General features: G+C 39.5%; 5 protein-coding genes and 1 pseudogene across 8 annotated transcripts in view; 3 read left to right on the top strand and 3 right to left on the bottom strand.

The window, feature by feature from the left end:
* The window catches only part of LOC126804205 (uncharacterized), a 1497-nt gene extending 1488 nt beyond the window's left edge, over positions 1-9 (top strand). The window contains 1 exon segment of the mRNA XM_050531955.1: positions 1-9. This exon segment is cut by the window's left edge and continues 66 nt beyond it. Within this exon segment, the coding sequence (XP_050387912.1) occupies positions 1-9 (9 nt within the window).
* A 369-nt stretch (positions 10-378) lies between these two features.
* LOC126788654 (tetratricopeptide repeat domain-containing protein PYG7, chloroplastic) lies at positions 379-2939 on the bottom strand. Of its 3 annotated transcripts, none has more exons than XM_050514667.1 (5): positions 2646-2939; positions 2467-2521; positions 2024-2316; positions 1744-1890; positions 379-1028 (listed from the first exon to the last, which is right to left on the bottom strand). In XM_050514667.1, the coding sequence occupies exons 1-5, from the start codon at positions 2901-2903 to the stop codon at positions 747-749; spliced, it is 1035 nt and encodes a 344-aa protein (XP_050370624.1). In that variant the 5' UTR covers positions 2904-2939; the 3' UTR covers positions 379-746. The 3 variants fall into 3 exon arrangements, with proteins under 3 accessions (XP_050370624.1, XP_050370630.1, XP_050370635.1); XM_050514673.1 differs by having other exon boundaries at positions 2024-2291; positions 2467-2525; positions 2646-2937; XM_050514678.1 differs by having other exon boundaries at positions 2024-2288; positions 2467-2525; positions 2646-2937.
* A 13681-nt stretch (positions 2940-16620) lies between these two features.
* On the top strand, positions 16621-21473 carry LOC126788626 (S-sulfo-L-cysteine synthase (O-acetyl-L-serine-dependent), chloroplastic-like). Of its 2 annotated transcripts, none has more exons than XM_050514639.1 (11): positions 16621-16875; positions 17013-17122; positions 17233-17290; positions 17523-17786; positions 17881-18018; positions 19247-19298; positions 19389-19438; positions 20319-20378; positions 20566-20646; positions 20924-21106; positions 21207-21473. In XM_050514639.1, the coding sequence occupies exons 1-10, from the start codon at positions 16621-16623 to the stop codon at positions 21011-21013; spliced, it is 1158 nt and encodes a 385-aa protein (XP_050370596.1). In that variant the 3' UTR covers positions 21014-21106; positions 21207-21473. The 2 variants fall into 2 exon arrangements, with proteins under 2 accessions (XP_050370596.1, XP_050370602.1); XM_050514645.1 differs by having other exon boundaries at positions 21197-21473.
* A 1344-nt stretch (positions 21474-22817) lies between these two features.
* Positions 22818-23464, top strand: LOC126804189 (uncharacterized; annotated as a pseudogene).
* Positions 23465-36031: 12567 nt separating this feature from the next.
* Positions 36032-37277, bottom strand: LOC126788690 (transcription factor MYB60). The gene is made up of 3 exons (XM_050514709.1): positions 37136-37277; positions 36905-37034; positions 36032-36776 (listed from the first exon to the last, which is right to left on the bottom strand). Exons 1-3 carry the CDS (start codon positions 37266-37268, stop codon positions 36032-36034), a joined length of 1008 nt encoding a protein of 335 aa, XP_050370666.1. The 5' UTR covers positions 37269-37277.
* A 22914-nt stretch (positions 37278-60191) lies between these two features.
* LOC126788600 (presenilin-like protein At1g08700) lies at positions 60192-61739 on the bottom strand. The gene has a single exon (XM_050514610.1). It carries the CDS (start codon positions 61685-61687, stop codon positions 60410-60412), a length of 1278 nt encoding a protein of 425 aa, XP_050370567.1. The 5' UTR covers positions 61688-61739; the 3' UTR covers positions 60192-60409.
* Between the last annotated feature and the right edge of the window lie 10350 nt (positions 61740-72089).

Here is a 72089-nt window from a genome sequence, read left to right as displayed (position 1 = left end):
GGCCTCTGAATTTACTTGAAATTGGTCCTCTTGTTTAAAGACAGACATGTAGGTTTCGCATTAGTAATTATTTAGGACTCACCACAGTGTCACAGTGTCACAGTACGTGCTCATTATACACCCTATATTTGTCAAGTCTTTGAGTGCTACAATTGTTTATGATGCGCAAGTTATCATCTGCTTCCATTTAGAATGATTTCAACCACAACTCAGCGCCATAAGAAAACCCAATCCCCAACAACTCTTTCAATGCTCACCAGCGGCCAGCTTGCCAATTCTTTAAGTACTATCAAATTTTTCTTTCTTTTTGTAATGATTTCAACCAAACTGGAAAGAATTGTGGACTATAAATCTCACTACTTTTGGTAACAGAAAAAGGGATTTTAAACAATATAGCCTTGGAAATTTAATTGTTGACTATGCAAGAATACAAGGTTGGAAGCTGGAAAGTTCAAAACTCAAAGGGCTGTTACTGATATCCCAATGATGACGATACATACTGATATCCGATGAGGCAATGATTATACAACAAAGAGCAGTTACTTATGAATCAAGTTGTACAGATCAAATTACTCAGATGCTAGAAACGCAAAATGGGACCATTCAGTCAGTAATCTGGGACCATGTAAGACCATTGATTCTCAACTATCACTAGCTATTTCAGATCATCACACCAATATAATAAGGTGTGGCTTAATTAAATCTTTACCAACAGTAGAACATCTCTTGATACATACTGGGTCATATTATCTCTCCTTTGTTTTAACGGGGACATCTCTGTACAATTTCACTTGACCCTTCAAAGAATCTCGCCGTGGTTGCGCCACTTTGTTGTTAGGATCAAAAAGAAGGACTTCTTCAAATGCATTCAGGGCAGACTTAAAGTCTTTCTTCTGTTCATAAGCATCCCCAAGGTTATTCCAAGCAGTTACATAGCCAGGCTGAAGCTTCACCGCAGTTTCAAACATGGTAATACCCTTAGCAAGCTTCCCATCACGGACATAACTGACCCCAAGGGCGTTGTAAACCTATTTACACATGAACGATGATAATAATATCAGCATATATCACGCCTCACTACATGATGTATATAACATAAAGAAAAATACGGACATAACTGACCCCAAGAGCGTTGCTAACCTATTTAAACATATGAAAGATGAACAAAAATATCAGCGCACCAGCCCTTTATTAAAAAAAAAATCAGCGTAAACCATGCCTCACTACATGATGTTAAACATACAGAAATATACAATCTTGTGCAAATCATGTTATCTATTTTTTATTTTTTTGCCCTCTTTCTATCTATAGTTTCCATCTTAATGAAGTTACAGAACCGCGTGAAAACAAACTAAAGGTCAAAAGTTGAGCCATTGCAACACAGACTCCCCAACCATGTTAATTTTTTTATTTATAAAAAGAGATCTACAACCTTGGAGACACCAACATATACAACAGCAGGGAGTTAATTAAGGTTGTTCTGAAAGCATTTACACGTACAAACTCACTAAGCATGAGTCAAATTGACAATTTAGTGACGAAGATACCATTAGCAGATGCAATGGAATAAAGCAGGCTCTATAGTTTTGATGGAAGACGATAACAGATACGTTTCTTTTCTTTCAGTATTAAACTACCACGTCATAAAATGCTCATTCAATAGATTGAAGAGACTGGCATAGAAAAATTGTCAAACAGGCACAACAGGTCAATTAAATAATTAATCTCAAAATATTATCACACCTGAGCAAGATCTTGATCATCCCCATCCCATTTCTCAATTGCCTGAACCAAGTACTTTGTAGCAGCTGGATAAATTTTTCTCCTCAGCATTACTGCTCCAAGTTCAAAAAGCTCAGTTGCACTAGCGTCACCACTTCTTACCTGCTCCTGTTATTTAGAACCAAAAAAAAAAAGGCATAGTGTGAGTAACTACCCTACGATTAGAGAATTTACTCAATGTCAATATAAATATGCTTTTTAAAAGAGCATGATAAAAAAAATAAAAAAACACATTTCTAACCTGCAATTCTTTGGCAGAAAGATCAAGTTCTCTACGTACAAGCACTTGACGAATCACAAAGAAGGTTCCAATCCCAAGAAAACCCAACAATAGTAGCAAGTATGAAAGCTGAATTCCCAGTTCAAATAACTCTCCAGTCTCATAAACCACATTTGGTTTTAAAATTTCGTGTGATTGTGCCATTGGTGTAGAGATCAGCCATATACTCTGTCCAATTAAGAATGTAGATATCCATGTATATGGATTCTTCACATCTGGGGTACCTCTACTAAACAAAGTTCTACTAATGAGCTCTGAAACAAAAATGTTATACACAAAAAGATGATTCCCAATAACTTGACAGGAGGTAGGTGCAGGAAAAGAGAGGAAGGGAGAAAAATAGCGATCCAAAAGACTAAAAATTACTAATGTTTTACATAAAGATCTACAATGAAAATCATTACTCTGCAAATTTTTTGAGGTCTGGATTTCCAATGCTAGTCCTTCTCGTTGGGATATCTGCCTTCACCCATGATTCAACAACACGTTAGTAAAAGCAATTGTTGGAATAAACAAATTATGAAGCAAACAACCGAAGAGGACGAAACAGGCCAAGCAAATGTTCATAAAGTATGAATGGTACCTCGACGAATTTGGTGGGTTGAATTTGACGGTGAGAAGCCGACGGGAACAGGTTGAGGGAGGGGAGGGACGGAAGAAGAGAGGTCTGAGGGGTCAAGTGTCGAGACAAAACGTATGAAGGTTTTGGTGTTGGCGCGCGCAAAGGTGGAGATCGGAGGAAAGTGGCCATCGAACAAGTTTCCAGACTCGGAAGTGGGAAAGAGATAATGCCCAAGCTCATACTCAGACTCGGTCTAAAGGATAACGAAAATGGTTCCATTTCATCTCGACCGTTTCATCCAATCTGGTTTTGCGGGGTATTTAAGCAGTTATTTTTTTTTTCTAATATAATAAAATAAAAATAACACAGTATAATGGTTTGCTTGGAAGATTTACTTTTTATTTTTAAAAGAAAACAAGCATTCTTACACGCGTTAAATAGAATAGAAGATATAAAACACTTACATTAAACATATACTTCAATTCTTATTGAATAGAAGATATAAAACACAATACGTATTAAATATATATGATTCCACGTAGTCATAGAGGAGTTTGTGTGTTTATCTAATTCAAGTGTTCCACCACTGCTAAATAAAATTTTACCTACGTCGTCAGCAGAAAAGAAAGTGATCAGTTGGCACACGTAAAGAGATGAGAGATGTTTGTGGGAGAGTTTTTAGCTAGGATGCATGGAATCGGGTGCGGGTATGTGAAAGCGAAGCGTTTAGAAACGCGGAAGCGATTTTTTTCAAAAATTAAGGAAGCGGGTGCGTTTTGGAAGTATCATAATAATAGATATATATTATATACTATTTTTATCTTTTAATTTTATTTATTTTATCAAGTTTTAAAATAACTTGATAACTATTAATAACTTCTTTTCTAAAACATGATTATCCTTGGTTGTAACAATATTAAAGCTTCATTTCAAAATTCAAACAAAACAAGGTCCAGTATAGTGTAAAGGTATTGGCCACGTGCAAGTCAAAGAGACATCACTTAATGAAATTGAATAAAAAAAAGTTTGTCTTCTCTCTGTCTCGTCAAGATTTTATTCATATCTCTCCCCAGCTCTTTCTCTTTTCTCTGACACATTAGATCAATTGATGATATCCATCTTTAACCGCTTGAAGAAATTGAAAGAAGATGAGACGACAAGAAGAGACTCAAGACATTGATTGATGAAATAGAGGAAGGGAATGAATCACGCTTCCAATTTGGAAGCCAACGCTTCCGCCGCGCTTCCAATTAGGAAGCCAACGCTTCCAACGCGCTTCCAGTTTGGAAACCAACGCTTCCGCCGCGCTCCCAAACCCTCCGTTTCTGGAATCGCGTTTCCGCTTCCGAAGCGGGAATTGGTCGTCAAAGCAAGCTTACGTGCTATGTAGGTTTTTAGAGAGTGGTTTCCCCACTTTATAAACTTACTTTTCTGTCCATGTTGTATTAAATCTTGTTTGTTAAGGATTTGATAAAATGAGGACAATACCGAATTAGGTGTATGGCGATTCCACATGCCAAATTGGCTTAATTAAAAGTTAGATAGATGACTAAATTAGAAAGAGAAACCTTTTAGAGATGCCTGTTCTAAAGAGGCCTACGTTAATAGAAGCAAAGGAAATTCGAAACTCAGCAAAGAGAAAGCCCACATTGGTAAGGGAATTAGCAGCAAAATCGGCTTGGTTAGAAGAGAGTTTCACACCCAGTTGCAATAGCCCGAATATCTTGAATAAGCAGCAGAATCTTCCAAGGAGTGGAAACTTTTCCAACCACATAATCGATAACCCGCAAAAAATCATAGGCTTTAGAGAACCCGAGATCTCTTGCACTCTTGAGAGCATTACAAAGAGAGTTACTGAGGTAGCATTTGTAATGGAGACATTTTGTTTCCAAATGTTATGAGCACCCGCAACTAAATGATAACCCATATTATTATTGATGATGTAACCAATAGATGCCTTGGAAGTGTGTTGAATAATAGAGCCATCAAAGTTGATCTTAGCAAACTCATCAGGTCTGCTTCCAAGTTGTAATTAGTGAAACTATTACACATCAGGCGTACAACATGAATATGAATAAATGTAAATTCCTCCTATGGTACTTGATGCATGATTACTTGGACAATTTGGTACTTAATGTATAAAAATAGATAATTTGGTACCTAAAGTTCTCATTTGTAAGACATTTTAGTACCTCTATTAATTTTGATCTAATGCAGAATGAAATAACTGTGTCTTTATTGAATGATATATGGGCATATATATAGGCATTACAAAACATCAATCCCGTAGGATTCAGAGTCTTAATCTATTACAGAAATGCTAATTTATCTTCTAACATGAAACCTATTAGCTAAGTAGCACGGACACGGGCACGAATGTCCGTATTGGACACGATTTGATACGTAGACACGGCATATAGAAATTTTTTTGGACACGGACACGTGGTGGACACGTTAATTAAATATTATTTTTAATATATATATATATATATATATTTATTAAAAAAATTATTTTATAAATTTAAAAGTGTTTAGAATTTTAGATGTATATATATGTCAAAGTGTGCATTAAAATGATGAAAACATAACTTGTTAGAATGGCTAAGGACTTGATAAGTACCTTGGATAACTAAGATTCGAATCCCACCACAAACATTCTTATTTTTATCACGAGTTTCTCTTCTTATATATATTAAAGTGTGCATAAATATAACAAAAACTGAATTTGTTGGAATGGTTGATGAGTTGTTGAGTGTCTTTGATGACCAAGGTTCGATTCTCACCATAAGCACTTTTATTTTTATTATGAGTTGGTGCGTGTCCGCGTGTCCGATTTGGACACTCGCGTGTCCGGGCCGTGTCCATATCGGACACGCGTGTCCGGCGCGTATTGGTGCGTGTCCGTGTCGGACACGCGATACGCCACTACAATGGTGTGTCCGTGCAACCTAGCCTATTAGGCTAAGACACACACAAGGGTAGAATAGTAATTCTCCCGGAACACTCTCCCTTGTGTCGCATGCCTAGGTTGCATAGCGCACAACGTTGTCTCGGTAAAAACCTTGTCAAGCAAAACAAAACCCTCTTGGGTAAAACAAAAGCTTGATCGAAGGGAAAAATAGCACAACGCACCAACTACTTAAAGATCTTAACATGTGAAGTAGACTTCCCCTGAAGTCTACCAAACTCTAAAGTTCCGATATACGACGCATGCCAATGCTCTTCACATGTTTCACAAAAGTAGATTTAGGCAAAGACTAAGTGAACAAATCCGCAACATTGGATTCTGAACTCACTTGATTGATCTGAACATTCAAGAATTTCTTTGTTGAACATTGTAGAAGAATTTGGGCGAAATATGGTTGGTGTTGTCTCCCTTGATGAAACCTAACTTTGTCTGCTCTATGCAAGCAACATTATCTTCATAAATACACGTAGGTTGATCAGTTATAGAGACTAATCCACTGATAGGTGCTTTTACAAAAATACCCTATTATCAAATCAATTATATCAATGTAGTAAATGGAAAATAGGGGTCATTACCCGCAGAGGATTGGTTAAACTAAGACTTAAAAACACAAGCAGACGCGTAAACCAGAAATCTGGCAGACTCGACCTAGGAGCGGAAACCTAATTAATTAGCTAATCTAGACTCAACCCAAAATTACGAAATTAAATAGACACTAACTAGACACAGTGGCGGACTACCACACAAATGTTGAGGGTATTCGGAATTGGTGTGATTGGTGAAGAAAAATAAATAAGACAGAAGTACTGCTAAAAATAGAATATTAAAAAGTAAATATGGATGTAGATATGAGAAAAACAATAGCTAGGAACTTCTCCCCACCACTAGATATGCTCCAATCACCCCAAAAAAATGTCAATAATTATAGATGAATGTACTCACAATTAAGCCAATGTCGTTAGGTCATTAACCGTATTACGTTCTCTTACTTGTCATGTTAAGCGAAATGTCGGTATCGACTTAACTATATTCTCAATTAATTAATTTATGAAATGTCGGTATTTAGAGAAAAATAATTAAAATCATGAAGTTTTAAGAACGTTTGAGTAACAACAAAAAATCTAAGGTCAATGTCGGTAGCCTTAGATTACTAAGGAATCACTTCACACAAGTACATGCAAAGAACTTGTTATCTCTCACAGAATATGCAACGATATGTCGGTCATATATATATTCAAGATAATAAAAATCCTAAAACATGCATCAAAGTATCGACCCAATGAGACATGCAATAGAATTATCAATGAACTATTAGTGAAGAAATTCTCGTCTAAAATTATATAAATCAATTGGAGTTTGAAATCGAAGACATATCTAGAGCTTTGATTAGCCCCTAACTATTAAGGAATTTAGTTACACATAATCTTGAATAAAAGCATCAAACAATACATGAGAGATGAATTAAGGAGAAAAGACCAAACTTCCTTTTTCTCCCATTTTTCTTCTCTTCTTCTCTCTATTTTTTCTTCCCCTCTCTCTCTCTCTCTGTGTTTCTCTTGGTTGGTTGTAGAAAAATTGTGTGTTTTGATATGGTGGTGATGGAGGTTTTTATAGAGGAGAATGGTGGTGGAAAAAGTAGAGAAAATATAGATAATGATGTAGTGAGTGGGGTGGTTGGTCATGAAAAGAAGTAGGTGATCATGGAATGAAGTGGAAGGAAATGAGTGATCATGAAAAGAAGTGGAAGGAAGTGAATGATCATGGAGGAATTGGGTGATAAAGAAAGAAGTGATGTACCTAGAGGTGGTGATTACACCCAAAATAAAATCAGATTTTTACATAATATATGTGTGGATTTTTAGACAATAGGGAGCCATGATTTTTTGAGAAATAGAGAAAAATGTGTGTAGTTAAATCTCAACTAAAAAGATGTGATCTAGTTGTGATAGAACAATGTGTTGCTCCTTCCTTACTCCTCCATAAAATAGCCCGAAAATGCATGACAACACCAAAAAATGGTGGTGCTCGGAAAATTACCGGAATTTCGCATTTTTCTCTTCTTATCAAGAAGGGGTGGGAGTTGGTACCGAAAAACATGGTACCGAAATCGACCGTCCCGTACCGAATACCGACAGGTCGGGACGAATCGGTAAAATGTCTTTGTCCCGTACTGAACCTAATACCGATATTTTATAAACGGTACGGTTCGGTATATCCATTTTCAATATTGTTTTAGTTTTTTAGGTCTACAATGTACTTTTAAAGACATAGAATGTTAATTTACATCAGTTAATAGTTATAAATAGATAGAAATACATGTAAAAGTGTACAATTTTACCGAACCGAACCCATCCCTAATCGATATGTACGGGTTCGGTTCGGTATTAAGTTTCAAATTTAAGATCTTAAACCGAAACCGAAATCGAATAAATTATCGGTATCGGCCGAATCCGAACCAAACCGTACCGATCCCAACCCTATTATCAAGATATTCGAATTAGGAATTGAATTTCCCTCTCTTTCTTCTCTCTTCTTCTTTATTACACTTCAAAATATCTAAAAACAAATAAAGTTAATTAAAAATATAAAAATATTACAAAATAGCTAAGTAAAAGGAATAATTAACACAATAAAAGTTACATAAATATGTGACTATCATCCACAGGAATCACGAATATGACGAACGAGTGATCATAGCCAAACACATTCTTGAAACTGCTTCATGGAGAGTGATGATCTCCGCGTGATTCGAAGAAGTAGTAACAAGCGCTTTTGTTCGTGGATCTTCAAGAGATCGCCGTATTCCTAATGGTAAACACATAACCGATTTGAAAACGAGCCTTGTGAGGGTCAGAGAGGTACCCTGCGTTGGCATAACCAACTAACAAATTGTTTAGAGTCTTTGCATCGGGGGAAAGAGCTGCATGGGACCGGTTGCTGCTCTCGGCACCGTGGTCTTCCGTGACGCCGTGGCTACCGGCGGTGGCTCTGCCGCGTACGGTGGTGCTGCCGGGGCTACATGCGGTGCCGGTGTGAGGTGGCACATCCATGGTGTTTTGTCTATTGTAAGGATAGAACAATCCCATGTCAAGGGAACCTTTCAAGTACCGAAACAAATGCTTGATTCCATTCCAATGTTGTAGCGTAGGCGCTTTCACTGCAAAAGATATGTCTGGTCTAGTGCAATGAGCAAGATACAATATTGTCCCAATTGCACTAAGGTTTGGAACTTCAGGACCAAGAACTTCTTCATCATCCTCTTTAGGACTGAATGGATCCTTCTTGATATTTAGACTTTGGATGACCATGGGAGTAGACAATGGATTGCATAGATACATATTGAAACGTCGAAGCATCTTCTGCATGTAATTCGACTGGTGGACTAAGATACCGTCGGCCCTTTGCACAAGCTCAAGGCCAAGACAAAATTTCGTCCTCCCTAGGTCCTTCATCTCAAATTCTGACTTCAAATAAGACACGGTCTATTCAATCTCATCAAGAGTACCAATTATATTCATGTCATCAACGTAGGCCGCAACAATCATGAATCCGGAATTTGTCTTTTGTATGAACACGCATGGGAATAGTTCATTATTATTATAACCTCTCTCTTTCAAGTACTTGTGCAATCGATTGTACCACATTCTTCCGGATTGCTTTAACCCGTACAACGAACGAGGTAATTTGATTGCATGACCACTCCATGGTCTGGAGGCACTTGATGGAGGTAAAGGTAGTCCCTCTTGAGCTTTCATGTATATCTCTGCGTCAAGATCCTCATAGAGATAAGCTGTGACCACATCCATAAGCTGCATGTTTACTCTTTCAGACATTACCAGACTAATGAGATAGCGGAAGGTAATGATGTCCATAACAAGAGAATATGTCTCTACATAGTCAATGCCAGGTCGTTGTGAGAATCCTTACGCCACAAGTCTTGCTTTATAACGCGCGATCTCGTTCATCTCATTACGCTTACGAACGAAGACCCATTTTATGTCCAACTGGTTTGACTTCTCTTGGAGTCAATTCAACCTTTCCGAAGACTTCTCTCTTCGCTAATGAGTCATGTTCTACTTGGATTGCTTCCTTCCACTTCGGCCAATCTACTCTTCATTCGCATTCAGCTACAGAGCGAGGTTCAACGTCGTCTTCAGATATGATCTCATGTGCGACGGAATAAACGAAAATGTCATCAATGCATGTAGTGGCTCGGTTTCAGACAGACTGCTTACTTGTAAAGTTCACTAAGATTTCGTTGTTCTCTGGCATCAAACAAGGTTCCATAGCATCCCACGGTAACACTTGAGTTGATTCATGGACATAGCTGTAATCAGAGACAACTTCATATGATGGTGATTCATCGTTGATTACACGTTGTGCCTTGGTCATTCGCTTCTTTATAGGCTTTGAATCCCTAGAGTTTATCAGTCTCCCCCTTTTCCTTTGAGGAGCCGAGGCCGAAGCTGCTCCATGCCGGGCCATCTCGGCATCGTCACCACAAGGGGCGCCGCCGCGTATGCCTGACGTCCCAATGTCAGGGACGGTGCCAACGTTGCTAGGTCCAGGAGCCTGTCTTCCACGCCCGTATTTCAGGACATCCAACTGTGCTGGTACATTTGCAGCGGGTATGTTTAATCTCGTCACTTTAACAATATCTACAAAGCCGTCGGGCATCGAATCAACGACTTTCTGTAGGTCGATAATGCGTTGCACTTCTAAATCACTTTGAGCAGTGCGGGGATCATAATGAGACATAGTGGGGACACACCACATCAATTCCTGACGTTCATTTGGAATGATAACATTCCATCTAACGACGGGAAGCATGTCTCATCAAAGTGACAATCTGCAAATCTCGCAATAAAGAGATCTCTGGTGGTTGGTTCTAAGTAGCGGACAATCGTTGGGGAACTATAGCCAACATAGATACCTAATCATCTCTGAAGACCCATCTTAGTATGCAGTGGAGGCGTAATAGGCACATATACGGCGCAACCAAAAATGCGTAAGTGTCAAATATTGGGTTCGTAACCAGTTACCATATGGTACGCACTAAACGCTACGTTAGCCGCAGGTCTAAAATGAATAAGTGTCACTGCAAGCAACACTGCATATCCCCACGCAGAGACTGGCAGGTTAGTACCCATAACTATTGCCCGAGCAACAAGCTGAATACGCTTGATGGTAGCCTATGATAGATCATTCTGTGAATGAACATGAGGAACAGAATGTTCAACTTTGATCGCAATAGACATGCAGTAATCATCAAAATTCTTGGAGGTGAATTCTCTAGTATTATACAAACGAATGGATTTAATAGGATAGTCAGGGTGGTGAGCCCTAAGTTTGATGATCTCAGCTAATAACTTTGCAAATGCAGCATTCCTTGTGGATAGCAAAGCGACGTGTGACCAACGCGTCGATGCATCAACCAATACCATAAAATATCATAAAGGCCCGCATTCTGGTTGAATAGGTCCACAAAATATCACCTTGGATACATTGTAAGAATGGAATGTTCTCGGTTGAAGCTTAGCAAAAGAAGAACTTCCTTGAAATTTAGCAAGAGAACAAGCTTTGCAAAACGAGCGATGGGCATCAGAAATTTCCATGGAGGCATTAGAATGCACGGGAGGCCTCACAAGCTCCTGTGAATGAGGGGATTCAGCCACCGACGGCGTTAAAGCCGTGGAACTGCCGAGAGGGGCAGGCTCGGCCACACCGTATTGTGCACGGGTAGGCATATCCTCACCATGTAGAGCACGGGTGAGGTGATCCTCCAATCGCTTCCGGGACTTGAAAAATGGATGACCATGTGAATTCTTAAGAATTCTAATCATCATATCACATCCAGGGTTATCCGAGTCGGGCATGCCAAAGCATATAAGATTCTAAATCACATCTATGACATGGCAATAGTACTACATTCTTCAACTAAAGAGTTGGGAAACATGGTATTGAAGCAGTGAAATACCAAACAGTAAACTAGGGTGGTAGAAACCATCCAAAAACGATTTTAAAACACACAAAAAGAGTATCGGTGAATGCATATAACAGACTTGGAGAAAACTGGAAAATTAACCGGAAAACCATGTCAAAAGAACTCCAAACCGGGTGAAATTTGGACTAGGAAAACATGGCAGCAAAAACTGCTAGAAATATGCTGGAAAATGACGAGAAACGACGAAAAATCGTTGGAAAACTGCCGGTAAGGAGGCCAGACCTGTAGGTCCGACAGGGGACGTAGTTAGAAACCTGATGGTGGCGCCGGAACCGCCGACAAGTGGCCGGAAGGCGGCCAAAATGCCGGAAAATGTTTCGGAAACGCCGGAACAGTAACCGGGTACGGCCAAAGGCCAAACAACGTCATTTTTTACGTTCCGAGGTCCGTTTTCCAAATTCACAATGTAGTGCTATTGGGGTCTCATGTAACTCAAAAGCATCCAATTTAAAAACCACGTGAGTTGCACACGTTGATCATCATGCTAAGTGTAAGGTAATTATAATTCTCAAAAAGATCGTCTTGTAAACAAGAAATTGAGAAATTTTATTGAATGCCAATCTTTAATACATCACACATGAACTTCTAATTCCAAAATCAAAATACTATTACAAAGTCAATGAAAATAACAATGGCGGTCGGCCATAACAATACTTGAAATCATAAAGCTAGAAGAAGCTAAAAACGACTAATCAAAGTCGGGAGTATCCATGGTAGTGGCCAGAGGCTTAGCCTTGGAAACAAGGGGCTCGAGCTTCATGGAGATGTGGTGAGTCTTGATCTCAGGGTCCTCATCCACATGATTCGATTCAGGTTATAGAAAGTTCTTGTAGGCGGAGTATGCCTTGATCATCTCTTTGCTTGAAGGAGCCACATTAGAAGCATGGAAACTTGCCATTACAGGAAGTGGAGGCATGAGGAGGCACACGGCCTCCTTGAGGTTTGGGACGGGGACGGCCTCCCCCGGAGGGTGCGGCACTGCCACCCTCACGAATCCAGGTATTGGACTTGGGCCGAGACCCGCCTTGTTGCCTCCCACCACGAGAGTTGTTGTTTTGGTGCTGGTATGGAGCGTTCCTTGATTAATTATTTTGCTTATGAGCTTTCCCATAGTTAGACTGTGGCGTAAAAATCATTTTAGTGCCAACATGTCTATTGTTGTTGTTGAGGAGGATCTCAGAATGCCTCTCCTTCTTAGCCAAGAGTGCCATTAAGTCGGCGAAAGACCAGATCTTCCTTTCCTCTATATGAGTGCCGTACGTATGAGCTTGAACCTCATAGTTGATTGGAAATGTGTCCAATATCTTATTGGGAAGATCTAGGTCGGTCTTGATGACACCAACGGTGCCAAGATTGGATTTCAGACATAGCATATCCTGATTGAAATCATCCACTCTCTTATAGTCAAATAGACAGATGGTATCCCATCTAACGGTTAATTTAGGGAGAAGCTTATCATGAACGTTATTGTACCGCAAGCGTAGTTTGTCCCATAATTCTTTAAGATCTTTTACCTTCAAGTATTGCCTCTTGAGAGTTACATGGATATGACGTCTCATGAAGATGAGAGCTTGAGTCTTGGCCATGGGTGGGAAATCAGCAGGAGGGTCGGCAAACATGCCTTCGATCCCTCGGCTCTCGAAAGCAAGCTCCATGTAGACATGTTGAATTCTTTGATGCGGGGTCTTACGGGGCAAAAAAAAGATGATTTTGCGGAGGAGACCCTGCGGAGCTGCGGGGCTTCATGCAGGGGCTGCAGGGATCGGCAGGGACTGCAGGGGGAGTTGCAGGGAGGTCTGCGTGGACTGTAGGGGGGCTGCAAGGGTCAGCAGGTGCGGCGGGCAGAGGCGGTGAGGAGCGGCAGGAGCTTTCGCCGACGAGGAGCGCCAATGGGAAGGTTGCCGGAGGCCGAAGACAAAGGCGGTCTGCGAAAGAAAAAAATTTTCTAGGGCTCTAAAAGTTCTGGGTTTTAGGGAAAAGTGCATGATAACGTGATGCTTGATGAAATAACTGTGTCTTTATTGAATGATATGGGGGCCTATATATAGGCATTACAAAACCACAATCTCGTATGATTCAGAGTCATAATCTATTACAGAGATGCTAATCTATCTCATAACAGGAAACCTATTAGGCTAAGACACACACAAGGGTAGAATAGCAATTCTCCCGTAACATGATCATATTTTTAGGGTTAATTTTGTCATTATAGCCTGCTTCATTTTTTACCATAATTACCTCTCTTTGGAGATATATGATACATCTATTTAGAATGTGCTTCGCATATATCGAAAATAAAATTTTTTCTTAATATTCATTTCATCCTAATTATTTCCCAAAAGAAATAAATTACATTTATGCAATCTCAATATTTTTATTCAAATAAATTGCCTTCTTGCTTTGACGCTATTCAAATATGGTAGAGATTTGGTAAGTGTTGAACCAAAGGTCACCCTCAAGTATAAGGGCCAAGTTATAGTATAGTGAGATTGTGAGTAGGAGATATCGTACCTAAGGGATTGGAAAACTCTTTCTAGCTAGGAAAATTTAAGGGATGTTAGAAGAATATGCAAATGTACAAGTCACAAATCAAGTCTCACTAGTGAACCCAAATTCATGGTAGATATATGCAAGATGGTGTAGTGATTCAAATTTTTTTTGGAGGTGGCATTACTTTTAAAAATTAAATGATTATGTGAAATGTAAACTAGGCTATGATAAACTAGATATGAAGAAATGAATGAGAGTTAGGACTTAAGATCTCCACCTCTAGATTCTCTTGTGAACTATGATGCTTTTAAAATGAATGATGTCACTCTAACTAGCCAATTTCTCTCTTTGTATCTTCTCGAGTATGACAAGGGACAATCTCCTTTGTTGGTATCATGTAACCCCTCTTGGACGTAGTACCTAACTACTTAAGTCATGCAAGTGAATCCTGTTAAGTATGAAATGCATTATTCTAAGTGCATAAAGTTTGAAGATGAATAAATCATGCAAACCAACCATGCTTATCTCTAAGTGATTGTAGTTCATAACTCTAATATACACATATGATATGCTATCATGCTACAAACAACTAAGGTTAATCAAGCCCTAATCATTCATCATGTCATGGCAAGCAAACATATCAAATAGATTAAGTTTAAGCATGAATGTTCAACTCTTGAACTAGCATATTAGAGTGCTAATGAAAAGTGCATCAAACACAATATTTACATCAATGTCATACAAGATTGGCTAGGGCTTTCACCCTAGCTCCAACAACCTAACTACTCACTTATAATCAAAAACACAAGCTTTAACATGATTATGCACATCAAAATAAACAAAGAGTAGAGATGTGACTAGTGAAGCTCAAGTTGAGGATGATATGAAGGATGAACTCATGGAGGTCTTGACATGGTGATGATGAAGGTGGTGGTGATGGATCCTCAAATGATGCTAGACTCTTCTTCTTTCTCCTTACTTGATGATGGTGTATGAAATATGTGAATGGTGAAGTGGTGAAGCTTTGTGTGTATCAAAAGAGATGGGTAGATGGAAAAGTGATGGATTTGGTGGTGGTGGTGGTAATGGAGGTTTTGTGGAGGAGAATGGTGGTGAAGATGGAGAGAGAGAGAGAGAGGGAGAGAGAGAGAGAGAGAGAATGGTGTAGTGAATGGTGTGTGTGAATGTGGAAGAAGTGGGTGATGAAGGAGGGAAATAGTTGGTGAGAGATTGGTGAAAATATAAGAGAAAACTCCCTTAGAGCAGCTGCCCCAATTTCCAAAACGTAAGGAGAGGAGAGGTGGAGTATAAGAGTAGCCACAAATCACCAAAAACAAGGTTAAAAGCTAATGAGAGGTATGGTAGTGCATGTCCAGGCAATGATGAACCTAAATGTCATGATTATACCCAAAACTCAACCAGATTTTTGTATGGAAAATATGAGGCTTTTGGGTCTTGAGAAAAACCATGTTGGTGTGGGGAAGAGAGCACAAGTGGTGGTGTAATTAAATCCCAACTAAAAAATTAGAATCTAGTTATGATAGAACAATGTGTTTCTCCTCCTTTGCTCTTGGATAGAGTTGGCCGGAAAATGCATTGCACCACCAAAAGTGGTGGTGCACCGCCATAATAATGCCGCCAAGTGGTGGTGTTCGGAAAATCGCTGAAATTTCACTTTTTCTCTTTTTGTCTAGATTTTCTACAAAACATAAAAATGAATTAGTTTAAATTATATTAAGCAAATAAAACAAGTAAATTCTATGTTTTAGGGCATTATAATATATGAGAATTATGATCTAACAGTAATCAACCTTTAAATGTTGATCTTTTGAAATTAAAATTGAAGTCTTTGATTGTGGAATCAAATTTGAAAATTGGATTCGGTGGTGAAGGTCTACTAAGCTTTGGAAATTGGAATCGAAGTATGTGATGAGGACATTAGATTTGAACTGGATCGAAGACTTTGCTAGATCCTCTAATTCAATTGTTGTCGTTTTCTTCTCTATTTCATTATGTCGGTAGCGTTCCAATTCACCGTGGTTGTTTCTGTCAAGTCGGTCCCCATTGGTGTAGTTTGAAAAGCCAAATCCGTCAACCCGACTCATATTTTTTGAATCTGGTCCGTTTTTAATGGATTCAAAGCTCGACCCAACCCGAGCCGAGCCTTAGATGAAATCTCATATCTTTGACTTGAATCTCTCTCAATAATCCTATAAATATTAACTTATGGGCTTATATAGATCAAACCTTGTGGGCGTTTACAGACCTAGGTTTAAAAGAGTGTTGCATGGCCACGGTCGGGTTTAAACCCTGTTAGGCCTTGTAATCCTTTGACGACGGTTTTTGTGTGTTTTCATGTGGGCCGGGCTTTTACTCATCGGACTTTTGTGCCTTCAACGGCCTATTCGATCGGCGGGCCAAATGATAAGGGCATAGCTCAAGTGGTGTTGGGCGACTTGGGCCTTCTCCGGGCTCTGGTCCGCACCAAAATGCCCGTCTAAAACCCCCGAAAAAGCTCTGTTCTCTCAAACCAAATGGCCACATTATCAGTTGCTCCCCTTGTTACTCTTCTTCCTCCGCGGCAACCATTCGCTGCATCCTTCAAGCTTCCCTCATCCACTAATGGACCTCTTCTCCCCTTTCCGATGCTCACCCTTGTTCCCACTAAGCTCTCCCGCGTCAGTTTCGTCTTCCCCCCCAAAGCCTCCTCCTCCTCCTCTGCTTACGCCACCATTGACGAGCTCGAGCTCGAGCTCGATACTGTCAACATTGCAGAGGACGTAACCCAGGTTCTCTTTTGCTCTTTCCTTTCTTTCATTTTGTATTCTTTCTATTCTTTTGCAGACCCTGATCCCGTGTCCTAGGATGTATTGCTTCCATGGTCATGAAATTTTTGAGTTGATTTTGTTGTGGTAAATCGATGTAGTTAATTGGGAGAACACCAATGGTATACCTGAACAACGTTACCGGAGGCTGTGTGGCCAATATTGCGGCAAAGCTCGAGTCCATGGAACCCTGCCGAAGTGTCAAGGATAGGTAACTTGTCGTCGACAGTGTTTGTGCTGAAAGAGTCATCATTTATATTGATTTTCGTGAAGATTTCGTTGCAGATGAACTCATGTTGTCTTCGTTTGTTAACCTTTCAGAATTGGCTGTAGCATGATATCTAATGCAGAGCAAAGTGGATTGATATCTCCTGGGAAGGCAAGCTGTATTATTATCATCACGTTCATAATATAACTATATTCAATTGACCCCTCATATGATGTCATTGGCTTTGCAATGGACAATTGAATAAGATGTCATAGCCTTTGGCGAAAGCCATCTTCTTGCATCTGTTGATGTAATATTAATTTGGGTTGGTAACTTGGTACTTCCTTTGGTGAACTTTTCAGTTATATGTAAGAAATGTTTTTTTGTTTCTGTAACTATGCAGAATGTATTGGTTGAACCAACTAGTGGAAATACAGGACTTGGAATTGCTTTTGTTGCTGCTACCAAAGGTTATAAACTCATAGTGACCATGCCTGCCTCTGTAAATCTTGAAAGAAGGGTTCTATTACGTGCATTTGGAGCAGAGGTTGTTTTGACAGATTCCGAGAAGGGTTTGAAAGGGGCTTTAGATAAAGCTGAACAAATTGTTCTCAGCACACCTAATTCATTTATGCTTCAACAATTTGATAATACTGCAAATGCAAAGGTAGTTTCTGGCAGAGTAATATCAGAATCCTAATCTTTAAATACTATTTTATTATGTTGATGTTTAATCAAGATTTCACATCTGTAAATTACAGATTCATTTTGATACTACCGGGCCAGAGATATGGGAGGATACCATGGGAAGTGTTGATATTTTAGTTGCTGCTATTGGAACGGGGGGTACCATTACAGGCACTGGCCGTTATCTGAAAGCGATGAACAAAGAGATAAAGGTCAGTATAGTTCACAAATAAACTTCTCATATTAAAGAAATGGTGAATACTTGTACATAATGAGTATTCTGTATCACAATAATATTGCACTATATACTGAAATTGGAGTCCTGCAAAATTATGGCAAATGAATGATAAATAAAATAAGATGTATTGAACCCTTGTGTTGGGAGGAAGAGATAAATGCAAGTATCAAATCTGCATTTGGGTGCTACTTTTGTCAGGTGATTTCAGTTTCCCCTTGCCCTTTCAGTGAGCTACAGTTATTGCTTCTTAGTGGCTTCAAGATTCCTAAGTAACAAGATTCGTAGCACCTAAGAGAGATGATATTATGCTTTTCAATCACAACCTTCAGAATTTCTTTAGTAGTTTTTCTCTGTAGTTATGGGTACACGAGAAAAAAAGTTTACAAAACCCTCTGTCCTACAATTTCTCATTCCTGAAAGTGAAGCTCTAAACATATTGACATTCATAAAGATGTTAATAATCAAACTGTTTCATACGATTGCTCTTCTTCGTCAGTCCTATCAGCATAAGAAAATCTCGCTTCTCAGTTAACTCAAAGTTAGCCAACAAATCAGATCTAGCAAGGTCCTGGCCGTTCTTCATTCCACTTAAGAAACTTTGTGTTTGGTAAAGCCTCACAATAATATGGCAACACTCAACTCAAACATGTCTTGTGGGTTAATGGTCTAGCCTTTGAAGACTCTCTATGTTATTTATACTATGAAGAAGACATGCATCCTTAATGATGTTATCGTGGAGATTAAATTACAAATCCGGTTAAGATCTAAAGAGGTTTTAGGCTCGTTGTATTTGTGGCAGGCAAACATAAGACAGAGAGACGTTCATTCGAATGAAGTAAGAGGATCCTAGTCCAAGGTGAGAGAGAGAATACTAGTCCAAGTGTTAGAAATTTTAGAACACTCTAGAGTGAGAGATAGTAAGAGACAGAGCGCAATGAGACTACAAGAGAAGTTCCTTTCATTCTTATTCTTTCTAGTTGTTCAGCATCTTTGTTTATTCTATAATGTAGCTGTAGCTATGATATTCTTACATACCGAAGCTAATTTTGAACCTAGTGAAAAGGTTTATTGTGGCTGGCATGTAAACATAGGCACATTGCCAGGTTTTTCTTTTGATTTTGATTTTATTTTTATCTTTGACATTTATAATCTTTCTGTTTATTCTCTTGGTTTGGTTGAGTTGTTTTGATTGCACTTTCCAGGTAGTAGGTGTAGAACCTGCCGAGCGGAGTGTTATCTCTGGAGAAAATCCAGGTGAAGTACCCTGTTGGCTGTTATTGTTGAGTAATCATTTGCCTTTGGAGTATCCTTTGGCTGCATAACTTAATCTAGTCCTTCATGCAGGTTACATGCCAAGCATTTTGGATGTTAATCTGCTTGATGAAGTAATCAAGGTAAGTTCATTTTAGCTTTCCATTTTTTGTTGTTGGCAAATTGGGACCCAAAGTTATGGATTTAATGTTTCATAGTTTTCTCTTGTTGGTAATGTTGCAATATTAGGTTATAGATTATCTTATGAGAGACATGTCGTAATAGTCAGCCATAAATTATCTTGGGAGGTTGATGGATTCTACTGCTTTAGGTGAATGGATTTCTTGTATTTACGGAGGCCATTTGATTTGATCTGGTGAACTTGAAATTAGTTTGAAGTGTATTGCACTCTGAACTGGCAAGAAGAAATTTAAGAAAGAAACATGGCAAGTCAAGGACAAAATGACTAAATAATTAACCTCAGACCCTGCTTTGGACGCTGTTCCATTGTCGGCCTAGAGACCTGAATCAAGACTAAGGACAATACTAAAGTATAATCCAACAAACCTAACCTTACTCTAAATATGCTGGAATCTACAACTAAACATATATGAAAGTGTCTCAGAACATTATATTTAGGTAAATCTCAACATGTGACATGAAGTTGACTAATGCGGCTGTGCTAAATTAAGGGTTGAAGATGCAGGGGCTACTGTAAACCCTTATTAGTCGCAGTAGGAAGCAGGCCTAGGAGACCGCTTGTCAGTCCAGTCTTCATTACTAGCGTAGTACTACCAATACAGTAAAAACTAAAAAGCTTCCATCATAGATTCATGAGTAAAAGAGAGTGAACAAATACATTTATGCAAAAAAAGTACTGAAAACAAATAAATAAAATTAATTAGGCTAATGAATGTGTGCATTTGGCGGAAGCCTGGACATATTTAGTAGACAAATTATGGGTGTAACTTTATGTTTGTCTGTTTATATTTTTATTTCTATTGTTTTATTGTAAAATGATAGGTTACCAATGATGAAGCTGTTGAAATGGCAAGGAGATTAGCGTTGAAGGAAGGTTTACTGGTAATGTTGACTAATTCTTCTACCTGAAGCATTTGAAAAGCAATCTATTCTATGTTCTTATTATTTATGTACTTCTTCGAAATCTTAGGGTGTAACTTTTTTCATCTTCATGTTACCTATTGTAATGGCACACCATATATTTCATGGTTATTCTTGATCTGCTGATCCTGATTGTTCAATATGCAAGGTTGGTATTTCATCTGGAGCTGCAGCAGCAGCTGCAGTAAGTTTAGCAAGAAGACCTGAAAACGCTGGAAAACTTATTGCGGTGAGGTTTCTTTTATTTTTTATTATGGTATTGTTCTCTTTTGAAGGTAATTATTTATGTTACATGTAGCTTTATAGCTATGGAAATAGTTCAGCGAGCATAAGCTTTGCTACACTCCTACTCATGAATTTTCAAAATGGTGTTAAGAACTTAATTAGAATGCATTTATGCCTCTGCCAAAAGTTTATATTGATTTGTTTATGTTTGTTGCCCTGTTGCTCTACTTGGTACTTAACCTGACGTTGCATTTTTTTCTTATTGAAAAAATAAAAATTAGGTTATATTTCCAAGCTTTGGTGAGAGGTATATTCCAACTGTCCTTTTCCAATCCATATATGAAGACGTTCAGAAGATGCAAACAACATGAACAAACCATTCAAGCCAAATGAGTTTTGCTAAAGATTGGCACCTTATGTAGCAGAATCAAGCAAATGTAACCATCCATTATTTTTTTTTAAAGGTAAGAGATTTGAACTGTCATACTGGATAAGTATTTCCTGTCCTGTAACACGTAATATGTTCATTTCAATTTTTGATTCATGGTGGGCAGTGCAATTCAGGTTAGGTGTTAAACGAATGCAGAGTAGCTGGACAAATATAAACTGGCGGATGTTGTTTCTCGTCTTTCTGCCCACTCACTAATTTTGTGAGTTATGTTCATCGATTTAGATAGACGTAGGATTCAATTTTCCTTTTACTATTTAGCTTTGATGTTTGTAAGTGACAAACACCATTAGGAAAGATATTTATACAAATTGGTCATTGATATCTGGTGGAGTTGGACTATCTAATCTACCATATTGTTGTAGAACGCGAATCTAAAAACCAATAAGAGAATGCAGACATGTGTACAAATAAAATGTGATTTATTGAATATCAAGCGCGGGGTTACAATCTTTGTGAACTCCTCTGATTCTATCTCCGTATATGACTTGGCTCAAGGGTGACGTACACTTGATCTTGAGAATTTGAGTTTGATTTGGATTTGGATTTGATGAAGAACGAGCGATTTGACCGCTTGATGATTCTTCGTGGACTTGAGTTTGGATTTGATGAAGAACGAGCGATTTGGCCGCTTGATAATTCTTCGTGGACTTGAGTTTGGATTTGATGATGAACGAGCGATTTGACCGCTTGATGATTCTTCGTGGACTTGAATTTGGATTTGATGATGAAGAACAATCGACTTGACAACTTGATGATTCTTCGTGGACTTGAGTTTGAATTTGATGAAGAACAATTGACTTGACAGCTTGATGATTCTTCGTGAACTTGGGAGACTTCGGGATTTGTCGAGAGTGATATTACTCAACTGATTTCCTCTCTTCTTCTCCAATCCCCTCTCTTCATGTTGAAAGGGGTATTTATAGTGTCAAAGTTTATATTTTGTAGAATATTTTAATGACATTAAAATAATAAATTTCTTTAATTATTTAATTAAATCAATATGTATTTTCCGATTAATTTAAAATTATTTATTCTCATAACTAAATTAAACAGAAAATAATTGACTTAATTATAACTGTTAAAGAATTTATTAATTTAATCAAATGTCCGATTACCATTTAAAATTGTAAATGACATTTAATTTTCGATTTAAGTCGGAATCACGTAGCTTCGATTACGATTAATCATTTATGTGCTGACACGAGTTTTATTCAGATCCGCACCAATTTTGTTGACTTTTGGGCCACGTGTGCAATTTTGTCGGGCTCTTGGTCGATTTAATCATTTAATGAAGATGATTTACTTCATTAAATTTCATGTGTCTACAAAATGCCCCACTTCAAGTCGTGCTGCAGACATGTCGTCGTCACGTGCCAAAAGCGCAGCTTGAAGTATGCAACATCAAGGCATGCATGCTCTGAAGTTTCAGTTTGTGTCACGCTTAAGCACTAACCATGGTATAGTGCAGCTAGGTAACTCCATTTGTTTTTCTTTGGAGCTATGTCATCCACCCCTCTTTGTTCCTTCTGTGTGGTACAACTATGGAAATGCCAGCGGTTCTTCCTTCCGATGACGAAATGCCAGCAGTTCATACATAAGCATATCTTGCCCTCTTTTTTTTTTAAATGGTGGTGGAACTAAAGCCACTGACTTCAGTCACCCACTAGTTGATCACAAAATAAGATTTGCCTTGGTCGGCTACTTATAGACGCAAAAGTCCATTCATGGGACATACCACTAATTATCAAATAATGGAGAGGCTACTCATGATGACCATAGCAATATGCTACCTCTGTGGTTGTATAGTTGAACTCTCTGGTGAATCTGTTGAGTCGCCTCAATACACAGTGGTGCTTTCAAAGTCGGATTTTAAGGTCAGGCTCTATAGAGAATTCTCATGGATGTCAGTTCAAGTCCGAGAAACAACTTCATTCGAAAAAAAAAAAACACTAAAGATGGCTTTCACAGGTTCTCCAACTCCGTTTTACGTTTTCTTTTGTTAGTTGATCCCATGTTTTCTTCTCACTTCTGCTTTTCACAGGTTGTATCAGTACATTCATGGTGACAACCTGAACTCGTCTCAGATTACCGTCACGGCTCCGGTGTTAACAAGCATTGTGCCATCTGTTCATGGACCTGAGTATTATTAAGGTTGTATCTGCCTGCCAAATTCGAAAGAACACCACCGCAGCCTTTCACTGAACTGAACTTGCAGTTAGATAAGCGGAGAAGCCACTGCATAGCGGTCAGAAAGTTTCTAGAGTTCGGTAAGGATGATGACATTAATGAAGAACTTGAAACTTCTTATGAGCAGCCTTGGATAAAGAATGAAGTTTGGATGGATCTTTCGGGGTTTACTATCAACTGCTGAGGAATGCACGATGATAAAATGACATCCTAGAGTTACGGGGTTCTAGTAAAATCAATGGACATATTGCTCATTGTCTCATGTAAACTAGACCACCTTGTCAAATACAAATGGATGCAAGTTTCTCACAAGTCCTTATTATTTGTTTCTCCTCTTCTCCTTCTTCTTCGCAGTTGGATAGTCTATACTAAAAATCCTATAAAAGAATCCAAGAATAAAAAAGAAAAATCACATATGGGGTCTTGTTTGTACAACATACAGTTTTCCAACTCTGATCACACCTTCAATATCTTGTGCCGAACCAAGCTCCTCAATTGCACTGGTGCTTTATGAACTTGTGCTTTATCCTTTACACAAAAGATGGAGTTTGGGACAGGCTGTCTAAAGGTGGTGTGGATTAGTGCTCTGGAAAGGAAGCATCTTTTGTAGTGGAAACAACATTTTTGAATTAGTGCTCTAAGAATGATTTCCATTTTCAGTGCTTTTATCAATGATATATTAGAAGCATGTTGTTCTTCACATGGAAGAGCTTAAAACCAGTATATAATGCATGCTACCACACCTCCTTTTTTTGTGATCTTTCCATGTTGCAAAGCGCAGTCTTCAACATTGATTCCTGTTGGCTACGCAGACAGTTTTCACGCTCCAGCTCTTCAATTTCCTCTTGAAGCGCTAAAATGTGCCTTTGTGACTGTGCAAGCTCTTCCGTCATTTTTTTCTAGATTTTTTTTTATGGCACCATGCCAAAGGTGAAGCCCATCAACTTGATTGTATCCAGTATCGGTTTGGATTATGTCTTCCTTCATGCAACTCCAATTTTCTTCAAAGAACCTCTTAGGGGAATGAGACTTGAGTAACTTTTTCATATATGCAGATTCATCATCACCAGTGTGTCGAGCTTGGCCCTTGATAGCCAGCCACGAGCTTACCACCTCTTGGAGATGTTTTTTCGTCAGGTACAATCTCAATTATGCAATGTATGACTTCCTCTTTTTCATCAATTCGGAGAGACGAGATCATCCATGGAAGAAGATCCTCCAGCAGCACTAAGGACATACTACACATGAACTGCCACACAAGTGTAGCTTGCTCCTTAAGAGAGAATTGCTGCAGGAGCAATGGAAAAACTTGTTCTTCTTCTTTCACCATATAATGGCAAATGAAAGCCTGCAGCGTCCCCATGCAGTACACGAGTTCCTGATATTGCATTTTCGCCTCCGGAAACAACCTTCGGTTCACTTCGTCATCCACTTCACCAACAAGGACATCGTCGCTCAGATCATCTCCGCCACCATCTCCGGCGACCTCGTCCTCGCCTCCACCTATTCTCATGAGCTCCCCCGCTACGGCCTCAACGTCAGCCTCACCAACTACGCCGCCGCCTACAACACCGGCCTCCTCCTCGCCCGCCGCACTCTCAAGAAGCTCGAGATGGACGAGGAGTACGAATGCAGCAAGTGGGACGATCCTCTAGAGAAGAAGACTGCCAAGCCGGAGCCAAAGCAGCACAAGAGGTTCAACTTGAAGAAGCTCACTTATGAGGAGAGGAAGAACAAGTTGATTGAGAGGCTCATGTATTCAACTCGGCTGCTAAAGGCGATGATGATTCTAAAATCCGGTGAAAGGCTGTTAGTTTCGGATCCCATGAACACCTCGGCTGTAGCTTCACTTTTATTGTTGCGGCTGAAAAGACCAGAACCAGTATTTCTCATGGTGAATACTCTACTGGACTTGGGACTCTTTGCACATCCATAGTCTCCTTGATACGTGTTCCATTGGTCTTGCATACTAAAAACCCGGGGTTGAAGATTAAATGAACATGAGTCTTGAATGAATATGCCGCGGGTGTGGTAATATTGAATGATTTGAATCATTCATTGATTGGGTGCGGTCATGCTTAAGTGAAACCCTTTTTTTTCTTTGACTGCTTTTGACCCTTTTTTTTGGCTGATTTTGACCTTTTTTTTTCATTGACTGATTTTGACTCTTTTTTTTATGGACTTTTTTTTTGACATTTTTTTTTTGATTTTTTTTACTCTTTTTTTTAGACTTTTTTTAAATCATGGTATGATTTTTTTTAAGATTTTGACAACAATCTGAGAGTCGCGGTCAATCCAGTCATTCGACTTCTTTCGAAACGCGTTGATCTCCGACGGATTTGAAGAACGTAAACGACCTAATCGCTTGACTGCTCTCAATTCATAGACTTGACAGCACTCAATAAAAGCATGTTAGGCTTTACGTATCACATTCACCATGGCGGCTTTCAAGAGTTTAAAGAACGTAAACGACCTAATCGCTTGACTGCTCTCATTTCATAGACTTGACAGCAGTTAACAAAAGCGTGTTAGGCTTTACGCATCACATTCACCATGGCGGCTTTCAAGAGTTTTCTTCACGATGCAAGACTTGTTGATTTACAACAGAAGATTTGTAGAACGTCGGAGCAGCTTCAAGTTAAAGAAGAAGTGCCAAATTCGAGAGATTCGAGCCAGTTTTGAAGAACGTCAGAGCAGCTTCAAGTCAAAAAAGAAGTGCCAAATCTGATAGATTCAAGAACAGAGAGCCAGCTTTGAAGAACGTCGGAGCAACTTGAAGTCAAAGAAGAGATCCCAAATCCGAGAGATTCCAGAACAGACTGCAACAGGGATTTAAGAGCGTCGGAGCAGCTTCAAAGGTTTGACCTGGATGTGACAACTGACTTGAATGATCAGGATTTGCTCCTGTCTCTTTTTTTTTCAATCAAACCCTTTTTTTTTTTTGATGTGACTGAACTTAAGGTTGTTATTCTCAAGCTGCCTACGTATCCTTTTAAAGAAGGAATTAAGTCATCACGTAGTTCAATGGTTTTTTTTCTTTTTTCTTGTCTTATGCAGTTTAGGCTCGTGTAGACTTGGAGCATTTTTTTTATTTTTTTGTTTTTTTGTCTTATGCAGTTTAGGCTCGTGCAAACTTGGAGCATACTTTGTTTTTTTTGGTGTCTTGTGCAATTTAAACTCGTGCAGACTTGGAGCATACTTTGACATTTTCAAGCATGGTACTTCTTCAAGAACTTGCCGTTGATGGGACCGATCCTCAAACCGTCTTCCACCATAATTTTGTAAGCTCCATTGGTGTAAACTTCTCTGACGACGTAAGAACCATCCCACTTTGACTTGAATTTGGAGCCAGACTTATGCGTCATAATGATGGGTCTTCGAACAGCAAGAACTAAATCATCAACTTGAAATGACCGTGGTCGAACACCTTTGTTGAAGGTGTGTGACATCCGAGCTTGGTAGCATTTCAAGTGTTGTTGTGCATCAAGCCTCTTCTCGTCCAAAGCTTCTAATTCTTGCAGGCGCAACTTGACATTTTCTTCATTTGTGAGACCTTCTTGTAAAGCGATTCTCAATGACGGGATTTTTTTCTCTAATGGTAACACGGCTTCGACACCGTAGACAAGAGAATAAGGTGTAGCATTTGTGGCTGTCCGATACGTCGTTCTGTAAGCCTAGAGAGCTTCGCCCAATTTCTCATGCCAATCCCTCTGCTTCTTGCTGACAGTTTTCTTCAAAATGTTACATAGCGTTTTATTGAATGCTTCTGCCAATCCATTTGCCGGAGCATTATACATCGAAGAGAAGTGAAGCTTGAAGTGAAATTTCTTGCTAAAATTTTCTGTTGCGGTATTCGAGAAGTACTTGGCGTTGTCCGTGATGATGCATCGCGGTATACCATAGCGTTGTATAATGCTTCCAGTAATGAAGTCCACAACATTTTCTTTCTTTATTTCTTTCAGCGGTATTGCTTCTGCCCACTTTGAGAACGAATCTGTGGCTGCCAGAATGTACATATGACCAGCCGATGATTTCGGAGTGATGGGTCCGATTGCATCCATTCCCCAGACATCGAACGGGTGCGAAGCAATTGTCAGATGCAACGGCTCAGGTGGCTGATGAATGAAGTTGGCATGAAACTGACAAGCTTGGCATTTTTGTGCATACTCCATACAATCTTTGACCATGGCAGGCCAATAATACCCTAGTCGTCTTACTCGGAAATGTAACTTTGGTCCTGACTGATGTGCTCCACACACTCCAGAATGAACCTCTTCCATGGCTTTGACCGCTTTGTCTTTTCTCAAGCATCGAAGGAGTACTCCATCAAACGACCTCCAATATAAAGTTTCTTTGTAGTAGAGGAAGCGCGGTGCTCGTCGCTTGATGCTCCACCTTTGCTTCGAATCTTCGGGAAGCTTGTTGTGCTCAAGATTGTCGATAAAAGGATGCCTCCAGTCTTCAACATCAATGGTGTGAACTGACACTACATGAGAACTGGCACGCTGGAGTGAAGGTTTTGTTGTCACGACCCACCTTTGGCAAATTGGGATGTCCAAAATTTCGTCTCCAAACAATGCCCAGGTCGCCGCCAAGTTTGCCAATGCGTCTGCCATTTGACTTTCTTTCCGTGGCACATGTATAAGTGTAACATTATCAAAGCCCTTCAAGAGTTGTGTGATGAGTTGGAAATAAGGTACCAAATCTTCCTTCTTGACCTCGTAATTAGTGAGCAGTTGATCAATCACCAACTTCGAGTCTCCATACACTTCAAGACTTTGGATTTCAATTTCTAACGCTCTTTGCAATCCCATGATCAAGGCTTGATACTCTGCGACATTGTTGGAGCACAATTCCCCAAGAGTGAAAGAATAAGCCCCTGCTCCGTTTGCCCTAGATGAGCCATCGAAAAACATTTTCCAAGTAGGGAGGACCTCTGCAAGGAAGACTTCCTCGTCCGAGAATTCATCTGAGATTTCCCAATCCGCTGGAATATGGTGGTCTGCCAAGAAGTCGGCCAACGCCTGTCCTTTCACTGCTTTAACGGGCACATATACGATGTCGTATTGGTTTAATAGTAACGCCAACTTAGCCATGCGTCCGGTTAGAACTGGTTTAGATAATATGAAGTTAACTGGTCGGCTCGCGCCACCAAGTGCATTGTGTAAACTTGCATGTAATGCCTCAACTTTTGAATGGCGAAGACGAGTGTAAGACACATCTTCTCTATCGGCGGATAATTCAGCTCAGGTCCAGTGAGAGTCCGACTTAAGTAGTACAAGGCTTTCTCCTTTTTGGCTTCATTTTCTTGAGCCGCGATGTAAAGGATAAGAGGTTTCCCAGCGATAGGTGCACCCAACACCGGAGTATTCGCCATGTATTTCTTTATGCTCTCAAAGGCATTGCGACAAGCTTCATCCCATACAAATGGAACATCTTTCTTCATGAGTCGACTGAATGGTTGGCAGCGACCCGCCAGGTTCGATATGAATCGTCTGATGAAGGCAAGTCGTCATTGGAGGCTTTTCAACTAGCGCAAATTTCTTGGCTCTGGCATTTCCTGGATGGCTTTAATTTTGGATTGGTCTACCTCGATGCCTCGGTGCTTCACGATGAATCCAATAAATTTTCCAGAACTGACGCCGAATGCACATTTCAAAGGATTCATTTTTAACTGGTACTTGCGTAACCTGTCGAACACTCTTCGTAGATCTTGCAGGTGATCACTTATTTTCTTTGTTTTAACAACCAAATCATCAACATAACATTCTACATACTTGTGCAGCATGTCACCGAAAATTTTATGCATAGCGCGTTGGTACGTCGCACCGGCATTTTTTAATCCGAATGGCATGACCTTATAGCAATAAATTCCTTTGGGAGTTCGAAATGCAGTGAGTTCCTCATATTCTAAGGCCATCCTTATCTGGTTATAACCTGATGATCCGTCCATGAATGACAAAACCTTATGCCCGGTTGTCGCATCTACCATGAGCTCTATGATTGGCAGAGCGAAATCATCTTTTGGACATGCCTCATTTAAGTCACGAAAATCTACACAAACGCGGATTTGCCCGTTCTTCTTCTTGACCGGAATGATGTTTGCGATCCATTTGGGATACTGAACCTCTCTAATGAAGCCTGCGGCAATCAACTTATCAACCTCTCCTTCAATTTGAGGAATAAGTTATGTTCGAAAGCGTCTTTGTGTTTGCTTGGTTAGCCGAGCCTTCGGTTTGACAGCAAGTCGATGAACTGCTACCTTTGGATCCAGGTCAGTCATTTCTTTGTACGTCCAAGCAAAGACATCTTTGTACTCGAGTAACAAATCAAGATATTCTCTTTCTTCTTCAGAACTTAAAGACGCACTCACAAAAATAGGTCTTGGATCTTCCTCTGTTCCCAAGTTAATCTTCTTAAGTTCGTCATAGTGGCTTGCCCCCCCCCCCCCCCCCCCCCCCGTCTTCAAGTTCTGGAGGAGCTTCGTCTACTTCAATTTCAAAATCTTCATGATCGTCTTCCTCTACGGCATCTGCCTCTGTCACCGTAACATGATAAGAGGTTTGGAGAATGTCATCATCACCGTCATTATCGAGGCTGCTATCTCCTTTTTGGCCAGTGAATATGATGGTATGTTGCTTCACTTTGAGTTGATCCGTGGAATCCACTTCCAACACACAATGCCTCTTCATGCGTGACGGGATAAGACTTCGGATTTCCTTGCTCTCCGCTTGACCACAAGTTGTTTTCCTCTTGCATATCTGTCGTTCCTTAGATGCCTGGATCATTTCCAACACAGGCTTTCGCGGAATGAGGTTTGACTTTTTCTGATCTTTGTCTGAACTTGACATCCTTTTGAATACAGAAGTCCGAGTGGTTGTACTACCGATGCGATTGAAGACTGAACCTCTACTTGCTATCATGTTCACACGATTAAAAGTCGACACCCTTGTGATTGATCCTTTAATACGTCCAGATGTTGCTCTTCGGGAATTTGGACGAATGCGATCGAACGACGAAATGCGAGGGGTTGACTGAACCTCTTGACTCTTCTCTTCAACTACCTCGGCACTGATATGTTACACGTTGGCTCGCCCCGCCCTTCTTCTTCCTGAAATTCTGATTGGCTTGCTCGAAGTGAAACCGAGACTAGCTTTAGAAGAATCAACTATTGCCCCTTGCTCTCTTAACTTCTTTTGTGGCTCATCGAGCTCATGCGCCATCTTTTCTGCAGCTTGGTCGTCCTTCTTGCTTGATGAATCAAAGTTGTATCCGGCCTTTTCTATCAGCTTGTATGCATTAGGATCGAACCCTTCACTTGTTCTTTTCTTGGGCAGCGATCCATGTTCCGTCTTACCTTGAATTGGTTTGACAAACCCTTTTAATGGCTGCTTTGTGAGATTTCGGTTACTCACCTTTATTAATGGTAATGTTGATTCCTCTCTCAAAAATTTCACATCATCCTCTTCTAGTCTTCGTGGGAACTCTTGTGACTTTGTTCCCACAAATGGAGACTCCCCCTCCCTTCGTCTAGACTTCGGAAAGGCATGGCTGACTTTTCTTTCTCCAGACGATGTTGCCACTTCAGATGAGACTTTTTGCGACACTTCACCGTGAAGCTCAATGTCTTTTGATTTGACATCATTCTCCTTAACTTTAGCGCCTTTATTGACTCCTCATCTGTGTAGAATTTAGAATCTGCAAAATATGATTCGGCTTATGTGAAAGGTTTGGTATCTCCTACCACGGTTTTCACACCTCCGCGATAGAACTTGAAGCATTGGTGTAAAGTGGATGGCACGATGCCATTTTCATGTACCCATGGTCGTCCCAACAACAAGTTGTATGAGGTCTTCGCATCGATGACATGGAATAAGGAGTTTGATTTTAGCTCTCCGATATCCATGTCTAGTCTGATCATCCCTATCGCTCTTTGTCCTCCTTGGTTGAAACCTTAAATCATGAGACGACTCCTCGATAATTCATCAACGTTGATGCCGAGTTGAGACATGGTTGACTTGGGCATGATATTTACTGCTGACCCTCCGTCTATGAGCATGCAATTCAACTTCCGCTCTCGCATGTACCCTGTCACAAAAAGAGGCCAATTATGTGGCTTAGAGCCCAATTGGAGGTCATCATCTGTGAAGTGAATGGTATCACAATATGCATCACACGCGCCACATTCCTTCATGTTTGTGGAGTGTTTTCCTACATCAATGAGCAACTCCACAAGTGCGCATCTCGTTGATTTTGGCAATTGCATTAAGTCAGAGAGGCTAAGTTGGAAAGGTAGACTCTCCAATTGTTTCAACACCTCATTCTTCTTTAACACTTGACTTGCACCTGTTTCTCTTGCTTCAGGCTTCCCGTCTTCTTTGGAGCTAACTTCACAACTTGTGGCCATTGAAGTGACATTCGGTTGTTTTGTCGGCAAGTGTTCTTTTGAGAAGTTCCGGCGAAGAGGCTTCCACAAATATGGAACAACTTTCATCTCAAAACGTCCTCGTCCATTATCCTGCATTTGGGGAGGTGATTTCTTATGACTTGGTCGGGCAACCGGTGAGTTTGGCATCATACCTTTGCGAGTTCTTCTGCGAGTGACCAATACCCATCCTTCATCATCGACATTAGAGGCAACTTGAAGGATAGGTGTGGAAGCAGGACATTCTTTAACTTCTTTGGTCTTCTTATGTTCACACGCCTCCTTTGTGAAACAGAACGGTGCTTTCATCGGGTGAAAAAGGGAGTGGAACCGGCTCGAACGACCCGAATGTTACGGTAGTGCAATTGACTTCAGCAATGTCGTCAACGTCCAGCTCAATCTTCCCTTGCTTGGCGAGGTTCATTATCAAATCCTTGAGAATAAAGCACTTCTCTATAGCGTGACTAACGAGGCGATGATATTTGTAATACTTCGGATCGTTGACTCGATGCATTTCTTCTGGACGTTTGCACTCCGGAAGCTCTATTATCTTGTTTTCGAGCAGATCCTCTAACATGCCCGCCACATCAGAGTCTGGGAACGGGTACGTCTTTCGCTCTATCTCCTTCAACGTGCGTTTACTTCTATCGTAGGTTCGAAGAGGTTCCACCTTATTGAACTCTTTCTTATCCCGCGTAGAGATCTTAACCGGTGCAGTATTGATGACCATTGATTCTTTGGAAGGCTTCTTCACAACCTTGTCAAATCTGCTTCCGAAGGCTTTGTCTTTTCGTTGGTCGACCAGAGTTTCATTCTTTCCCTTATGACTTGCCAAGCTTAGCTTAATGTCGTGGGCTCGAGTAGCCAACTCTTCGAAAGAACGAGGCTTAATTCCTTGCAAGATGTATAGCAAATCAAAGTGCATGCCTTGGATGCACATTTCAATGGCTGACACCTCTGACAGTCGATCCTTGCAATCAAGGCTAAGTGAGCGCCATCTATTGATGCAGCCGATCGCGGGTTCATCCTTCCGTTGCTTTGTGTTAGTTAGCTCCATCATGCTCACTGTCCGCCTTGTAATATAGAATCGATTAAGGAACTCGCGCTCCATTTGGTTCCAATTGTCAACATACTCTGGCTCTAAGTTTGTATTCCATTCTAAGGCATTTCCCTTCAACGAGCGAACAAACTGCTTGACAACGTGATCGCCTTCTGTCCCGGCGTTACTGCAAGTCTCCACAAAGTGGGCAACATGTTGCTTTGGGTTTACTTTACCTTCAAATTTTTGGAAATTTGGTGGTTGATACCCCACGACATCCTTAAGCTGTCGATCCTCTTCGTGTAAGGTTTGGAGTAAGTGATGGAGTCACGATAAGGACCTCCATATTGAGCCCGAATTGAGTTGGTGATGATGTCCTGCAATTGATGGAGTGATAAGGAACCAAGCGAGTCGCCATCGTTCTTGGACGTTTCTCCCTTTTCATTTACTTTGCTCCTACCAGGCGACCCTTTGGTGGAGTTCTCATCATTTTGATCTTCCAACTTGCTATAGAGCTCAGCGATTTGCACAACTTTTCTTCAACCGTTCGGATGAGCTTTTCAACCATCTCCAACAGATTGGAAAGTTGTTCCTCGATTGTGGATGCTCCCGTCACCAAGACCTGCGCATTGTCAGAAGAGGATTCATGCGGCATAGGATGAAAGTTTATCGCCATCTTCTTTGGGACTTCCATGGTATGATGTCGTGGTTGATTCATCATCAGAGAAAAAGTCTTCCAGGATAGGGCCATCACTATGAACGGACAGAGGAGATTGCTCCTTTGGCTCCTTCTCCTTTGACACTTGCTCCTTCCCACTTTGAGATGCACGCTTATTGCTCCCAAGCTCTCCAAGGTGATGACTGGTTGACGAGGCTTGCTAGCAAGCACCAAAAATGTTGTGGGTTGAGCTCTAGCCACGCTCTGGGTGACAAGGGAAATCGGTTCACTCTTTGATTTGGAGAATGCTTGTTTGGATTTCTTGACCGGTTCGACCTCTCCATATGATCTCGCGGTTGTGGACTTGGATTTCTTCAAGGAACGGCTTGGTTGTTCTTGGAATCCATCGCACAAACGAAAGATTTCTTCAGAGAAGGAGATGATAGGCCAATAATGTCCCACTGGGCGTGCCAATTTGTAGAACGCGAATCTGAAAACCAATAAGAGAATGCAGACACGTGTACAAATAAAATGTGATTTATTGAATTTCAAGCGCGGAGTTACAATCTTTGTGAACTCCTCTGATTCTATCTCCGTATATGACTTGGCTCAAGAGTGATGTACACTTGATCTTGAGAATTTGAGTTTGATTTGGATTTGGATTTGGATTTGGATTTGATGAAGAATGAGCGATTTGACCGCTTGATGATTCTTCGTGGACTTGATTTTGGATTTGGATTTGATGAAGAACGAGCGATTTGGCCGCTTGATGATTCTTCGTGGACTTGAATTTGGATTTGATGATGAAGAACAATCGACTTGACAACTTGATGATTCTTCGTGGATTTGAGTTTGGATTTGATGAAGATCGATCGACTTGACAGCTTGATGATTCTTCGTGGACTTAGGAGACTTCGGGATTTGTCGAGAGTGATCTTACTCAAGTGATTTCCTCTCTTCTTCTCCAATCCCCTCTCTTCATGTTGAAAGGGGTATTTATAGTGTCAAAGTTTATATTTTGTAGAATATTTTAATGACACTAAAATAATAAATTTCTTTAATTGTATAATTAAATCAATATGTATTTTCCGATTAATTTAAAATTAGTTATTCTCATAACTAAATTAAATAGAAAATAATTAACTTAATTATAACCGTTAAAGAATTTATTAATTTAATCAAATGTCCGATTACCATTTTAAATCGTAAATGACATTTAATTTTTGATTTAAGTCGGAATCACGTAGCTTCAATTACGATCATCCATTTATGTGCTGACATGAGTTTTATTCGGATCCGCACCAACTTTGTTGACTTTTGGGCCACGTGTGCAATTTTGTCGGGCTTTTGGTCGATTTAATCATTTAATAAAGATGATTTATTTCATTAAATTTCATGCATCTATAATTGTATATTTGTGTTGCTGGTTCTGATGATAGTTTTGTTATGATGTTCTCTTGGCTCTTTCTTGGTGATAAGTAAAACCAAATTTTGGTCCTGTCAATAACTTTATGAAAAATGCTTTTAGAAAAGACATTGTGAACATGTGGGTTGACCTCAAGATGAAGGTGGCCGTTTAGAAAAGGAAATAGACATGAGATTGGAGTCGAAACCTTTTGTCTTGTGAAGGGAAAGGCGGATAGCTTTTTAATTGATTTTGCATGGTATTCAATTTTTGGGCACCGAAAGGTGAAGCATGCTCACATGTTTTTATTTTTGCGATAATTTTTCCCTCAAAGTAGGTTAACCAATTACCTCATTTAGATGTCAAGAGTCAAGACAACCGTGACATTCTCCATCTCATTTACTTGTATATTTATTTCTTTTCCTTTTACCATGTATGATTTCAGTACCGGGACTCATATATAATAAGCATGTACTCTGAGGAAAATAATGACCATTGGAAGATGTAAGGGATGATTTATAAAGTTTCATTTAAATTTAGAAACTGAAAATATTTAGGTGTCTGTTTCAGGCACAGTTTAAGATGGAAGTGAAAAAAAAAACTCAAAAATATATTAACTCAGTTTAAAATAAGCAAGTTCCCATCTGCTTTAAGTGTTTATTTTGCTCAAAACTCAATACCAAATTGAGTCTCACTATTCTGACTATAATGTTAAATACAACAGCTTCTAAAGCAATCAAATTAAATGAACCATCACGAGTAGAGCTTAACGAGATGACGGTGTCCCGGGGTGGATGGCTCAAGATATGAAGGTTAAGACTAGAATTAGCAGTGTTCGATTCTCTCGATTGCCATAAATTTCACAATCAGGAATCGCACGCGTAAGAGCCTTTTGAAACATGGGAATTATATATTGACCTTCCAATTACCATTGAGAAATACATAAACTTGAACTGGAATTTGATTACTTGTAATATACCGATTACTAATTGGTATATAGGACATTTAATATAAACCCTAATTAAAGAACAAAATTGGACTTAATTACTTCAAATAATCCATTCAACTTCTTGATTGTTTGAACAAAGTTACACATTAGCAAATTATTTAAGAGATTTCAACTTTTTGAAAGCTCAGCAGAAATTAAAGAATAAAAAACCCTAAAGGGATCAATTAGACACTTCCTTAATTTTCTTCTGTGTTACAGACCATGGCTAGGTTAGCTTACACCAAGGAAATTGGAGACAGCTCCATCATTCGATCCTCTAATACTTGTCCAGCAGCACTTTCATCCAGAAGCCATTTCTCAAGAAATGATAATGGAGGAGTGTTGCTGCCTTCACAGGCTCTGGTGATGTGCGTATCTTTCTCGCTTTGAATGCCAGCTGTGATACCACTGTGTGTTTGAAGCACCTGCTTGATAGAACTCGACTCACAATTAGTAGTACTAGACCTGTCCCAGGAGGCAGGATTAACATTATTCAAGTTGTCAAAGGAAAAAATCGATTCGAATGCTTCATTAGATAGAAGATCATGATCACAGCCTTCATCTTGGTCGTGGCCACCTTTTGGGTTTTCTTCATGATGTTGAGATGGTTTGGGTACAAGGTTAGCGTTACTACTCTTTGGGGAGGTTCTCATCCATCCTTCAAGGAGTCGCGAAATGTTCTTGGTGCTGGAGGCATATATGCCCCCGGAGGAGGAGGATGACTGGTTTCTGGACCTGAGACTGAGAGTTGTTGCTGTTGAGGCATGGCTTGTGATGTCATTAACATTATTCCTGTGATTAGAGTTACTTACGGTGGAGTCTGACATAGAAGATCCCAATATATTATTGTGAGCCTGAGGATACTGAAGATGATCAGCAGCTGATTGAATCTTCTTGAGCTTCTTTTTCAAGTGGGTGTTCCAGTAATTCTTTATATCATTGTCTGTTCTTTGTGGGAGGTAAGAAGCTATAGCTGCCCATCTATAAGTCATAATCATTAAAATGATGCTTACTAAGATAAATAGATAACTTGACTGAAATTAAGTGAAGAAAACCAAAATAATTCAGAAATATTTCAGATACATATAAGAGTAGTATTTGGTGATTACTTGTTGCCCAATAAAGCTTGTAAATGAACTATCATCCCTTCTTCATGAGGCGTGAAGTTTCCTCTCTTGATTCCTGGTCTGAGATAGTTAGTCCATCTGAGCCTGCAACTCTTGCTGCACCTCAACAACCCTTTCAATTCAATCCAGCCAGCAAATTAAACTTCAACCATCCCAGAAAAATTTAATTACGTACAATATATAATACTAATACATAGTAGATAATTAAATTACCAGTGTTGGTTGGGACTGCTCTCCAATTGCCTGGACCATGTTCTTGGATGTAAGAAACAAGAATGATATCCTCCTCAGGTGTCCATGGACCTTTCTTGATGCCAACCTTCTCACAGCAAGGAGGCCTTCCCATCTCCTCCTCTCTCGACCTCCTCCTCTTCGTACGTAGCTACTCTCAAGTCTCAACTTTTCGAATTATACTGTTTGTCATAGGCCATACTTATATATATACGTACATCCATGTATCACATGCTCACTTGAGTGTAGCTTCAGGGGAACTAACAAGACTATATTTCACATTAAATGGATTACAGATTCATATTCATGATCGATCTGGCTACCTTGCTGACTCATTTACTCTTTCTATTAACTTTAGCTTTCAATAATCAACCAAAACTCGATATCTCTTCTATTATAAAGACAACACTTTTTAAAAATCACAAAATTATGTTTTGCCCAAAATATTCCTTTCAAAATTTTATCCTCACACAAAAAGAAGGACAATTATATAAAAATACAAATATTTCACTGATCGGTTTACCACAACTATCATTCGTATGAAACATCATTACATAAAGAGAATTGTATTTCAATAATACACTTCAAATAAAATTCTGCAACTCCGTGCGATTAAAACACGTGTATCGCACGGGTACGAGACTAGTGAAATTAAAGTCATCAGAAGGGAATCGAAGTCGATTAATAATATCTGTTTTAGTTTTCACTTCCATCTTAGTCGATCCTCACGTGCCACTATACATCACCAGAAATGGGAAACTTCACACTCTGATCACTTTATTTCTATTCCTGTGATCGATCATCGATGCCCTCTCTTTAATTTACTTCTGGTTAAGTACGTGATAAATAAGGTCTCTCTCTCTCTCTCCAATGCTTCATTACACAAGTGACAACAACTCATTGAACTGATTGAAGTATATATATGTAGAACTAAAAGAGACGACATTAGATCATATTATCATAACCCAGAGGCTGTAATTAACCATTATACTCTTTCTCGTCTCCATGAGACCATGACAACATGCCATCTGTTAATCTGTATGTGGGTACGTACTTTGTGATGCATGCTTTGATATGGGACTTATGAACGGCGAGTACGGAGGCTTAATTAATAGGTATATATATGGCATAGATCCCCTTAGCAGATACGTGTACGTAGTGTCACATCCCGCCAAACTGGAGCATTCTAGACGGATCCGGAAAATGGCGGAACTTTTTAGAACACTTTAGAAGTTCATTGAAAGTCCTAGAAGAAGTTAAAAGTCTCCGGAAGAATGGGGAAGTTTTGGGACATCTCCAGATTTCTCTAGAACCAGTGTTCTAAAAAGCAGTCTAGGCGGCCGCCTAGGCACTAGGAGGTCACCCACCTCCACGCTTTTTGCCTCGGCGGCCATCTGTGGCGTTTTGTGAATTAGGCGGCCGCCTAGGCGGTTCTAGGCGGTCCTAGTCGGCCTTATTCAATTCTATCAGTCCTAGGCGGTCTAATCAGTCCAAGGTGGTCAACTATCATTTGACATTAAAGAAAAAACTAAAAGAGACCGCAGCTCTCACTGCTTGTCTATTTTTTGAAAACTGAATCTTATCAACAAAAGAAGAGAAAATAAAATATGAATATTAAGTTTGAGTCCGATACTGAATGAGTTAGGAAATAATTTGGAGAGAAAGAAATTGAGATTTAATATTATTGCATTTGTTTCATTATTTATCTTTTCTTCACGAATTTTTTATGGACTTTCTACTTAAGTTATGTGAATTTAGACTATTTTAAGTATTTTTAAAATTTATATTAAACATCATTATATATTTTTAATCATTAAAATAGTTTAAATATATGTATAAAAATAAATAAATATTTAATAATTCGAAACCGCCTAGGCGCCGCCTAGGAAGCCGGCTAACCGTAAGCTTTCAAGCATACTTGTAAGCTTTTTTTCCTTGTTCAATATAAGTTCTCTTTAGAGATATCCTCTTTGCCTTTTCAATTGTTCTAGTAGGGCGATTGCGAGAGTAAGGCTGACTTAGTATTAGGGAGTTGCTAAGGCCGCACGAGTAGCATAGCAAAAGAGTAAGCTCGTGACAGTTGGTATTAGAGCCGAAGTTCGATCAAGAGGCTAGCTCGACACAATGGCAAAGAATGGCAATCCTGTTGGTAGTGTTTCCGACGACACGCAAGAGAAGGGTCATGAAGAACTTGTCAACCCGACGGTTCCAAAGAAGGAACGGCTCAAGGACGCGTTAGCTTTAATCGACTCACGACTAACTCAAGTGGAGGAGAGCATGAGTGGCATAGGGGCCCAGGTGGAAGACTTGGAGGCGGAGGACACCGCAATCCACACTACGATCAAGGGCATGATGCTCAAGCTAGAGGAGTCCTTGCGGGGCGAGATAGACAAGGTGCATGAGGAGTTCATGGGGGAACTCGCCCGGATGCGTGAAGTGCAAGAAAGGGAGCATAATAGCATACTTGCACGCATGGAAGAGATGCAGGCAGATTCTGCACACATGGAGGCAATGCAGGCAGATCTTGCCCTATGCAAGCACACACTAGACGCGGGGGCTAGCACCAGCAGCAGCGTAGAAGCCAAGCGGATCAAGGTGCCAAAGCCAAAGAGCTTCGGAGGGATGCGCAACGCTCGAGAAGTGGACAACTTCTTATGAGGGCTAGATCAATACTTTGGGGTTGTAGGCATCATGGGGGAGGATGCCAAAATAAAAACCGCGAATCTTTATCTCACTGACACCGCCATGTTATGGTGGAGGAGAAGGCGAGGAGATGTCGAAAGAGGTACGTGCACCATTTCTACCTTTGATGACTTTGTTAAAGAGCTCAAGAAGCAATTTTATCCCCGGAATGCCGAGGATGAGGCAATAGCTCGCTTGCGAAGGCTCAAGCACATGGGGTCTATTCGTGATTACATTAGAGATTTCACTAACTTGATGCTTGAGATTCCCAACCTATCCGACAAGGATGCTCTCTTCAATTTCATGGATGGTCTCCAATCATGGGCCAAGACGGAGCTTCGGCGACGAGGAGTGCAAGACCTTGCCACTTCCATAGCCGTGGCCGAGGGTTTAGTTTATTTCTCATGTCCGAGAGAGTCCATCAAGCCGAAAGAGAAGAAGAGCAGCTATGCCAAAGGTGGGGGAAACAAAATCCAACGCAAGGAGGAGCCCTGCCGTGAGAGCTACTCGGAAAGATTCAAGGATAAAGGCAAGTCAAGGGACATGCGGAGCTCGGACAAACCAAATGACAACAAGTGCTTCCTATGTGATGGTCCGCATTGGGCTAGGCATTGCCCACAAAGGAGAGCACTAAGCGCACTCTTAGGATGTCATCAAGGCGGGAGTGAAGCCGAGGGTGGCAATGAAGGTGCACACTTGGGGTCGTTGCAGGTTCTCAATGCAATCCGCTCTACACCCAAGGTCCAATCCAAAGGTTTGTTCTTCACAGATATCAACATAAGTGGGAAACTAACAACGGAAATGCTCAACACGGGGGCAACCCACAACTTCATTTCCATTGAGGAGGCACACAAGCTAGGACTAAAGGCGAGCAATGGAGGGGGTTCCATCAAGACGGTTAACTCACCTGCCCGCCCCATACAAGGAGTAGCTCGAGGAGTCAAGACAAGCGTGGGAGCTTGGTGTGGAAGCCTAGACTTCTTGATAGTACCGATTGATAACTACAAGGTAGTCTTGGGGTCGGAGTTCCATGATCAAGTCAAGGCATTTCCGATGCCATTCGCCAATAGCTTATGCATAATGGATGGCGAGCGGTCATGCGGTGTGCCATCAACCCGAGGAGAAAAGAAAGACTTCAAGGTATTGTCGGCATTGCAATTCAAAAAAGGCATCAAGAGGGAAGATGAGAGCTACTTGGCCATCCTTAGTGACTTCGATGATGAGGAGTCAAGGCCACAAGATGACATGCCCAAGGAGGTAGCTGCAGTTCTTGAGGAGTTCAAGGATGTATCACCTGCGGAGCTGCCCAAGAGACTACCCCCAAGGAGAGAGATCGACCATAAGATAGAGTTGGAACCAAGGACCAAACCACCCGCCATGGGCGCATACCGCATGACACCTCCAGAGTTAGCGGAGCTAAGGAGGAAATTGAAGGAGCTTTTGGACGCGGGGTTCATTAGACCTTCGAAATCCCCATTTGGTGCCCCGGTGTTGTTCCAAAAGAAGAAGGATGGATCTCTACGCATGTGCATCAACTATAGGGCGCTCAACAAGATCACGGTAAAGAACAAATACCATATCCCTCTCATTGCCGATCTCTTTGATCAATTCGGCCATGCACGATATTTTTCTAAGTTAGACCTTCGTTCGGGGTACTACCAAGTGCGCATTGCGGAAGGAGATGAGCCGAAGACCTCATGCATCACAAGGTATGGTTCTTATGAATTCTTAGTTATGCCTTTTGGTCTAACTAATGCACCGGTGACATTTTGCACCTTGATGAACAAGTTATTCCACCCCTACCTTGATCGGTTTGTGGTCGTCTACTTGGACGACATAGTGGTGTATAACAAGACCTTACAGGAGCATGTAGAGCATTTGCGGGAAGTGCTTAAGGTATTGCGGGAGAACCAGCTATACATTAAGATGGAGAAATGCTCATTCGCTAAGCCGGAGGTGTCGTTCTTGGGACATAAGATCAAAGACGGCAAGCTTATGATGGAGGATTGCAAGGTGCATTCCATCCAAGAACGGGAGCCACCCACCAAGGTACATGACTTAAGATCTTTTCTTGGGCTAGTTAATTATTACCGCCGCTTTATCAAGGGATACTCGGCGAGGGCTGCACCATTAACCGACCTTCTCAAGAAGAACAAGGCATGTGAATGGACACCGGAGTGCCAAGAAGCCTTTGAGGACTTGAAGAAGGCAATATTCAAGGAGCTCGTGCTTAGCCTACCCGACCACGCCAAGCCATATGAGGTGCACACCGATGCTTCCGAATTTGCCATTGGCGGAGTACTCATGCAAGAAGGACATCCAATTGCTTATGAGAGTCGGAAGCTCAATGATACGGAGAGGCGCTACACCGTGCAAGAGAAGGAGATGAGTGCCATCATCCATTGCCTTCGAGTGTGGCGACATACTTGCTTGGGACCAAGTTCGTGATCATGACCAACAATGTAGCAACAAGCTACTTTCAAACCCAAAAGAAGCTAAGTCCAAAGCAAGCAAAGTGACAAGACTTCTTGACGGAGCTTGACTACACCATGGAGTACAAGCCCGGGAAGGCGAACGTCGTAGCGGATGCACTAAGCTGCAAGGCGGAGTTTGCGAGCATTTCGCAAGTCACTAGTCCATTGCTAAGCAAGATCAAGGAGAGACTAAGGGTAGACCCTCAAGCACAAAGCCTCATTACCTTAGTTAACCAAGGAATGCCACGATTCCAAATGGGCCGGCCACCCAGGTATGAAACGCACACTTGATTTGTTAAAGTCCTTGTATTATTGGCCTAGGATGCGGGACGGGGTCGAAGAGTATGTACGGACGTGTCTAGTTTGCCAACAAGACAAGGTAGTCCAGCAGCAGCTGGGGGGCTTGCTTCACCCCTTGCCCATTCCCGAGAGACCATGGGAGAATGTCTCTATGGACTTCATCACTTGCCTACCGAAGTCCGAGGAGTTTGGGAGCCTCATTGTCATGGTGGACAGATTCAGCAAGTATGCAACCTTTATGTCTGCATCAACCAACTGCACAAAGGAGAAGATAGCAAGGCTATTCCTACGCAATGTAGTTAATCTTTGGGGAGTTCCAAGAAATATTGTCAGCGATAGAGAACTGTGCTTCACAGGGAGATTTTGAACGTAGTTGTTCAAGATGCTGGGGTCAGACTTGAATTTTTCAACAAGCTTCCATCCACAAAGCGACAGTCAGACGGAGCGTGTCAATGCTCTCTTAGAGCTATACTTACGACACCACGTGAGTGCCAACCAAAAGGATTGGGCTAAGCTTCTAGATGTGGTGCAGTTTTCCTACAATCTGCAGCATAGCGAGGCCACCAACAAAAGTCCTTTTGAGATTGTGTTGGGACAGCAGCCCACAACACCTCTATCCCTTGCCACACGCTATAAAGGGAAGAGTCCAGCTGCGTTCAAGTTCGCCAAGTCATGGCATGAGCAGGTGGAGTTAGCCCGAGCGGCATTGCACAAGGCTGCCAAGAGAATGAAGAAGTGGGCGAACAAGAAGAGGAGGCATGTCGAGTTCAAGAAAGGCAACCTTGTACTTATGAAACTCTTGCCGCAGCAAGTCAAGGCCTTTAGGAAGGTGCACAAGGTCTTGATCCACAAGTATGAAGGGCAATTTGAAGTTATAAAGCGCATAGACAAAGTTTCATACAAGGTCAACCTCCCACCCAAGTTAAAGATACATCCGGTCTTCCACGTGAGTATGTTGAACCCCTACAACGAGGACGAGGAAGACCCATCAAGGGGGATATCGCATCGGGCACCTACGGTGGTCATCACCAACTTCGATAAGGAAATCGATGAAGTACTCGCAGATCGGGTCGTTCGACGTCGAGGTGTGCCAAGTTACAAAGAGTACCCCATCAAGTGGAGAGGTTTGCCCGATATGGAAGCAAGTTGGGAGTCCGAGGATACGCTTTGGCAGTTTAAGGATAAAATCCAGCAATACCACGAAGCGCGATGAGGGCATCGCAGGATTTGGTGGGGGAGAATGTCACATCCCGTTAAACTTGAGCATTCTAGACGGATTCGGAAAATGGCGGAACTCTTTAGAACACTTTGGAAGTTCATTGAAGGTCCTAGAAGGCATTAGAAGTCTCTGGAAGAATGGGGAAGTCTTGGGACATCTCCAGATTTCTCTAGAACCATAGAGAGGCTAAGGGAACTAGACCACTCCAGAAGTCTCTAGAATACTCAAGGTGCATCTTAGAGTTGTATGGACTTGTATAGAATTCTCTAGAGTCATCTACATTATACATAGTCCTAGAATTCTCTAGAACTATAGAGGTAGGATGAGGAGGCCTATAAATAGCAAGGCACCCCTCTCATTTGATCCATCAAGCAAGAATCCATCAAGCATACTTGTAAGCTTTCTTTCCTTGTTCAATATAAGTTCTCTTTAGAAATATCCTCTTTCTCTTTTCAATTGTTCTAGCCGGGCGATTGCGAGAGTAAGGCTGACTTAGCATAAGAGAGTTGCTAAGGCCGCACGAGTAGCATAGCAAAAGAATAAGCTCGTGACAGTAGGCTTAGTTCGGACTTCGGAATAATTACGGATAGATTTTTCTAAAAGGTTAAATTTATTGCTAAACAACGGGCAGAAGACATCTTACATCAGAATGCCGAAAAAAATCTATCTAAACCTACGATAGAAAGTAGACAAGTACTAAGATCAATACCTTTGCTAACAAAAAAACTCAGCACAACCTCAAACAACAAAGATGAATGTTAAAATCTAATTATTTTTTCCAAGAAAACTATCTTACTTTGGCCTCCATTGTTGACAACAATTGGACTCAAAACCAATTAAGAACCATACGCTCTTTCTCATTGCTCAGACTGGCCCGCCATAAAAACTACTCTTTGTTTTTTTGCCCTTTAGATTAGGTCTACCCTTCGCAATGGTGGCAATGCATTGGGAACAAAGGGTTGTAGTTTAACAGCATGTGTGCCCAACTTCTTCTCCTTTGGTGATCCGATTAGTGAAATAAAGATAATGTCTCACTACTTTGATGTATATGAATTAATTTGCTAGCAAGATGGTGTGTACGTTGTTGTGATGTATATATATATATATATATATATATATATTGTATGTTTACATTTTTAAAAGGAACGAATATTGTTTGACAAAAAATCCTCTCCAGCCAAGATGAGGGCCGAGGAACTCAGAAACAATCATCATTCTGGTTTGTGGGCGTGCTAACTCGCGGCCTATTCAACAAGTGAGGTTTTGATATGAGTTTGCACTAGATCTGACTTCTTCAAGTGATTGTCGGCTGAGGAAGGAACTGTCTCGGTCACTAGGTTCTCGTGTCTTTATTGCAAGGACTTTTGGTGATTTCACAATGTGAAGCGAGAAATATAGTGTGGAAGTGTAAGTAAAAGGACTATGTCACACCCCGGTATCATTTTCAGAACCAGAATGCAACTGTAATATTTGTTGTACCTCAAGTTAATAAGCAACCAACACATCAAACCCGTCATGTTGATCACCTATTGACTCGAAACTACAAGGTTTAGAAAGGAAATGAACAAACTGAAAATAAGAAATGAAGAGCAAATGAAATATAGACACAAATAAATACAAACGCGGAAGTTAGCAAAAGAGATCGACTGAGAAGGTCAAAGAAAGGACATGTCTATCTCAAAGTCAAACATGGGCCAGAGAATGATTAGTAACAAAGTAAAAAGGCAAGAATCACCAGAGTACGCCTAAATGCGTCAATCAAAACCAAATTGAAGATCGGAAAGTTGAAACACCATAAGATGAGAAGATCCTTCAAACCAAAAGTGATCAACAAACTACAAACACTACCAAGCTGCTAACCTTTAGATCAACGCCAGTACATACCTATTAAACAGAGGGTGAGCACTCATCCTTGTTAACCCATTTTGAGGCCGATAGCCTAGCCAGGTAAGGTTTGAAATGAAGAAAATAAATGAAGGGGGTAATGCTCATTTTTAAATGAGCGTTCTAGTAGAAAGCGAGAAAATGGAGTAAATGAATAACCAAAACAAGGTATGGTTTTAAATAGGCAAAAAAAAATATCCATATGTGAATATGAGAGCTAGCACCATGGTGGTGGAATAAAATAAAGAAAATCACAGGGATATTGACATCCCTAGTGACAAGTCTCACAGTTCACCAAAGGGTGAATCGAGTGCCAAGTAATTACTTAATCATGAGTCACAGTTCCAGAAATCAGGACAGTGGTACCACCCATATGCGAATAAGAGAGCTAGCACCAAGGTGGTGGAATAAGATAAAGAAAATCATAGGGATATTGACATCCCTAGTGCAGGTGTCACGGTTCACCCTTGGGGTGAACTGAGTGCCAAGTAATTACTTAATCATGAGTCACGGTTCCGAAAATCAGGACAGTGATACCACCCATAATGAAATATGGTGCCGGACATCACGACGACATAATCACCAATAATATCACTATGGTGCCGAACATCAGGACAACGGGATCACCAATACTACATTATGGTGTCGGACATTAAGACAATAAAATCACCACTACTAATAAAGATACGGTGGTGGATATCAGGACGACGACTTCACCTTTGATAAAACCCGAGTGCCGGATATCAAGACAATGACTTCATCAATACTAATAAAATATGTGGAAAGAGTGCCCGTTCTGGCGTAACGCGTTCCCGTCGTCGTTGTCGGACTGGCAATGGTGAACCTTGTGTCCTATGTGGTCCTAGAGAATGTTTCGTCGAGGTGCGGGAGATGTGAGGGTGGCTTCTGCCAACACTGTGAGGGGTGGTTTCGCTAGTGAAAGGTAGGGAGTGACAAATCAGAGGCAACTTGAATCAGAGTGATCTTCCGGTTGTGTCATGATCCCTATGAGGATATTGCTAGGTCTAGAAACTGGATCGGTGGTGGTGGTGTTGGCTTAGATCTTGTTTGGGGTGCTTGGTCTCATATCTAGGCTTGGTCTCATATCTCAGATTGAGGGGATCAGCGTTGGGGGCACGGTCAGGCAGATGGGCTGGTGATCCAGTGGTGGATTTGGCAGAGGTAGGACAGACAGTGTGTGGCTAGCAGCGATCGACGGCGTTGCCTCTTAGTACTTGGGCCGAGGCTCACTCTTTGGGTCCATTTTAGTTTCTTTGTTATTTATGGTTATGTGTTGCTTTTTAGCTTTATTTGGTTAAGCAAATTATTATTTAGTACCAAATCAAATCTTAAATTATAAAAAATAATTAAAGAAGAAAATTCAATTAAACGATGGTCTCTACATTTAATTGAAAATTACAAAAAGGTCAACAAGCTTCAAACAAATTTAGAAGAAAGTCACTTTTTAAATGACTGTTTTGCCATTTCTCACTCATTTTCTTCTTCTTTCTCATTCTTCTTCTTATTCCGGACATAACTTTGTTGTTCGACGATGGATTTGAGCGTGGTTGATACCGTTGGAAAGATCGTATTCCTCTATTTCATTTAATATCATACCCACTCTGAATTGACCACTGTATAAGGTGCAAAAACCCTTGAAAGGGGTCGCTGCCGTCCATGACGCTGTTCCAAGCTTTTCTGGCGAAACTGAAGCCCAAGACTACATAATTCTAGCTATTCGCTTCATTTTTAGTATAATTATATCGATCTCTTTTGAATTTTAATATAATTTAGCGGATATACATATTTCTCTCGGCACCCAACGAATATTGCCACATCAGGTATCACACTGGTACTTACAATATGGACATTGTGACCGTTAGTGTGACTACACTTGTGACTGTTAATGTGATTGTCATTATAAATACTAATGTGATTGCTATTGTGATTGGTAGTGTGACTGCACTTGTGAATATTATCATACCATGTGTCATACTAGGAGTCACATTGGTAGTTATAATGTTGTCCACTGCAAGTCACATTTTCAGTCACACCACCAATCACATTAGGTGTCACACTTGCAGTCACATTAGGTGTCACACTGGTTGTTACAACAACGACATTGTGACTACCCGTGTATCTGGTAGTGTTACTATGTTGTGACAAGAAGAGAATGCGAAAAAAAGAAGAAGAAAAGAATGAGTAGAATAACAAACCTTTGTCCGCTGTTATGTGATCTTGAATTTTCCAAATAAACTAATATGATCCAAATATCGACACTGACACAATAATTCGTCAACTACACTACCAGTCACATAACAAGTCACACTAATATTATGATGTGATGGATAGTGTGACATGTAAACTACACTTGTAACTGCACTTGTATATAGCACTTCTAGAACATATTCATACCAATCTCCTTCAAATTATTACAATCGTTGATTTAGACTTTCTCCCTACACCTAGCCAATGTAGTCACACCGGGTGTCACATCAGAAGTCACACTAAGAGTCACACTAGTAGTTACAATATGGACACTGTGACTACTGTTGTGGCTGGTAATGTGACTGTACTTGACATAGGCGCTACAATGTACAAAGAATGTGATAAGGAAAAAGAAAAGAAAAAATTGATGTGGTGATCCAAGAGAATCTCACATATAATTAATTACCATTAATTAATTATACCTAATTATAACTCCACGATATAAATAGTATAGTTATAATTAGTTAACAGTTCAAAACCATCGATTGTTAATGGTTTTAAACTGATTCTCTATTTATAGTTTTCTATTTTAGGAATCTATCCTTGTATATAAATCAGCATGGCTGAGATAATTATTCATTCAATCAAAATCAATTTTCTTTTGTTTGAATCTTATTCTTTCTCTAATTTTTTATACTTTCCTCTCAAATTGAGAAGTCAAATTCCAAGAAGAAGTAACGACTCTTGTTTTCCTAGTTAAGTTCTATCTACTAGAAGTTTTGGATCAAGTGGTATTAGAGCACCAGATCTGAAAGGGGTAAAGGTGGTTTATGGTCCTAACTCGCGACCAACACAGAACTTCTAACAAAGAACTTGTAGGTCCTTTGATCATTCATCGAAAACCAAGAATAAAGAGAGGAACCATGACAGGAGGAACTTCACAACCAAATAGCGAAGGTGAACGTATCACCAAGCTAGAACATGACGTCCAATTACTAACAACATCTATTTCTAAGTTGGTGGAAAGTATTAAAACCTCACAACTTTCACATGCATCCCCTTTAAAAAGAAAGGTTGACGATGACAGTGAAGACGAGGAAGACACAATTATAGAGAATGCCTCCGAGGAAGTAGGAAATCCGAAAAATCCTGTAAGTGCCTTAAAAATTGATTTTAAGGTAGAAATTCCTACTTTTAATGGTGCTTTAGATGCTGAAAAATTGGATAATTGGATAGACACATTAGAAACTTATTTTTCTATACATAAGTATTCAAATGCTGAAAAGATCCAATTTGCAAGCTTGAAACTCTCGAGCTACGTTGTTACATGGTGGAAGTCATACCAAAAACGGTACAATGTTTCGGAATTGACGTGGAGTAAATTTAAGAAATTGTTAAGAAAACAATTCTACCCTGTTGGTTATGAGAAAGAAAGATGGTATAGATGGCAGCACTACAATCAAAGGTTCGGCCAATCAGTACACGATTATACCTCTGAATTCCACAACCAAGCTTTGGTGTTGGATATAGATGTTGACGAACATGATGTCTACATGAAGTATATTGGCGATCTTTCCGACTACATATGGAGAGAACTAAAGTTGTTCACCATAGAATCTATTGAAGAACCTACAATCAAAGCCATCACCATTGAGGCTAAATACAAAAGATCTGACAAGAAGGAGGAGAAACAAACAACTACCAGTAAATCTGATTGGAAGAAGAATGACAAACAAATCAAAGATGGACCAACACAGAAGAATTATTGTGATCATTGTCGTACTAGCAGACATGCTAAAGATAAATGCTGGATACTCCATCCTGAGTTGAAACCCCAAAACCAAAGGAACAACCAAGGAAGGAATGACACAAAGGTCACGTTGACGGTGCACCAAGCACAAGAGCTTCTAGAGTTGAAGCAGCCTGACACTACACTTGCCATAATGACTTCACCAACAGAAATGGCAGATGCTTACAACCGTGAAGAGCTGTTCCATTTGAACATTCAAGTGAAGTAGAGTGTTGTACAACCTATTGTCGATCCTAGAAGTCAGAAGAATCTGATTTCAGAGGCTCTAGTAAGGAAGGTAGGCTTAGAAACAACACCTCATCCTAACCCTTACCCACTAGTTTAAATATATGTATAAAAATAAATAAATATTTAATAATTTGAAACCGCCTAGGCGCCGCCTAGGAGGCCGCCTAACCGTCTAGGCGCTAGGAGGTGGCTGTCCGCTCGCATACCGCCTAGCGTTTTTTAGAACCTTGAGAGGGACATTGATATGCAGATTAGAAAACAATGTACCTTCAACTTTGCAATCACTAATCGGTTTATCGATGAAGTGACATGTGAGGTGGTTCCGTTGGACGTATGCCAAGTTATATTGGGTAGTCCATATTTATGAGACCGTGATGCAATTCACTATAGGAGGCTTCGCAAGTATCGTCTCGTGAAGGATGGAAAAGAGTTCCACATCAACGTGTGCATGCCGTAATCTCTAAATAGTTTGCTGACAGTTAACCAAGCCAAAAGATTGGTTAACTCTTGTGGGCGTTTTATTATTATTAATGATTGTTACTTTATCAACAGTGACTCTAATACCTTCACAATGTTCCAATATTGGAAAATTGTAGAAGGATTTTCAAAGTTCTTTTTCAGGATGTGCAAGGTTTACCACCTCAAAGAGCTGTGGGCATGAAATCCAACTAGTAGGAGACTCACCTCTACCAAACTTGGGTTTATATCGCACTTCTCTAACGGAAAGTGAAGAGATCAAGAAGCAAGTACAAGAACTTCTTGAACAAGGAGTCATCAAGCCTAGTTGCTGACCATGTGGTTCACCAGTGCTACTTGTACCAAAGAAAGATGGAGGTTGGCGCATGTGTGTTGACTATCGAGCACTTAATAAGATCATGATCAAGAATCGGTATCCGCTACCAAGGATTGATGATCTTCTAGATCAATTGCATGGTGGTTGTTACTTCACAAAACTCGATCTCAAATCTGGCTATCACCAGGTACGCATCCATGAAGAAGATACTTGGAAAACTACTTTTAAGATGAAACGAGGATTGTTTGAGTGGTTGGTTATGCTATTTGGACTATGTAATGCTCCAACAACATTTATGTGACTAATGAATGAAGTACTTTGCCCTTTCATTCATCACATGGGAGGATCAACTTCGCCATATTGCTCAAGTACTGGAGGTTTTACAAGCTAGTCAACTACAGTTGAACGAGAAGAAATGTGAATTCGGGAAGCAACAACTTGTCTACTTAGGGTTCATTGTTGGTGCAGGGAAGCTTAAAGTGGATCTAGAAAAGGTGCAAGTAATCACTCGATGGCCTACACCTCATTCAGTGACTGAAGTTCGAAGCTTCATTGGTGCGTGCCAATATTTGAGAAAGTTTATCAGACATTTCTTCTAATTGCAACACCATTACATACTCTTACAAAGGCCAATAAAAAAAGTGAATGATCAAGGAAACATGATGAATCTTTCTAGTTATTAAAACGGAAGATCACCAAGGCCCCAGTATTGGCACTGCCAAATATGCAAAAAGCATTTGAAGTTGAAGCAGATGCATCAAATTATGCGATGGGAGCCGTATTACTCCAGGATGGTAAACCAGTTGCCTACCATTATGAGATGTTTAGTGGACCAATTTTAAACCATCCGACTTATGACACTGAGCTTTATGCACTGCATCAAGCAGTAAAGTATTGGAGAGCTTACTTGCTAGGACTGCATCAAGCAGTCAAGTATTGGAGAGCTTACTTGCTAGGAAAAAAAGTCGTGGTTCACTCTGATCATAAGCCTCTTCAGTATCTAAGTAGCAAGAAATTTTGGAGTTGAAAAGACTTTATATCCGTATTTGGCTGAGTGGGTAAACGTACTTTGTCGATATGTCTATTGGCAAAAGATGCATGTTGATGTTTCTAGATACATTCGAAGTTGTGCTCTATGTAATACTTCGAAGCCTTCCAACATGAAGTTGAGATTGTATTATCCATTACTGGTACCTAACCGACCTTGGGAGAGCATTGCAATGGATTTCCTCGAGGGATTACCCAAAACCAAGTCTGGGAATGATTACTTATTTGTAGTAGTTGATCATTTCAGCAAGATGGTAATACTCATTCCATGCAACAAGACTGTCACACGAGAGAGAGCTGCTAAGTTATTTTTTCAACACGTTTGGAAACATTTTGGCCGCCCAACTTCGATTATATAAGACCGAGATAGTCGATTCTTAAGACATTTCTGGAGGTCATTATGGGGAATGATGGATACTAGGTTGAAGCGCAGTACTGCTTTTCATCCACAAACTGATGGACAAACAGAAGTAGTCAACCGAACAATGGTGCATTTATTAAGGGGTTATAATTCCAAGCATCCGAAAACTTGGGATGAAAGTCTCCGATATTTGCAGTTTACTTTTAAACGAGCAATTCATGGCTCCACACTGAAATCTCCTTTCGAGGTTTGTTTAGGGTACAAGTGACAAAGCATTAATTGCAAAGGAAGAAGAAGAACATGTTCAAACGAGTTTCTAAAATCCATTCAGAAGTGGAAGCACAATTGCAACGATCCGAACAACGATATAAAGCTCGACATGACAAGCATCGTGTGCCCTATACTTTTAAAGAGGGTGACTTAGTATGGTTACACCTTGGAAAACAATGGTTAACTGGTGAATGCAAGAATCTCAAGCCTATCCGATATGGATCATTCAAGATCATCAAACAAATTGGTGATAATGTCTTCCAGCTCAAACAACCACCTTATATGCATATGTACTCGATTATCAATGTCGAGAATTTGAAGCTCTTTGAACCGTCTCTTTTGGATGATGAACCCAATGAAGATGCTCGTCTTCCTTCAATCGATGGCTTGAAAATGGAGCGAAAAGAGCCACTAGAGGATCATTATATACTGGAGTAAAAGGAATGTCAACCCCGCCATCAAAAGTGCGAGTATTTCCACATAGGTAGAAAGAGTCAACTTCCTAGCAAATCTAAATGGTACTTGAGGGCAAAGGCAATTGCAGAGTTTCCTCATCTAAAATTACCTTGAACAGGAGCTCAAGGTTCCTAAATGGGGGAGCCATGATCCAGGAGAATCTCACATATAATTAATTACTATTAATTAATTATACCTAATTATAACTTTACGATATAAATAATATAGTTATAATTAGTTAACAGTTCAAAACCATCGATTGTTAATGGTTTTAAACTGATTCTCTATTTATAGTTTTATATTTTAGGAATCTATCTTTGTATGTAAATCAGCATGGCTGAGATAATTATTCATTCAATCGAAATTAATTTTCTTTTGTTTCAATCTTATTTTGTCTTTAATTTTTTTATACTTTCCTCTCATATTGAGAAGTCAGCTTCCAAGGAGACGTAACGACTCATGTTTTCCTATTTAAGTTCTATCTACTAGAAGTTTTGGATCATTTCCATCATCTTCTAAGTCTTCTCCGATCTAGTGCCCTTCGTTAGTAAGAACAAGACCTCCTCAAGCCAAGGAGAGAGAGAGAGAGAGAGAGAAAGGACCGGCCGAAATACCAAGGCCGCCAAGAAGAAGCTCGAAACCGATGGAGCATGTGGTCCAGTCTGAGCGAAGACGACAGTAGTGTTGCAACCCTAGGCTCAGTCCCGACTCGTTGCTTTGCCTTCACAGATGGTCGGATCTCGTCGTTTAACTCTTTCAACTAGAAACCTCTTTGGGCATCTATCTTCTTCAACCTCTGACTTGTAGATCGCTGACATCCTCTATACGATCGTCTCACCTGAGACGCTCCAGTCCTGGCAGTTGTGCTAGAATAGATTCTAGCATAGAACCATATCGGTCCAGAATCTTGACAGTGTTCGACTATGTAACATCCCTAAATTCATAACAATAAAATTTCGAATTTGTGGATGCGAACACTGATATAACTTCAATAAATTAAATTACGTTACAGTATCTGAATATCTTTTCTAAGTTTAACAAAACACTTAGATTGCAAATTGTAACAAAACGTAATTACACGAGTGTCAGTTGTACAGTTGTCAACTCTCACAAGTCCTCACCAAAATAAGAAAATGAACACTTGTAAAAACAACACTATGTTGTTACGTTGCTCACTCTTTCCGCCTCTACTACTGCGAAGTACCTACAATGCTACCCCTTGCACCAATAATGGTACACCAGGATTGTAAACACAAACATGGTCAGCTTCTTAGCAGGTATAAGTAAACTTAAAAACATACTCAACCTAACATCAACCACGCAACCAATGCCACAACAATCACAATATCTCGCAACACATGCATAATGACAATAACAACACAACATATGCAAACAAAACACACTCACAAAAACATTGCAATACATGCAGAACATTTCTGGGTTAATACGACCCTCATGTCGCACCCAAAAAATTGCCAATAAGACTAGAGCTCTAGCTAATCATCCCCACATCTGGCCAAGGTTTCGACATTTGCCTACGCCAAAAAGGCAGAACATTTAAATCAATTTTACCACTTCGGCTGCCACTAAGGCTAAATCATTTGTACTCATTTTCTTTCGCCAACCTGGCCGCCACTAAGGTAGAACAACTCACACAAAGTCTTTTGCCTCAAAAGGGCCGCTACAAAGACACAACCACAACCTACAAAGCCACGCACACAACAATCATACCGGAAGATACATTTTCTTCTTTTCCGGCAACAACATAACATCAATAGTCACAATAATGCCGAAATGTATATTTTCTTCCCTCCCGGTAGGGGTGTAAATGAGCCGAGCCGAGCCGAATACTAATTTGTTCATGTTTGGCTCATTTTCATTCGATCGAGCTCGAGTCGAGCTAAAATTTAATTTTTATACTTCATGTTCAAGCTTGGCTCGGCTTGAAAAAGCTCGAGCTGGGCTCACGCCAGCTCATTTTATAAGATAAGGTCAAACTCGAATTGAGCCGCCTTGAATCATATGAAATTAAAATTTTAAAATTTAGAAATTAAAAAGAAAATTTTTAAATCTAATGTCTTAGCATCACACAAATCCCTTTTATTTGTAATAAACTAAAAATAACAAATCAAACTTGTTATTGAACTTAAAGTTTTTAACTAATGATTCTAGAAAGAAAGAAACCGAAACCTTTCAATTTCTTTCGAACTAATATTATATATTTAATATTATTTATTATATAAAAATTATACTTTATATATACTATAAAAGTTAATAAGTTAAGCTTAATTAATAAACAAGCCAAGCTTTTAACAAGTCTAGCTATCTCACGAGCTAAACCAGTCGAACGAGCCGAATACTTATTGTTCAAGCTCTGTCATTTTCAAGGTCGGGCTTGATATTGAGCTCAAACGCGGCTCATTTAATTTTACAAGTTCAAGCCGAACGGGCTAAAAGTGAGCCAAACACGAGCAGCTCGAGCCTACTTACAACCCTACCTCCCGGCTCAACAACATATATATACACTTCAACTACACAAATATTCCATTCAAAATCCTCTAATTTACCAAGAGGTACATTTTATTCCCCCTCGGTCCCGTCCTCCACAATTCAATATAAACCAACTAAAAATACACAATATGTTTCACATTCAATAAGATCATTATATACATAATGATAAATTGATAGGAGCACAAAATGTGACGTTCTTAATGTTTTTCTGCCCTATTCTTACTCTTTGTTGCCTCTTATTTAGTATGTTTTAGTTTCTTTTGTATGAATAAGTGTCTAGGTAGAGCTTATATCGATTATGAGTGAATTGATGATGAAATCGTGCTAAGTGTTAAGAATACTTGTTGAGATATGATTCCTTGTTCGAGTAGGATTCATCATTTCTTATTTCTTTGTCACCTTCACCGATTATTGCCTAGGTTCAGTTAGACTTGTGCCTTTAAATATGTTAATTTCTTTATGTGATTGGGGTTACATGATGGGTTAGTATGTTAAATTTTGAATGAGGCTGAGCTGAGTTTGAATGTGTTAAAGGGTCATTGAGTTAGGAACCTTGGGAGGAACTTAACTGCATAACCGATTCTAAGATGTATAATGAACCCTACGGCATGAACTTAAATGAGAGTAGATTTTGTTTCTTTTGTTCTTATGTTATTTGTTTGGTAATTACTTATCTGTTGGTTGATTGATCACATGTATATATTAGTTTAGGATTTATTTTTCTGTTCTTGATCCGATCATATATCAAATCTTTAAATCTCATATGAATTTGTTGTTAAATGTTTGTGATTCTTTGCCCTGGCTGGATCCCTGATTTGTGAACGATACCCTCTTGCTTTATACTATTAACGATGCTTACAGGGTTAATATTGATGTCGAGTAATCGAACCGATCATAAATATATGAATATCCTATTACCATTTAAATATACGTATTTTAATAATCAAATATATATATATATATATACACACATTTATAAGAATCACACCACAAGATAATTATACAAATATGTAAGTAAACATGTCTAGTTATCGCCAAGGGTAAATAGATCAAACGTGAGGTTTACTCACCGTTATCGTTCCCGCTTTTTAACTTGTAACTCCAAAAGAGTTTACTTATGCGCTTCGATGAACTCCAAGTACGTAACTGACACGAATCTCACTTAGTAATAATTGAGTTCAAAACGCTAAACAACTCAACAAAACCTCAAAACTATTAAGGCCACCCAAATCAAACGTTTGGTACTTTCACTCTCTCTTTACACCACTTCCAACACCCTTAACAACTCATACTACTCCCTTAGTTCCCTAACACCACTCTCTCGGCCTTCACCCTTCAAAACCACAAACCAATCTCATTGCCCCAACCACGCAAAAACAACAAAACAAGCTCACCAACTAACTAAACATTTAATCCCACTCTTAACACAAGGAAAACCTCCACACTTTCGCTTTAAGTAACTCTTGGCCTCTCTCTTTCTCTCAACTGTCCCAAAACAGTAACAAGATCCTAACCCACTAAACCAATCACCCAAAACAGTCCAAACTTAATAACTTTAAGCCTAGACTCCAACAAAGTTTAACTCCACCAAAACAACCCCTAGGACGCAGCCACTCTTTAAAACACAAAAGAACAACTTCACACTTCCAACACAGCTCTCGGCCTCCCTCTCCCTCAACTGTCCTAAAACACAACCCACTTCCCAACACTTCAGTACACACACACAACCCCTTACTCTCAAAACCACCAAAATTCTTACAAGGGATTTCGAAATTACCAAAGGCCTTAGCTCCTTGAGCTACTAACACAAGATTGAAATCTCTAATCACACTTTTCCTTGCAGCTGCACCTCCGTGGCTCTTGTGCAACCATCTAGCAGCTTCACCAGCGCCTTCTCAGTCCAATTCCATCGACGACACCGAAGCTAGCAGCAACACCCAAGCAGCAGTGGGTTTCTAGTCATTGATGCAGCTGGATGGTGTTGGTGTGTTCTTGAGTAGCCACGGTGATAAAATATGTGGCTAGTTTGAATGGTTTTGGTGAAATGATGAACTATGAAGGAGTACGAAGGAAAGGGAAAGAGAGAGTGAGTTCGGTGGAGAAGTAGAAGAAACGAAGAACAAAAGAAGAAGATATACTCGATGGAGAGTGAGGTAATATTTATTCAAATCCTCTCCCCATTTTACCCCTCTGAACAACAAACTTCCGTAATTAATTTATCGCTCTTCCGACTTCTGAAAATTACTTGCTGAATATCTACGAACTCGTTTTGACGAGCTCTACAACTTTAGTGAAGGGAGTTTTCTGACACGAGCGATGTAAATAAAAGTCAACCCTTGAATCAAATGAATTAAATCGTAAAACAACTTATTGGTTCTCGAACTGATTTCTACTTCAAATGAAGACTATTTAAAAGACGTTGAATATGGATATAACCAAAATATTATTTCATTAATCTCCATGAGATTATAAAAAAAATTGAAATCCGGGTTAGTACAGACTAGATCAGCACACTTGACAGTTGACACATAACCTCTGGTTTTTAAACGATGATCGGCCGACTTCAGAAGCCCATAATTAGCGACGACGTCTGCATGTGCTCCTTCCCAGCCTCAAATAGTCGGATAGCTCCTTACTTCGCAGGCGGCGGTCATCAAGATTCGAGATAATTGATAAGCGGTGATACAACGGTTTAGTTAAAATTGGGCGGTGGCAATGTTCGTAATTTTCAGAAAAATGAGGGGAAACAGTTTATGAATTTTAATTAGGTGACTTTTTTATATTTAAGGCACTCTTATGTGACTTTTTTTATGATCTACCCTATTTTGTTATCAGTTTTCAATAATATCCTACTCTAAACCTTGTTGATTAAGGAAAAATTTAGTAGCATATTGATAAGGCAAAACTAACATAACTTCATCTTTCATTCTCCTAGAATAAATAGTAGCAACCACGGGTAAGAATGCATGAGCTTTGCTAACAGAGCTCTGTAAATCAGAATCATGATATATATAACACTGCTACAAGTTTTTTCCAAAATAAAATACTGAAGCAAAATAACACTGGCAATCTAGAATAAATATAGGCTAAACTGAACAAATATAGGCAAAATCACTGACGCCCACGAATATAAATTCCTGTAAATTAACTTGAGCATACATCCCTATTATACTCAAATAGGATGTTTCCTTTAAAAACCAAACAAGTTATGTCATAAACTCTTAATATAGCAAATACCCTAGTCCCTATACATGCTGTACCAAGGTAAATAAAGCTAAAATGAGAAACTTCATAATGAACTTAACAAAGAATGAATTCTTGCTTCATAATGGGACTCAACAAATCAAAACTGACGGCAACTGGCTCCAACTCTCCAAGTAAAAGCAAAAATATCTATAATGAAAGTACTGCACCGACAAAGTCTCCGAGCTCCATTATATAACATTTTACTTGAGCTGCCCATTTCTAGCAATAAGCAGCAGTGGCGCAAAGGAAACTCGGTGCTTGTCCACAGCCCAGAACCACTGAGGTGTTAACTACAGCAGTTCAACAAGCTTTTAGGAAGCACAGAACCAAAGTCATGCCACTAGGCTTACCGAAACAAAAACATTAAAAGAACGCAAAAAAAAAAACTTTAGATTAACCAAAACGCATAAATTCACTCATCTGCAATGTGCTCTGGTTGAGTTAATATCTGAATTACAGATCAATACATGAATGGGTAGTCTTATAACACTGGGCTGCATATAAACAAGTATGGATCAGAAGTGTTGCCTCAAGGCTGGAGAGTGGGTGTTGTTTACATAACATCACATTATATAGCATAAGCAAGTCTCAGTTGCATAACGAGAAACAATGTACACAAAAGATTCTCATTTTTCTACCTTTAAACTTACAGTATGTGAAGCCATCACATACCTGACTGTGAGCAATAGCTTAAAATAATGTAAATCTTCCAGACTAAAATAGATCAAGTGCAGACCAAATAAGTGGAGGAGTATGCCAGTTTCCCAGAGTGTGGACTAACCAAAAGACAAGCTCTTGAATTACAATGAAATTTCTAGTTTAGGTACACATAAAAGCCGGATGAGAGAAACTGAATCCCGTGAATCAAGCCATCTACTAGATGAACTTCGGGTCCCCAAAACTTCCTAGTAATTGGTTGCCAAAAAATAACTTTATTCCAACACGAGTTATAATTAATATAAACACTCATACGACTCAGACCAAATAACATATACACTTATATGTCAATGTGCCGACAAAATTAACCCCAACCTATGTAAGCAGAATGGTTTTTATCTATAGTTGTGTTCCATGACGAACAAATAAATACAAGATACATTATCTAGTAAATAGGCGACAATTGAAAAGAACACTCAGAGAAGCAAAACAGAATTAGTTGGTCTTCTTTACTAGTATCTCCATTTTTTTTTCCTAGCAATATTTACCCAACACATCCAAATTACAGCTTCTTCTTCACTAGTATTGTTCTTTTTACCTCATGTCAGTAAACCAAACATGCCTAACACTACATACAAATTAGTTGGTCCACTTTGAAACACTAGTATTGTCAGCTACCTCACAGTTACCTATAATTTTGCCGCTGTCACGTAATCACCAATTTTTTTTATAAATTATAAAGATACCTATTCAGAGCTTATACAGAATTGTGAAAAAGCAAGCAGTTCCAACTATAAATGAATGGATCACCTTCTCTTTTCCTTCTTCTGTAGCAGCTACAAAGCATAGACATACTGCAATGATAAAAAGTAATTTTGGAAGAAAGTAAAAGAGTCATGAAAGGTCAGTCAGTGTCGAACTCCATTTCACTTCATTGCTAAGAGTGAATCCACTACACAAAACAGGTTAAACCACATGCAATTACATAAGCAGAAAGAGTTCAAGGAATAAACATTGTACTATGTATATAGATCTCATGCCTACAAAATCACCAGCTTTTGTCTTAGCATAAATTGCATAATGTACCCCTTAGCAAAAAGAAATGGATGGTTAAAACATCAGTAAATTTGTGGCTGTCCCAACAACAAAGGGCTCCAATAACAGCCGAGTCAAGAAGTAAAAGATAACACCCAACGCAATAGATATAGGCAGTGCAGGCAAAGCACGATTGCACACTGACAACAAGATAAGTGTGCATCCAAGTCCCGAAATAATGGCGAGATAACAGGCATAAACAGTCATAAGGTCAAACATTGCAGCTCTGCCCACAAGAACACTGTAGAAAATGAAATCACCAAGGCCGAGTTTAATACCTCTACTGAACATCTCAGTAGCATCCCTTCTCAACTGCTCTCTCTCATTCCCCGAGCCAGGCATTTGAACAAGAGGAGACCTCTCCTCCTCATCGCCCACGATTTCAGACCCAAACCGCCTCGCTCTATCCGACACAGCATTGACAGAGAATAACTCCCCCGACAAAGAATCACCGCTGGAAGAGTGCCTATCCACCAACAGCAGCCTCTCACCATCAACATCAACCACAGTGTCATTGTCCCTCGAGACGGCCTGAAGCTCAACGGAGCCAGAATCGGAGACGCCGGCGACCAGAAACGCCAGGGGGGATCCGTTTCGCGGCGCGGTAGGGCGGGCCTCGTAAACCAAGGCGGGGAGCTCCTCGTCGCGGCTAGAGGCGAGCTCGACAAGGAGCTTAAGAGGGCCGCCGGGGGCGAGAACAGCGACCAGATCATAGAGGGCAAGCGCGACGAGGAGAACCCAGGTGGTCCATTCGGGCAACTTGGTGAACCAAGCGGCGACGATGATGCCCAGGGAGACCATATAAGCCTGGCGGAGGAGAATGGGCATGCCGGCGGCGAACATGGACAAGACGCCGAGGAGGGTGAAATTGAAGAGGAGGAGGAAGCAGGTGAGGGAGTCGATGGGGATGGAGAAGTGCTGGATGAGGGAGAGGAAGATGGAGCCGCCCATGGTGGCGAGGACGAAGAAGGCGGAGAAGCGCATGTAGTTCTTGAGGAAGTTGGTGAAGTTGTAGTAGTAGAGGAGGACGAGGAGGAAGGTGACGACGGCGATGAGGACGACGAAGACGAGGGCGTTGAGGAGAGCGCCTTCGAGCTTCTGGGAGGTGGAGTCGGTGGGGCTCTCGAGGTAGACGAGATTCGCGGCGGTGCGGATGGATGAGGAGGAGGAAGAAGAAGGGTCGGAGGGGGAGAGGGCGTAGACGAGGAGAACAACGAGGAACATGCAGATTGAGACTGGGGACATTACGCCGATGATTTCAGCGCCCATCGACTCCAGGATGCTCGACTCCATTCTTGCTCTTCTCTTCCGCCGCCGCCTCCTGGATTCCCAAAATCGTCCAGTCCTGGGGAAATTAATATGGGCTTTTCAACTATCAACACTGGTCGTTCAAGACAGAAGGCCCGACAGCCCGAGGAGCGAGATGGCATTGTTTATAATTTTTAGGGAAAAACCTATGAAGCACGGATACGGACACGAATGTCCGAATCCGACACAATTCGATACGCAGACACGCCAAATGAAATTTTCGTTGGATACGGACACGTTTTGGACATATTTTAAATATATATACCTAATTAAGAAAAAATAAGTAATATATATATATAGTTTCTTAAATTAGAATAAGATCATCTCAAATTCCAAATACAAATACAAGTTCAACATAGTTTCAAACTTCAAACAAAATACATAACGAAATTCAAATACAAATAGCTAATAACTTCATTCAAACTCTAATGTCATCCTCCACAATGTTCTCCAATTCAATAGCATGAACTTAGTCACTGACTCACTGGGATATAGAGCAAGAGAAGAGGAGGGAGTGCTACAACCAAAGGAAAGTCGTGCAAAGAGAAGATTTGTTAACGCATCTAACATTACTTGAAACTGGCGAGTGGTCATTGTTGCTGTGATATTATGGGAATTAAAAGTCAGCTCTTTTAAGGGCTTCACCTGTAACATGAGGATTTCAAAGATAAGCCAAGTGCTCAAAACATAAAATATACCTACATTCAGATAACAGGATGGGAAAACATCATCCATATTTAAATAATAATTACATATTTATCAAAATATTGCAAATATGCACCAATGCAGCTTCATCAACAAATCTACATAAGCAATATTAATACCACAACCTACATTAATTATCCAATGACCAAACAGATAGATTGCAAAGGGCCAACTCACCTTCAACTCGGGAGTTCCACCTTTGTGCCTTGAGTAGCAAAAGTACATGTCACAGGGCATAAATACCCTTTCAAGTAAAGCACCAGTACGTTTCACTTTAAGGGAGCTTCTGCAAATTTTTGGAAGCCACTGGATCAACATCTGTTGGAGCAACATGAGCTTGAACATGCTCCAAACATAACAGAAAATTCCATGCATTTCCAAGTCATTTCCGGTTCACATTCTGGCAAATTCACAGTATCAATACCAAGCACCTTCTCTATCATCTCATGGCCAACATGAAGAACTGAATGAAATGACCGGGCCAAAACACGGCCACTAACAGCAACAAGCAAAAACCTTCCTTGTTTATATAAACAAACAAAAAAAGCAAATGATCCTCAGATGATAGTATTATTACTTTTTGCAAGTTTCTTACTAAATTAATGCACAAGCATATAATTCACACATGGTATGGAACTATCAAATCTACACTTAGCTTTTCTTTCAAACAAGTTTCTGTGGGGAAGCAAATAAAACAGAATTGAGAGAAACAAAAGTAAACAGTCACCTCTAACTTGCCAAAATCATACTCAATGCATTATAATCGCTTCTCAATCATAATATATTCTAACAAAACATGGCAAGGTAAAACATGGAAAAGATGATTATAAACATAACTGAAGCCAATCTTAGAAAACAAGCAAATGAATTTGGGCAAACCAGTCACAGTTCTACAGATTGAAAAAAATGAATTGAAACCCCCAAAAGCTAAAACAGAGAACGAGGGATGATGACGACCCATAACTCCTTCAATTCAACCATAAGTCCATAACCCATAACAAATCAAAAACATGTTAATTTCTTTATTCAATCAACATAAGTAGAAGAAGAAGAAGAAGAGAGAGAGGAGAGAGTCACAAGTTGCACTTACCTTACCGAAGAGAGCGCCTTCTTCGGTGATGACGATAGGAGGAAGAGGCTCGGCAACGAAGTGGAAGTGGTCGGAGGTGGGGAGGAAGTGGTCGGAGCCTCCGAGGTGGAACCCTTCGGGGTTGGAGCTGCGTAGAGTGAATGAGCGAGTCCACAATGGATACGCGCGTGTCCATTACGTATTTTAACGTGTCCGAGCCGTGTCCAAATTTAATTCACGTGTCCGTGTCCGTGTCAGACACCCGATACGCATTGATGGGAGCGTGTCCGTGCTTCATAGGGAAAAACTCACCAACAGTCCCTGAACTCATGTGGTAAGGATAATCTGATCCCTGACCTTTAAAAAGGATCAAATAGATTCCTTAACTCTTATTCTAATATCAATAAGGTACTTCTGTCAAAACTTTTGGAATATTCCGTTAAGATATTACTTTTTCTGTTAATTTTGTCATTTTGTTAAAATTTTGACGGAGCATGGTGGATCTAATTCTTAATATTTATTTATCTAAGCAATTTACTAATCTTTAAATCTACCCTCTATACTCAAAGGTAAACAGTTATTTATCATCATAACAATTATCATAGCTTCTAGACTTAGGCTTTTAGTGTTTGCTAAACTGTCTTTAAAAGAACTGTAACAAGTAAAAGCAAAATATAAACAACTAATAAGAAATAGAGAGAACCTTCCAAGAAATACCAAAAATTACTGGGATATTATCTACATAATACAGCGTAGAATCTACGCATCCCAAAAAAATATCGAAGTTCTTCAATAAATTTTTGAAGAAGATCAGAAACCTCTTCACATTTTGAGTATCGGTTAGATTCACCCTAGCTGGTATCAGAGCTTGTTTCACTCAGAGACAAGTGAAGATCAGGCTTATGCCACAAAGTTGGCTCTTTTCATCCAATAAAAAAAAGAAGTCAGACCTAAAAATTACCAGTCCTTTTGTACTGAAAAAGCTACTGATAAGTGGCAAGTGTGCTTTCATTCAAAACATATTCAAGAAAGCTAGTACTCCATATAATACATTTGTAGAATATTAAATACCTTATACGACGAACATATTCATCTCCAAAAGATGATTGGAGTAGCAGATATTGATCCGTCAAGACCTAGCATGATTGAATTTCTAGATTATCTATCTAGAGAAAAAGGCAATAACAAAGTTGCATAACAACTCGAAAGGTTTAATCTTCGATTAGATCAACTCAAAGAAATAAATTCCCAACTAACAAATAACAAAATGATAAAATTAATAGAAAAAGTAATATCTTAATGGAATATTCGAAAAGTTTTGACAGAAGTACCTTATTGATATTAGAATAAGAGTTCAGTGATCTCTTTAATCATTTTTAAAGGTCAGTGATAAGATTGTCCTTACCACATGAGTTCAGGAACTGCTGATGAATTTTCCTCTAATTTTTATGATAAACCAAGATTTAATACAACATAGGTAGAAGAAATACATCATATTCACTATTATAATATATTTGGGAATCCTACTCACTATTACAATATATATGAGAATACTTGCTCGGGCTTCAAGTCAAAATTGTACACTGAGTCGGAGGAGCAAGATGGCATATATCAAAATTAATTATTAAAATATTCTTACAGTGTGTTTAGATAATTTCAAATTCTTTGAAATTTAAATAAAAAGTTGGTATTTCAAAATTCTTTTTTCTCAAAATTTTCTATTTTGATTAAAAATCAGTGAAAATTGCAATTCATGTGGAAAATAAATCAAGAAATTTAAGATGGAGATTCCCCACGTAAATTCCATCAAAAATAGGTATTTTTTCTGAATTTCTTCCAAATGATCTTAATTTTTTTTATTTTAAAAGTATTACATTATATAATTCAAACAATGAAATTCTCAATCAATAGAATTCAAATCTATGGAATTCTAATTCCCATGATTTTATAAATTCTATAAAAACTTAAACTACAGTATCCAAACACACCGTTACGGCCTTACCTTCTTTTGGCCGAAGGGAATTATTGAAATATCTTATTAGCGAAAAACAATTATTGAAATATGTTATTGGGAAAAAAGTCCCCAAATCTGAGTAGGTCGACATTTTTCCTTAAAATTATATAGGGGCTCATACTTGGGCTTTGGATATGGGTGCAACGTGAGTGCTTTTCTGACGTTCCTCCATTGGATTTGGGGCTATTGGGCTGACAACTAGATTGGAACGCATCCCGAATTTAGGCATGGGAGAGTTTTAGTGTTCTTTTGTTGTTGTTGAAGGAAAATCACTATTAGTGTGCCTTCCTTAAAATAAATAATGGAAATAATTAATGACGTTTATGATCAACGGACATAACAGATCAATCACCATTATGTAGCCTTAATTACCATTGTAATTACCATTTACTTCTATTGTAATCATGACCCATATATAAAAGGGATTATCGATTAGATGAGTAGACCAATTCCATTTTCCTAAAACATGTTATCAGCACTTTGTTTTACCTTTGAGTTTTCAGACAAAGAAAAACAAAACCCTATTTTCTGAAAAATCCCTCCTGCCATGAACAAAATCAAACAGTAGATAGAAAAATTTCTGCCGAAAAAGAAAAAAACCAAGAAAAAACAATAGGTAGAAATCGTTTTTTTTTTCCACAACCACCCAAAAATTCGCCGACATACTCTATAGCCCCTACTTTGTTCTCCGTAGGGCTGGGCATGAGCCGGGATTAGGTTAATCCTGGTCTGTCCCGTAATTTAAAATAAGGGACGGGACGGGATTAGGTGTTTTTAAAAGTGATCCCGCCAGACCCATGTCTTGTTCGGGATTGGGACTAAAACAGGCCTAAAATGATATTTGTAAAATAATGCAATAATTATCTTAGAATGCAAATAAAGAATTAATCAATTACCATATACACTATAATAAGTTCAATTCTACTTGTTAACTTTAGATGCATATCTTGCTTAAATCTATTACTAGATAATCATCAAAGACTATATATCTTAATTAACAATGGTTTACGTAATGTTTAGAGAAGGAAAATAAACTCTCTTTTTTTTTAAGGGTAAAATAAACTTTTAGGGGGTTGTAGTTGTTGTTAACCTAATATTTCTTAATCAATTTAACAGTCGAGATGAAATCACATTATATATATACTAGTTATTTTAGTTTTATACTAATACGGGACGGGACGAGATTAAATGATGCCTATTAAGTTAATCTTGATCCCGTCCCGTTATTTCAAAACGTGACCGGGCCGGGACGGGATGTGCATTTTTCAAACATGAATCATGTCCTCATCCCCGCAAATTTAAGGATGGGACCAGCACGGGACCGGGATTTCGGGACCAAATCCCCAGCCCTAGTACTTCTCCGGACGCGCAGCCCGACGTCATCAAACCGTCGCCTGGCATCTCAGCCTCAAGCTCGGATTCGTGGACCCCTGTTTTCAAACCGGATCTGATCGACCTAGACCTCGACTTCCTTATCATGATCTCGACGTCTCAACGACGATCTTCACGGCTACAACCCAAAAATCTCTCCCTGCGGAAACCCAAAACGGTCGTTTCCAGACCCGCATTAGTTATCCAGAACAATGGCTCAAGAAACCGGCGACCCATAGCACACAAAGCTGCTGATCCAACACCGCCCCGTCGTCGCCCCTCTTTCCTCGACCTAATGTCGATGACGCCCTCCACAAATCTGCGGTTGTAGTTTTGCGTTACAACCACGACTTGGATTTTAGTGATCCGACCCGCCCAATTAAAACAATTTTTACCTGTTTTGGTAAAAGTCAAAGGTAATTTTCAACTATTACTGCCCAATGAATCATTTTTACTGCTCACTATCCATATTTAACATTTACTGTTTAAAATTAAAGTTAAATGTAAAATCCATTCTACCTTTAATATATTGTTTCCTACTTTTATAAGTCAAAGGTAAATTAGAATAAAATACAAATAAATTACATATGATTAGAGTGACTAATCATGTAAATAATGTTATTTTTTACATGCGATTTATTCATCACCATGTGACGAGCAACATGAAATCACGAGATCAAAATTTGCTTAATATGCAATTTATTTGGCAAAAACTTGCAAGTAAGATATAAACTAATATTGTCGCTCTTACTAAATTTCATTCATATACGTGAAATTATACATGTTACGTGAGTAAAGTAGCATCTGAATATCGTGACATATTATATGCTATGCAGATTTAAATTTTTTTTTTAAATTTGATTGCTTAGCATGTAATTGAATCGTAATGTGATGATTTTCATGCATTATATTTATATATACATGGTATTTGGCATGTATCATGAATACGATAATTACCTAAGTTTTGATAATTACGTAACCATGTTAATTGCTATACTCTATTTGTTATATATGTTATGTCTATCATTTTTATAATTATGTTATTAAGCATGTTATATGAGCAGTGCCATGATAACGAAATTTCATGAGAATTTTATAATTAAAAAAAAAAGAGGACAAACATATTTGTTGGATCATAATTCTCATATATTCTAATGCCCTATAACATGGAATTTACTTATTCTATGTGCTTAAATTAATTTAGACAAATTCAATTCCATGTTTTATAGAATATCTTGACAAGAAGAGAAAAATATGAAATTTCGGCAATTTTCCAAGTACCACCACTTTTAGGCAGTACTATTATGGCGGAGTATCACCACTTTTGGTGATGCCATGCATTTTCCGGCTAATTTTATGGAGGAGTAAGGGAGGAGCAACACATTGTTCTATCACAACTAGATCTCAACTTTTTAGTTGAGGTTTAACTACACCACTTTTCTCTTTTTGTCACAAAATCATGGCTCCCAATTGTCCAAAAATCCATACCTATGTTATGCAAAAATCTGATTTGATTTTGGGTGTAATTACCTATAGGCCCATCATTACTTAGTCATCACCCACTTCTTCTATGATCATTAATTTACTTCCTCAATGATCACCCACTTCCTTCTTTATCATCCACTTCTTTCAGGATTATTCATTTCATCTATGATCACCCACTTCCTCCATGATTACCCACTTCCTCTTTTATCACCTACTTTCTTCCATGATCATTCACTTCCTCTATGATCACTCACTTCATCCTTTATCACCCACTTATTTCATAACCAACCACCCCACTCACTACACCATTATCTCTCACTTTTCTCTACTTTTTCCACCACCATTCTCCTCTATAAAAACCTTCATCACCACCATCTCCATATACACCATTTTCCACCACCAACTAGGAGAAAGAGAGGAAGAGAACATTTCCATCTACCCATCTCATTCTAAAAACAGCAAGTTTCATCACTTCATCATCCACTATTTTTCATACACCATCATCAAACAAGGAGGAAGAAGAGGAGTGTAGCATCATTTGAGGATCTCCATCACCACCATGTCAAGATCTCCATGAGTTCATCCACATCATCCTCAACTTGAAATTTACTAGTCACCTCTCTACTCTCTCTTTACTTTGATGTTCATAAACATATTGAAGCTTGTGTATTTGGTTATGAGTAAGTAGTTAATTTGTTGGGGCTAGGGTGAAAGCCCTAGCCAATCTTGTATGACATTGATATAAATATTTTGTTTGATGCACTTTTCATTAGCACTCTAATATGCTAGTTCAAAAGTTGAACATTCATACTTAAACTTGATCAATTTGTGTATGATTGTTTAACATGACATGATGAATGATTAAGGCTTGATTAACCTTAGTTGTTTGAAGCATGATAACATATCATATGTGCATGTTAGAGTTGTGAACTACAATCACTTAGAGATAAGCATGGTTGGTTTTCATGATTTCTTCATCTCCAAACTTTATTCACTTAGGATAATGCATTTGATACTTAACCGGATTCATATGCATGACTTGAGTAGTTAAGTATTACACCCGAGAGGGGTTGTTTGATACCAACAAAGGAGATTGTCCCTTGTCATACCCGAAAGGGATACAAGGAGAGAAATTGGCTAATTAGAGTGACATCATTCAATTTAATAACATCATTGTTCACAAAAGAAGCTAGAGGTGGAAACCATAAGTCCTAACTTCCATCCATTTCATCACATCTAGTTTAGAATAGCCTAGTTTACATTTTAAGTAGTCATTTAGTTTTTAAAAGTACCTCCATATCCGAAATAAATTTGAATCACTACGCCATCTTGGATATAACCACCATGAATTTGGGTTCACTTGTGAGCCTTGATTTGTGACTTGTACTTGTGCATATTCTTCTAGCATCCCTTAGGTTCTCCTAGTTAGAGAGGGTTTTTCCAATCCCTTGGGTACGACATCCCCTACTCACAATCCCACTACATTATAACTTGACCCTTATACTTGAGGGTGACCTTTGAGTCGACAAGTTTTTGGCGCCGTTGCCGGGAATTAGAGTAAAATCCAATTCCTAACTCGGTTTGCCTTTAGGGAAGCTAGAATTTTACTTATCTTTGTAATTTTTTCTATTTTTCAGATCTTTTACCTAAAACAATCGATCAATCGTTTGCCCGGTTTCAGTTTTATTTTCTAATTTTTGTATTTCAACGTGTGTTCTTACCTTTACTTTGAATGGTTATAGGTGTTTATGAATTTCTTTGGTAAATCAAGTGAAGAACATCTATCTCCTCCAAGCACCCCAAGTGACGATCAAGATCTTATCGTTCCGGATAGTGAAGAGGAAGAAGCTAATCCCGATAAGACCATCACTCTTATTTATAGAAGGAGACCAATGGTTAAGGTTCCCTTGGAAAATATGGTTGATGTACCAAGGTCATTGAAGGACTATACAGTTCCCACTTTCACAAATCATCCAAGTATTATTGTCTTACCACCATGTGCTCATGCCTTCCATATCATGTCAAACATTTTGCAACTTATACCGACTTTTGATGGTGGTTTTGCCAGTGATCCATTCAAGCACATCAACCTATTTATTGAAGTTTGCTCGACGGTCCAACTCAATGGTATTGATGAAGACAATCTTAGGCTATGATTTTTTCCTTTCTCATTGAAGGATAAGGTCAAGGATTGGTTGTACAAGATTCCGGCGGCAAGTATCACTTCATGGGATGTGATGAAGGCAACATTTCTCAAGAAGTACTTTCCACAATCCAAGAGAAATGCATTAAGGAACTCCCTCATGACTTACCAAGAGTTCCCATCGGAATTGTTTCATGAGTCTTGGCAGAGATTCAAGACATGGAGCAAAATTGTCCTAATCATGGTGTGAAGAACTGGCTTTTGTTGAGCACCTTCTATAGTGGGTCAAGCCAAGAGACTAAAAGAAGAACTGACAATGTTTGTCAAGGGAGCTTCATGGAGAAGAACGAGATTGAAGCAGAAAGACAATTATATCCCTCTGTATCTGACAAAATTGTTTTTTAGCGTAAAGTTGCGAAGCGTATGGACCTGATAACTACCCAACTTTTCTTTCCCGAGTCAAGAAAAATCCCCAAATTCTAAACTCAGCGAAACCCTAAATTCTCGTTCTCAATTCTCAATCCTCAAATTCCAACCCTAAACCCTTGGAATCAGCAAAGATGGTATTAGCGAAATTAGGAGGGAGCATCTCCCATGGTCTCTCAAGCAGATGAGCAATGCCATCGTCATCGACGAGAAGGTCCTCAACGAGATCACCCGTGCTCTTCTCCAGTCCTCAACGACTTCCCGATCCCTATCCCGATCTCGACGTCTTAGTAGCAATCTTCACGGCTACAAACCCAGAAAGCCCTCCCGCGGCAACCCAAAATGGTAGTTTCCCGACCCGGATCGGCTATCTAGAACAACGGCTCAAGAAACCGGCAACCCATCGCACACAAAGTCGCCGATCCAACGCCGCCCCGTCGTCGCCCCTCTTGCCTCGACCTAACGTCGATGACGCCCTCCACAAATCTGCGGCTCCAGTTTTGCGTTACAACCTCGAGCTGGATTTTAGTGATCCGACCCGCCCGATGAAAACGATTTTTACTTGTTTTGGTAAAAGTCAAAGGTAATTGTCAACTATTACCGCCCAGTGAATCATTTTTACTACTCACTATCTATATTTAACATTTACTGTTTAAAATTAAAGTTAAATGTAAAATCCATTCTACCTTTAATATATTGTTTCCTACTTTTATAAGTCAAAGGTAAATTAGAATAAAATACAAATAAATTACATAGGATTAAAGTGACTATTCATGTAAATATTGTTGTTTTTTATATGCAATTTATTCATAATCATGTGACGAGCAACATGAAATCACGAGCTCAAAATTTGCTTAATATGCAATTTATTTTGCAAACTTGCAAGTAAGATCTAAACTAATATTGTCGCTCTTACTAAATTTCATTCATATTCATGAAATTATACATGTTACGTGAGTAAAGTAGCATCTGAATATCGGGACATGTTATAAATATGCAGATTTTATTTTATTTTTAAATTTTATTGCTTAGCATGTAATTGAATCGTAATGTTATGATTTTCAAGCATTATATTTATATATACATGGTATTTGGCATGTATCATGAATATGATAATTACCTATGTTTTGTTAATTACTTAACCATGTTAATTGCTATGCTCTATTTGTTGCAT

This window comes from Argentina anserina, chromosome 1, assembly GCF_933775445.1.
Source record: "Argentina anserina chromosome 1, drPotAnse1.1, whole genome shotgun sequence".
In the NCBI taxonomy this organism is placed as follows: Eukaryota; Viridiplantae; Streptophyta; class Magnoliopsida; order Rosales; family Rosaceae; genus Argentina; species Argentina anserina.
The sequence above is the reverse complement of the archived record's forward strand: the minus strand, read 5'-3'. Positions and strand labels throughout refer to the sequence as shown.

Coding starts and splice junctions, on each gene's coding strand:
- LOC126788654 (XM_050514667.1), bottom strand. CDS start 2,903: ATGGAACCATTTTCGTTATCCTTTAGACCGAGTCTGAGTATGAGCTTG. Junction 2,317..2,466: donor GACCTCAAAAAATTTGCAGA/GTAATGATTTTC, acceptor TTTTTGTTTCAG/AGCTCATTAGTAGAACTTTG. Junction 1,891..2,023: donor TTTCTGCCAAAGAATTGCAG/GTTAGAAATGTG, acceptor TCTAAATAACAG/GAGCAGGTAAGAAGTGGTGA.
- LOC126788626 (XM_050514639.1), top strand. CDS start 16,621: ATGGCCACATTATCAGTTGCTCCCCTTGTTACTCTTCTTCCTCCGCGG. Junction 17,123..17,232: donor TGCCGAAGTGTCAAGGATAG/GTAACTTGTCGT, acceptor TTAACCTTTCAG/AATTGGCTGTAGCATGATAT. Junction 17,291..17,522: donor GATTGATATCTCCTGGGAAG/GCAAGCTGTATT, acceptor GTAACTATGCAG/AATGTATTGGTTGAACCAAC.
- LOC126788690 (XM_050514709.1), bottom strand. CDS start 37,268: ATGGGAAGGCCTCCTTGCTGTGAGAAGGTTGGCATCAAGAAAGGTCCA. Junction 37,035..37,135: donor AGCAGTCCCAACCAACACTG/GTAATTTAATTA, acceptor TTGAATTGAAAG/GGTTGTTGAGGTGCAGCAAG. Junction 36,777..36,904: donor CAAGCTTTATTGGGCAACAA/GTAATCACCAAA, acceptor TATGACTTATAG/ATGGGCAGCTATAGCTTCTT.
- LOC126788600 (XM_050514610.1), bottom strand. CDS start 61,687: ATGGAGTCGAGCATCCTGGAGTCGATGGGCGCTGAAATCATCGGCGTA.